The 72,089-nt window shown below is 35.1% G+C and overlaps 2 protein-coding genes and 1 non-coding gene across 3 annotated transcripts in view; 2 read left to right on the plus strand and 1 right to left on the minus strand.

Moving 5' to 3' along the window:
* Nucleotides 1-4,417, plus strand: part of Smp_138070 (MEG-3 (Grail) family) — a gene marked incomplete at both ends in the record, with an annotated part of 13,960 nt that extends 9,543 nt beyond the window's left edge. Inside the window, 5 exons of the mRNA XM_018797653.1 lie at nucleotides 1,287-1,307; nucleotides 1,918-1,941; nucleotides 2,995-3,018; nucleotides 3,656-3,679; nucleotides 4,325-4,417. Coding sequence (XP_018646758.1) covers nucleotides 1,287-1,307; nucleotides 1,918-1,941; nucleotides 2,995-3,018; nucleotides 3,656-3,679; nucleotides 4,325-4,417 — 186 coding nt within the window. The remainder of the gene's footprint in view (nucleotides 1-1,286; nucleotides 1,308-1,917; nucleotides 1,942-2,994; nucleotides 3,019-3,655; nucleotides 3,680-4,324) is intronic.
* Nucleotides 4,418-11,778: 7,361 nt separating this feature from the next.
* On the plus strand, nucleotides 11,779-26,144 carry Smp_138060 (MEG-3 (Grail) family; the record flags this gene model as incomplete). Its single annotated transcript, XM_018797664.1, has 18 exons — nucleotides 11,779-11,858; nucleotides 12,152-12,169; nucleotides 12,914-12,922; nucleotides 13,028-13,051; nucleotides 13,911-13,931; nucleotides 14,429-14,449; nucleotides 15,450-15,473; nucleotides 16,362-16,385; nucleotides 17,826-17,852; nucleotides 18,331-18,348; nucleotides 18,451-18,477; nucleotides 19,810-19,833; nucleotides 20,726-20,743; nucleotides 21,446-21,466; nucleotides 23,087-23,110; nucleotides 23,615-23,641; nucleotides 25,440-25,463; nucleotides 26,110-26,144. The coding sequence occupies exons 1-18, from the start codon at nucleotides 11,813-11,815 to the stop codon at nucleotides 26,142-26,144; spliced, it is 432 nt and encodes a 143-aa protein (XP_018646759.1). The 5' UTR covers nucleotides 11,779-11,812.
* On the minus strand, nucleotides 24,025-24,093 carry Smp_tRNA_00960_Pseudo_TTG.1.1. Its single transcript has one exon. It is a non-coding gene (tRNA).
* Nucleotides 26,145-72,089: the final 45,945 nt, after the last annotated feature.

Genomic DNA, 72,089 nt, shown 5'->3' on the forward strand with positions numbered 1-72,089 from the left:
TGAATATAAGAATGTTGTGAAATTTTCAGATGGAATCTAATTTATTGATAACATGGTGTAACACTGACTGACTGATTACGAATGCGGATCTTTTTCACATCAGTGATGTCGTATTATAAATGTTCTGGTCTATGGATAAACGACATCAGGTTAACAAACGACGAGAAAAACGAATGACTATGATCGGCTTCAAAATATTGTTAATTCGTACAGTACTTAGACTTACACAGTGTGTTAATACCTGTAGTTAAGTATCTTATTTCCGATAATGAATGTAAAGAAAAAAGCTACACAGTTACAGATAGTCACAAAATTATTGAATAAATCAAATCGTCATAGAACAGTTGAAAGTTTTCTTATACACACAAATACAAGATGTCATCGTAATTTGCTGCAGTAAAGTGGATTGTCAAAAGATATCAATATCCTAATAGATTTGGTCTGGTTTATAATTGTGAAGTTGACGGTCGTTTGTTTAACTTTAAGAATCTCGTTTTGGAAAAGTCATTTCCAACTGATTTCCAACTGATTGTGAACATGTAAACTAGCTTGTTATGTTTTTGACCTAGACTGCAGCCAATTGATCAAGGTCGTCGCTGATTCGTTATGACCTTACGAATTTAACAAGGACGTAATCCGCGTAAATTATCCACCAATAGAATAGGCCTTCTACGACCTTCACACTGTGACAATGACGTTCGATTAATATGAGTAATCTAGCGTCCTTATTGGTCCTTATCCGCCTAACCCGTCCACTTGAGTCCAGAACACCAATAGCAGCTACTGTAATGGAGACCGTTTATTTCAAACATACTTTATCTATATACCAGACAGGCAGACCACACCACACCATAAAATAGAAAATAATATTTGTACAAAACCAGGCCAAATGAAGCTGTAAGCGTGGGAGACAATAATCAATAAAACTGAGTATAACATAGGGACAGTAAACCACATAGTAATAATCAATAGGTCAAAATGAAGCTAGTAATAAGATGAATATAGATATAGATAATCCAGTTACGGAATAATTATACCATAGGAATATAAATAGATTAATAGTCTAATAAGAGGTCCCGTAAGTTATCAGTACTTACTTTTTCCTAGTATATAACATAGCGTGAGACTAACGATTAGTTTATCATCTTTCAATGCTTTCTAGGGTCACTATCGTGTTTAGTCAGTGGTCCTTATTGAACATGTAAATATTTAGCAGTAGAGATAATGTTCACACTAAATACGTTTACTTAATCATCCACCTTAAATAATGTTAACAATCGTTTCAGGTGGTATCGTTTGTGGTGGAAGTAAGTTCGAGAGTATTGGAAATATGCATATATGAGTTAAAAACTGTGAATATAAAATATATGTCTGATGAAAGATTTCAAGATGTTTTATGAGAGCGAAACTGTTGATGAACTAGAAAAGAGTGATGGATTCACATATGTGAGATTGATTAATAACCAACGCCTTATTTCGATTTTGATACTGGATAGGTTTCATACAAATGTGACGTTCTTTGTCGTGACTTAGTAAACACGAATCAATTGAACACGCAGCATTGATGTTTTGACAATGTGATATGGATGGGGACTTCAACAGATTCTTACTGTTAATAATGTAGACGTCTCATATGAGTGATGAAATCCAAGTGACTGAAATGTTTTTTCATTGAAGTATTCGTTTTGTCCATTAATTGTGCTTTTTAAAAATGATTTGAGAAGTTTCAAAAATGTGCCTTCTGTATTCAAGAATCAAGTGGTATTCATTATTGCTGTAGAGATGAACTAGACGTTTCGCATATCGCAGTCGAATTGTTAAAGCCAGACCACTGAAATCCGTTTTCCACATTTTTACCTTCAATTTACAGACATACTCTTAAGGCAATTTTTATATTCAACTTTCAACATTTCGCAGATGTTGGAGACTCATTTCCACTGTGTAAGTAATTTTCGACAGTAATTTTGATATAAAATAAATGCATGTTAAATGTCTTAACTATCTGTTATTGTACCAGTCAAATATAATCTCTTGATATGAACTTTAACCTGGACGTTATTTGGCTGAAAACCAATGACCTGACAATTTCCAGACGTATTCTGTAACAGTTGAACGATGAAATCAGATATCTCAATGTTTAGTCTTAAACTGACGGGCCTGAGATGAATATTATATAGTACAATATAGTTGAAATTTCTATTCAGTAATAACTGTATTTTTTTCAGGCAATAGAAAGGTGCATTTGAGCTATTCACCTAGAACAATTCGGTTACACATATATTTGTTCTGGTACTTTCTACGAAAACTTAGAATGATTAGTCAAACAAATGTCTAATAAACACGAGAAGAATCGTAGCTTACTACTAAAGAAGAGGACGTTTAAGATTATGACAATTAGTTTCTGTCCATTTGAAGGGATGATGGACTCACTAATAACCAAATGTAACCATTATTTCATCACAGTTTTAAATAACATTTCAAATGCTATGCCTAACATTAGTGTTTTGTTTCATTGCGATTGTAGTTTGCAATTGGTCCCCTCGATTTGCTTCTTCCTATGCTTATCGAATCTTTTACAACCAAGAAAGTTCGAGACCATATAATCGCTTGTTGATCACTCATTCGTATGTATTTGTGCCCTAACACAAACTCGTCAAATGGTTTGAACAGTAGACCTTGAAATAATCATTCTTGGTGTGTACATGTCTTTGTGTAAACATGGGCCTCATGTATTAAATAATAACCGTATGGGAAGCGTATTGTATTAAAACGGAGACAAAGTACAGATACTGATTGTCAAAATATGTTTGACAATATCTCTTCATTATTCACACTGAAACGAATTGAGCGACAAAATTCCATTTCAAATAGGTTTCTTTCAGAGTTCGTCAGTGATAACTTACCAGACAATTTGAATACGACTAATAATAATACTGTTCTTCCGAGTTTTCCAGTTATATTGTCAGTAATTAAACGAATTTGATTTACATTCAGGTTTGTATAACTGCGATCAGGGAAGTAAGTAATACAAGTGAATTTAGATATTGATCATATTATGCCATGTAACGATCATTATGTATGACACTATCTAAGATTCATTCACCGTTATCATCGGAACAAATTGAAGTAATTGATCATGCTCTCCTGGTACAGGTTAACTGCATAGATTACGTTGAACAATTGAGGTGTTGTATATTTGTACGTTATGTGCATATTTTTGTATCTATCAGTATAAGTTGTTTTGGCCTTATTGTGTTTCTAATTGATTGATAGATGTGTGGTTGTTGAGTTTACTCCTATACGTAAAATAAATCCAGGTTAATAAAGATACCGGACGTTACTCTCAAAGTCAAATGGAAATCGGTTAAATGGAATAGAACTATCACGCTTACTTTGCCGAGTAGTTTCTGGATGAGAATATATCCACCATTAGTCGATCTACCTTCTATATATGATTTAAAGTGGTTTGTTGGGAAATACGTTTTTTTTCCGTGTAGCTTAAAAGCATATAAGTCTTGCAATACTCAGTGCTAATAGAAAATACAGAATATGAGATCTTGATTCAAGAGCGACTTTTTATATTCGTCGTATCATGAGTTTTCATCCCATTAGGCATAGTGATAACTGTATATCTATCGTTATTTCTTTGAACAAGATGGTTCGGGAAACTTTGACGAATGTAAGTGTACCGTTTCTTAATATTTTATATTTAACGTGGAATTAATACCCCATTCTTATGTAACGTTGTCTAAATGTGACAAACCGAAATATCTCAGTTCATGAACACTTTTGAAATGGAAGAAAATTAGCTTTCGTTCGTATAGACTATTAAAGATCCAACATTATTAAGCATTTATTACACCAGCTTTTTGGAAAAATAAGCCTAATTGTTCAGATATTTTGCAGAGATATGAATCAACAATTAAGTGGCAGTTGTGCACATAAAGAAAGTGAAAGATTATCAGCATATTCAGTGCATAAGTTGTTCTATGTAGACAACTTCGCAGAAGTCTACGTTCTGAAATCGTTCATTTCAACGCAAATAACTTGGATCCGTACAACAAGACTTTCGAATACACAAAATGATCCAATTCAATTGGCCATATTTTAACCCATGTTAATAAATTATCCCTCATATTTATGTAAATATTCGTTCATTGATAATTGACATCTCTTGATCTAATACTACTTAAATGTAGGAATTCTAAAGACGAAATATTTTGAAGAGACTATTCTCTAGTTTTTTTTATATGTCGTTTGCTGTTGGCAATTCTTGATAGGAGTTTATTCATTGATGTAACTGGAAAAGTGTTTTCTTTTCCAGGTAAAACAAAGTGCTACGAAATGGCGGGACGTTGAATTCCCAAAACAGATTGCTCTTTGTTCTATCAAGTATCTTTTGTCGTACGTTAAATAAAATGTTGGATTTGAACAATTCATCATGTTTACGTCTTATTATCTTGGCTGTTTGTTAACTATAATTAAAGAATAGTGACTTAATCAAATACATTCATAATATAATGAACAAATTGTTTATATTTTCAACTTGTCAATGTTTATACCCTCGAAGTTATACCTCAAGAATCTTTCGACCATAACTACGATTGATAGTCATTCATAAATCAAACAGTGAAAGTTGTAAGGTAGCGAATAATTGAAACTGAATTATTTTGAGGCTAGATTGAGTTGATCCAGTTGGAGGTGGGAAGCATAATCTCTGTGGAACAGATGATTGTTTTGTGATATTCACAATTTGTTCTCGGTAGTTTGAGTGATTCAGAAACTGATTGGTTCAGTCAATACATCTTCAATGTTTACTAATAGACTTTTGGTGACCTCAATTAGAACTACGTAGATTACGTCAGTAAATTAGGTCAGATAAACTGGCAAATTAAGGTAACATTATTCACAACACAATACACAGCTGCATTCAAATTCTCTTAATAAAAATACTCAATTAAAAGTGAAAGAAATATTTAAATAGTTATTGCGAAGGGGTATCGTGGAGATTGTAGTAGTCTTTACAGTTGAATTCATGATTCGATCTAAGCTAAACCACCACTAAAATCTGGAAGCACCGGACGACCGTTTCATCCTAGTGACCAGTGAACCTATGTTCCTCACGGAACATTGCAGGGTATCCATACTTACGTAATAAATAATCAATAAGTTTTTTTACTCTTTAAGATTCTCATCCAAGCAAAAAACTTCGGGTCTGTGGGTCAAAGATTCGACCATGCTTCTCTTTCAGTTTAGTGGGACAAAGCTCATAAACTGTGTATATCGTCACCGCGTTTTCAGCCTATGATAAATGTTTTTTTCTTATTGACCCGCCAGTTCTCGATAATAGGACATCTATGAAGAAGATGATGTCGGACTTTCTTTCTCACTGTGAAAGAAATTGCCTAGTGAACCCTTAAAACTGTTTTCAGTAAGCTCCAAGCTTCGCCATTGTTTTTTGTAATCATCGGTATACCATTCGTATAGAAACAAAAAAATTCAAGTTTGCCTATCAATAACTTTCAGGGTCCGTTTTCCAATTGTTCTAGAAAGAAATCAGATAGGATGGGACCCTATGGTGATTGTAGCAACGCCGTTGTATTATCTGCAGAGTTCTTTATGACACCATATAAACTACTGACAAATTGTGATGTTAAATGATGATAGTAGGTTTTTCTACAGAATATGGTTATCGCCTTAGGTTCTCAGTTCAATTATCATTTATTACATGGTCTCCGGAAACTACTGATCCCTAATCTTCTAACACGTTCCGTAAATGCTTGATGACTAGATAAATTAAGAAAAGTTTTGTTCGAATGTAGGGTCTGTTGTTTCTATGAGAAGTAGAATTTCTTCAAACAATACTGTAAATAACCATTCGAAAAATTTCATCGTTTCGGATTCAAAATCAAGTATTATTTAATATTAGGTAGTCCCTGAGGTGATCATAGTCCCCAACCAGTACATTAACACTGGAATAGTACTGGTTTCTAAGTCAAATTCTTTTCATTTAAATCTTCTTTACTTAAAAATACAACAGTGCGCTGAATGATTGATGGAGGATAGTGAGGAACAACAGGGGTCAATGATGTAATATCATGGAGTCTCCATAGCTTAGAAATCCAGTTGGTGATCACATCATATACTTCAGTAAAGTTTACACTATGTTCATAATCAAACTTGTGATTAAAAGATTCTTAAAAAGCGGAACTGTCCGATGAGAAGGTCAGCGCGGGCTTTGATAAGCATTGACGTGAAAACGTCGTTTTCCGATCACATGGGTTATTATGTTTTACGTTCACAATAGTAAATCGTTTGCACATTTTTCCACATTTAATTTTAACTACAAAATACAATACTTCCGAGTGTGCATACTGACCCATCCATGACTAGTAAAGTAAAAATTGAATAGTTTTATGCATCACTAATTATCAAATGGATTTCAACTAACTCTTGTAATGATAGTTAAACAGGTGAAACATAGCCAGTGTTCTACACTAGACCAGAATCATGTTTTTGTACGGTGAAGTTTTATCACACTGACGACCTGGTACGACTTGAGATGAGAATTTTGAAATAAACAATCAGATTATTCAATCAAAACTCAGCTATTCTAAATAAATAATGCTACTCAGCAGTGCACATCCAGGACCCCGCCTCTCGTGGTTCGAACCCAGGACCTACCGGTCTTGAGCGCGAGCGCTTGACCTCTAGACCACTAACCAAGCATCCGACGGTGGTAATGTCTAACTTCAACAAGTCCACCAAATTGAGCAACCGTCCGCTGTTATCTTCAATGAGTTATTATCTCACAACAGACCCGGTTGAACTCCGCTGGTCACTGCTTCTCAGTAGAACATCAGGAAATATCTCTTGAAGTCAGTCACTAGTGATAGCTCCTTGGTTCGAATCTCGCGAGGTGGGATCGTGGATGTTCACTGATGAGGAGTCTCATACTAGGACAAAACGGCAGACCAGTGCTTCCAGGTTTTCTATGGTGGTCTAACTTCAATTGACTGAGGAATTCAACTATTAAATTACTAAAATCTCCACAAAACCCCTTCTAATAATAAACAATACGTCGGGCCATTTACCGAGTGGAATATTCGTGATCCTCCAAGTAATAATAAAGCAAAATAGTCAAAAACCGAAACCAATAATTATAGGCTTCAGTAATTAACAACATTGGTTACGCGAAGACAGAAAGAAAAACCCGATCTACAAAGGCATAACAGTTAGTTCATTATAGTACCTAAATCAAAACATGTATTCGCATATAGTTCATTCAATAGCACAACTGATGCATATATGAAGTCAATATTATGAAATCTGTCCCATTGATTGTGTTGAATAAATAATGAATTATGTCACTGACAAATTATGACTAATCCAAACCCTTTTATCATTAACGAAATACCTGAAACAGTTCTGAAACGGCGAGAAGCGACCGCATAGTAATGAATAGCTTCATAGAAGCTCGTGACGAAGATATTGAACATTCGATATAAAACCCATCTTTTAATAGATAGAGAGACACCATGATTTAGATTTGTAGTAATCTGATAGATTATGAAATATCAGCAAGCGAATAAACACAATTCACTCACCCAAATCAAATGAGACATTTACTTGAAAGTCAAGAGAAACTAATCATTCAAATCCAATTCTACCAGATTGCGTTTTACGACTTCACCCCAATCATCTATCCCACCTTAGGCGGCTGGCTCCTTAACGGTTACCTCACCGACTTCGGGTGTTAATTATGAATTCCGAGTGAATAAAATTAGAAGGGGTTTTTATGGATAATTCAATATTTTCATAGTTGAAATCATGAGGTCAATTGAAGCTAGCCCACCATGGAAAACCTGAAAGCACTGGACGGCCGATTCGTCCTATTATGGAACTCCTCAGCGGTGCGCATCCACGAAGAAGTGACCAGTGGAGTTCAACCAAGTCTGTTGTAGAGATATCAACTAACTGAAAAAAATTGGTGAACGGTTGCTCATCTTCCTGGATTGGTTGAAGTTAGACATGGTCTATCGGTTAAGTTTTCCGGCGAGAAGTTGGTAGGTCCTGAGTTCGAATCTCACGAGTGTGAGATAGTGGATGCGCACTGCTGAGGAGTCCCATAATAGGACGAAACGACCGTCCAGTGCTTCCAGGTCTTCGATGGTGGTCTAGCTTCAAATGACTCATGATTTCAATTATTATAACATTGAAGAAAATTAACCGTTGTAGAAAGCAACCATTGACAAATACAACCATAAATTTAGAAAATCTAATATCACTTTTAGATGGAAATGGATGATGACTGATAGTTGAATCCAAGATGATTATTTCGTCATATTTAGGACTCCTCAGCTAGATGACCTGCTTGCAACTGCCTATCTATGCATAAAAATGTTTAGGACATAGTAGCCATATCCAGGAGATCTGTAAAAGAAGCACATATTCCAGAAGAGACTAATTAGTTGCTGTCCTAAGAGTCGACATGAAGATTCAAATAATCATAATATATAGATGTAATTCTAATTTACTAAATGCGTACGAAATTGAAACTATAATCTTGACATGTTTGCATTATATTTGACAGGCACTCAGAGTGCCGCGTGAAAGAGATCATATGAATAGAATAATCTGTCGTACTTTACAGTTAAGAAATTATTATTCATCATCGTGTTATGTGGTTTAAGCTGTACTGTCATGATTTCTCATATGGCACCTTTTCAACTTTTAGCTGCATGACTAGAAATGTTCTTTTAAACTTTATCTCGTCAAAAGTACAAAATGTTATTTATGGTGTTTTCATAGACAAGAAAACTGTTGTAGAATTCATTCAGTAAAATATGGATACTGCGATTTCATCTTTTTATTTCAATGACGTCTTATATTCATTTCAGAGACATTACACCTTGACTGACGACCATGTGGGTATTCATTTGATTATTGGTTAATTCTTAGAAGATTGTTTGTTATTGTTACTGTACTCACTGAAACCCCTAAATGCCCTGGTACAGCCGAGAGTGGAGAGATTCAGCTCTCCCTCTCCAAATGCTCTTACATGATCACACGTATATAGCCTCTGTCAGGGAAGTCTTAATCACTGTCTTCTCGGAGCAGATGTGTTGTTCATGAAATTGAGAGGATGAAAAGCGAATGTCCGGCGCTTTAACCGGGTTGGTGGACACGGAAAGTTCACCTAGGGGAGTTGGAAAACCCTGATTCCAAACCAATAGTGCGAATGGGCTCCAGTATCATGAGGGGAAAAATCGTGCATGAGCCTATTGTAGGTCACTGGCTACTATGTGATTGCATCTCCTTACGATGCGCCACTGCCTTGTAGATCAGATCTTTAGGTCAAAGGCTTCGGGTGTGGCCCCCTAAGAAAATCATCTGCTCCGGTTTGGGCACCTGGGCAGTATCACAGCCCTCATACAAATCAAATGAAATTTGTGCGGCGCATATGTATCTGGTGCCCCTTTGTACCAATATTTGTGTGATTAAATTAAAAAATTAAAAGAAAATCACTGAAGGTAAAAACGTTTAGCCACTATTGTAAACAAGACCAACTGGTTTCTAAAGATAATCCCCAGAATTTTCCACTTCAAAAAACTTTGTTTCCTCTGAAGATAATGTAATACATCTTCTAAAACTTAATACGATAACTATACGTTGCATAATTATAATGCCGCTGTCGGATATCCTTATACGAATGAAAGGAAAATGTTCTTGAATAAACCAATACCAGTTACCCGGGTATATTTGAGTAAACATTTGACAAAACATTTGCACTACATTTGGGAACTGAAATTGCTTTGAACTAACCATAAACTTAAAAGTTGTATATATATAGTTTGCATGTAGATTACCTAATGATGTAAATTCCCTAAACGTCCAAAAGATTTTATACTCTGAATTTGGTGTTTCAATGGGTATGTTCTAACTGACCGATTGAAGCGCTCAATCAGTCCCATTATCAAAGAGATCTTAACTAATTTAACAGGGAGATAATCAACGCTACAATATAGGGTGGGGTTTTGTGAGATAAGTATTCGAAAGAATTGGGTTTGTATCTGTAAAATATTTTCATTATCAAACAACACATATCAACAAGACTGATTTATTCAAATGTACCCATTTATTATTTAAACCAGATTTCAGCGGATGAAGAAATCAAAAAGAAGCGTTGGAAGTGGATAGGACTCACATTGAGAAAATCACCCAACTGCGTCACAAGACAAGCCCTCACATGGAGTCCTGAAGGCCAAAGGAAAAGAAGAAGACCAAACAACACATTACGCTGAGAAATGGAAACAGACATGAGAAGAATGAACTAGAAAGGAAGCCCCAGGACAGAGTGGGTTGGAGAATGCTGGTCGGCGGCCTATACTCCATCGTGAGTAACAGTAAGAAAGTAACTAACCCTTAAAACATTTACAGACAACAGATGTATTTTAATGACAGAAATGCACATATTTATTCACACTCACACAAATGTCACTCTAAATGATTCTAACTTCAAAGAGAATGCCTTGAATAGGAGACAATTAAACAATGCTACTTGCAGATATTTGACGAACAGCATCAGTTTGAAAAAGAACGAAAATGACATAGGCGGTGAGCTGAAACGATGTAATTGAACTTAATCACGGACTGAGGAAGGTGACCTTTAAAAGCTGGTCATTTTGAAGTAGAAGACGCTCCGAACGTTCATTATGTTAGCATATGACTATAATGTTTGATCAAGCGTCATCTGACAAAATGTTCGTTGACATTAACAAGTACACCGCTAATGGCTAAAGTTTACAAATCTATCTATTTCGAAGATTTATGTAACGCTGTACTATTGTTGAAACTAACACCACCGGCTTTTCCTATTGACGCCTGTAAAGTTTTGAAGCGGAATGATTAGTCATATACTTGTTTATCGCTGTTACTTAGTGGCAGTATTTATTTTGTTAAACAATTTCATAGATGACTATTTATAATTAAGTAGTGATTACAATTACAGATCAAGAATCATCCAAGTATTTAGCACTATCACCACCATGGACAAAAGTTCCAAACATCTTCTTCAGCTTATATGGTGCGGCAATAGAGTATCTGTTAGAGGAATTATGATAATCCATTGCGATGACAACATAAAAGGTTACCATATTAATGACATCCATATTTATTCAATGATTTCAAGCTCAACCTCACTACGCTTAAGATTATTCATATAGTAACCCATTCGATGGTCTTCGGATAGAACATTCTAAAGTTTGAATTCAGTGATCGTCTATTTCCTCTTTCTTCAGTGAGAGTGTAGTGTGTGCTACTGATGTCGACAGATATAGGTAGCATGTATCATCAATCGAAAGTGAAATGTCTGGAGGCAAAAGGTTGAGAAGATCAAATGCAAAAGAACGAGAATAAAGAATGATTGGTGCAGAAACGACATTGTTTAAATGTGAACAATCATAAGTATTTGTGACGTTTACTTTTGTCTAAAAGTTCTCTTCGCTATATGACTTCAACTTTTAAGCCTTTCTTAAGCTGACCATTTCAGAATTGACAGTAATTACTGTCACTAAGATACGTCATTGCTAATGTAAGTATTCTAATTCACAATGAAGTTGTATTCGTTAATTAAACATGACAAACAAGTGTAGTTCACGTATTATGGAACATGTGATTTCGGATTATGTTCATATGTATTTCAATAACACAATGTATATCATGTGGTCTAATTACTAAATACATTATAAATACAAGTCAGTCAGTCGACAGAACATCTGGAGTTCGCACAACTACACATACATTATTGAAGATGCTGTTCTTTGCATTGATTCTGATCATCTCTCTCCACTCATTCGGTAAATCAATCAGGGAGTTTAATTCTGAGAAAAATCTATGATAATTTGCTTTCAATGTGTTTATTGGTGTTGATGACTTCGTTTTACATCCAACTTCCAACTACTTTCAAATGAAACTTTTATCATGCATGTAATACGTAGACTTTGATCACTTCATCGTGTTTGAACTACATCAGTTTATGAAATCAGATTAATGTGTGGAAAGTTTTATTCGGTGACATTTTGATCGATTGACTTTTGTTTTACATCACATTATTAGCTAATCTGATATTGGTATTCGATCTGTTTTTTAGACTGTGCATTCACAGCTCGTAAGTTATTTGGTTTTAGATGGGTTGTTTTACTCTCTTTGTTTGAATAAAGAACAGAAACTCACATGAAACACAAGGAGTGAGAATGAGAATATGGATGGTTAATCACAATTAGTGGATATTATTTGGGGGATATTATTCTGCTAATTAACAAGTGTATATACTTCCTATCTATACACTGTGTACTCATGTATGGTGATAATATAACATCGAGTGAATAAGTCTTAACTCACTGCAAACGATATTTGTTTCTTCAGTGGATTTAGTGTTCATCACATAGCTACACTATTGAGGTGACTAAAGCACACATCCGTAAGTTGTTTCCTTCACAATTTTTGTATTATGCCAACAGTTCTCATCATCATTTCAAGATTTCTATACACGTCGTTTATTGATTGTCTGATCAACGTCGTCGAAATGAAATTGGTGATAATGATTATCTTGATAGTAGAATACAATTCATTTCCATTGTGAGAACGTCTTTCATGAAACATCCAATTGTCTATTACAGTATGTTTTGACAATGGTAATGGTTCTCCCTCATCCCATGAAGTCTTCTTAATTGGGTCAAGTAAATATTACTATTTCATAAAAGTAGATATTCAATAACAGATCTCCCTGTGCTCTAATGCTGTAACTTGTTTCCATTAAATACATAATTATTGACAAATAGTAGGTGAAAAGTTAACCCATCTAAGTGTACTTGAAATGAATCACTATCTTTTAACTTATTCTTATTAACAGAACAAGAATGTAAGTGCCTTTTTTAATAAACTGGTTTTGTTATTTCAACCATAGGCTGTTACAAGTCAAGTAATCTTTGATGGGATTCCATTGTAAACCGATTTTTAAATTTAGGTGAAAAAAATTGTAAAGGAGATAGTAAGTAAAACAACTCGTTATTCTTTATGTTGTGAATTACATTCATCTCATCACGCTCAACTTGACTTCCTATTTCACTGTACATCAGCATTCATAATAGCATTGTTCATAATTAATTATTATGTTTATGTTTGAAGAATTGGATAAACCGAAATTAGTCTTGTTTTATGTTCTGGGTTCTAGCATACGAAATCGTGGATTTACACTGTTGAGGAGTCTCATTCAAGGAGCAAGTGGATGTCCACTGCTCTCACATTTTCACTATTAGTATGAGTTAGATCAGTTCATCATCTTAAATGAAATAATGAATATCTTAGCGAACTGGCATACGAGAATGCATTGAAAATGTGAACACCTGAAATATTATTAATGTTTCTAAAATAATTAGTCCCTTTGATAAATTTCAATAATGCAATGAGAAGACGAAGTTTATCAGAATTATATGACATAATGTTTCTGATATCGAATATTATAATTTTCATCATTGATTGAATTTATTATTGAGTCTTTATGAAAGCAACCTACTTGGTGCAGGAAATCCATATAGGAGAGTGTGTCTGATGTTACTGGATGTTAGAATCAATTGATGAATGTCAGTAGAACTATACAGTACCTTACTGGTTAATGGATAGCTCCAAGTAATTTAAATTACTGTAATTGGTTTTATTTCTATAGTTTTGTTATTCCTCGTTCATGTATACAGTGTCAACATCATACATCACATTTTGAGAGGATAGCTTATATTCTTCAGAAGATATTTCATCAACCTATGTTCCAGGCTTTACTGAGAATACATATCAGTAATGTTTAAATAACTGTAATTCCTAATAACGCTGCTCATGAATTCATGTTATTACAGATGAATATGTGTCTCCAAACTGTAAGTCCATTTGAAGATTTGATGGAAATTTTCAAATAAGAGTTCCATGTTGTGTAATATGTTCATGACTCAACGCCTCATTTTGTTTGTGAAGTGTGAACGAGTGTACTAGAGTAATTTCAATGATTAAATTTGACCAATGAAAATTTATTGCAAACTGACTATGGGTTCCAGATAGCTAATGTGTTTTATCAAATGTCAGTGGATTAGATCATTAAACAGTACATGTTTGATAAGGGAAATGATCCATATAGACCACAATGTGTTCGTAACTCATTAGCAAACAGTCGAGTTTACTGGATAATTCATATTCTTCTTTGTCAGTGAACAATTTCATTCATAAACTTGAAGCCTACTTATTAGGTTGTTCAATCGGTTTCACTTATGACATATTATGTTTTACAATTTAGATGAATAACAAATGCCCATAATCAGTATTTAATTATACATCCTCATTGGTTAAAATGTCGTTTTTGATGTATACTCTCATCGTTAAGGTGGTATTCTGTGTTCTGGCAGTAAGTTATTGTTATTCAACTGTTTCACTTTGTAATGTTGATTATCATGAAACCAATGTCACTGATTAAAATGATAACCTTTTTCATCGACAGCCTTTTGTGAACTGGATTATTCTCAACAGTTTAGTGACCAATATTCACCTTTTGCACGACATGAATGATGCGATCACTTTTTCAAACGTTTAACTAAATAGTTTATCTTTGAATAAAGCAACTCTGAATCTAATTCATACTGACGACCTAAAATGCACAATAAGATACATGCAGAATGTGATTGTGTTATTTACACTCAAACAATGGTGCTCAATATTACCAAAAAGATTTCAAGTTATTCATTCCCTACAAATATGAGGATGGTGATCCATATCATAGAAAATGTGGAAATATCTAGAACGATTTATCCCTACCCTCTTCTTTTATAACAACATACTTTGAGATAAGTAATAAACGCAATGACTACACTAACTGAATAACTGAAAAGTTACAACTCGAAACGATATGAGTAGTTTAAGTGATTAATCAACAACATCGTGAACGTAATTACACAGTCTTTCATTCAGCTCGACTGTACAATATAGGTCTTTGTCTTCTGACATGATGCTACAATAATATAATCAACTGGTTTCATCAAACCAAATGTAAACCACTGTGATTGTTCAAGCTGTTCTCAATGTAAATTTAGAATAATAAAATATGAAGATCTGATTGTTATCTCTGTGCAGACGACGTTAGCTAAACAATGATCGTGTTTGCATGTAAAACTGAATACTTTACGAAGCACGTTCGTATCATCTATAGATTCTCGTTGATCGAGATGGGTTTGTCAAATCAGTGTATATTTGAATTATTCATCATGAAATGACTGTTCCAAGTGGACCGTTAAGACTCGAGAGTAGTCGCACAGATGTCTAATACTAGATTGCCTTCAGCTTTGTAAATGATTAAAATGATTTGATTGATATAATGAGATAAGTGATTATCAATTTTCTTTAATGTATAGCTATAGGACCTCAAACATTCTATTGTAAGTATGATATACCTTTTTGTTATTATATTAAATGAGAGCTCTAAGAAATCATTAGGTATTTGACTAATATTTACAAGTTGGTGACTTCACTTACGAATAGTTGTGTTTCGTGTGCTAAGAATGTTTAATGATATGATGGAAGTTTACTGAAACGCCGACCCTCAACAATATTTCAATCAGTCATGAATGAATGGTCAGTTATTGCATAAGAACAAACAAACAAGCGTACAGTGGATATACGTTTTTAAAATGATCGACCGACCTTGGAAACCAGTAGATGAGTTTCATTCATGAAGTAAATTAATCAAAAAGTTACTATCAAAATCCTTGAACTGTGTTCAAAATATCCATTCCCTTACTAGAAATATGTGCTCCTCAAACAATGTATCATTCGATTCGAAAAAAGAGGAATCAACAACTCAGATACTTAGTATAACCACCCAAACACTTCTTTTATTGAAGGTCATTTTGTTGATCTAATGATTCACTAGGAATGTAATAATTACTTTGATGATCAGTTCTACTGATAAATAGTTCGTATTGTACATAGGTACTTCAAGCGTGTTTTCCATCAAATTAACCCATCCAAGGGACATTTCAGTTGACACTGACGTTTTATTCTGGAATATTCAAATAATCAACCAATCAAATTAGAAGCAGTTGTATGATCACTGAAGTGAATTATTTTAATTATTCTGTGATTACAGTAAACCAAATATAACACACATGATACATGATCTTAGCTCAGAGAGCAGAGAAGTACTGTTACTAAATCGGATTGAATATCAAGATGTATTCTGGTAACTGTGTAATTCTGAAATACAGTTTATGTAGTTCATATAATTTATATTCAGAGCACTAATGTTTAGATCATTATTTTTGCAGGTTATCTCGGATGCAGTCATAATGGTTTGTCTCGTTATTTTATATTGCTTAAATCTGTTAGACTAGTGAAAGAATATACAGTGAATATATCAATTTCCAATTAACTGGTCAGACATTTAGAATAGATGATTTATGACTGATTATGAAGTCCGTGTGCGAGTATATTGATTATTTGAACTGGTTGAGTGGATGATCCCGCATCTCACTTTTGATGTTTACATAGAGACTATTGTCCAGTGCTTTCTAACACACATCGACTGCGCCTATCATCTGGTGACTTTATTGAAAAATTGAGTATACAATGCACAAATGCCAACGATGACTGATCGTAACACATTCCACAATATTAACAACTTAACGATTTAACCCATTACCATTAGTGACATATGATCAGTGATGTTGTATGACTGATTTTTTTGCACACAAATTGTAGAACTGATATATTTGGTTGTACAAATAACCACAGTACACAACTGAACCATGGAATTTTACTCTGTTCTTACCCGTAATAACGAATGATTCCAGTTCAATAAAGTGTACGCAACACATCTTAGTACATAGTAGATTTAAGTACTTTAATATTTGATAACTCGAAGGCTTGCTAAACTAAACTACTTATCACAGGATGATCATAAAGAGGTAATTCCTGTTTTCGGATATAGAAATCAAAATGAAATAATAATTTTCAATGTATTGTGCAAATGACTTCAAAATAGGTGATCTACTTCTGCTTAAAATGTAACGTAGGTGACAGACATTTACTGTAACACTTTCAACGGAGCAAACAACTTATAATTTGAATAGACAGTTGTGATACATACATATTCACTAATACATATTGTTTCATTGCCTCATCTTTAAAGGTTTGTTTAGTTTCCCAAATGTTTCAGAAAGGGATAATGAAGGCTTCATTTCAATCAAAATGTCGATGGAATGAATTAACTATTTCGTTCTTCTTTGAAATCCCTCACAGACTGAGTACAACATCTGTTACAATAGAATGTAGGACTTGTACGTTTTTGACAAAACATGTTACAATCTGATGATCTGATCAAAATCCTGTCACAGTAACATTTACTGAAATCAAGTTGTTTTCATCAAAACATTATCAAGATCGTTCCATGTTTGTTTCATGAAGTCAAAGAGAGGAAATTGAATATAAAGAACTATTCAGTAACTCATGGTTCCAATGAGTTTTCTAATCTGTTTATCTTGGCTTCTCCTGTTTATAAATACTACAAGAATTCAAAAGTATATGAATTGTGTTCAGTTTCAGAAGTTCTCGAATGAACCGGATGTTTGCTTAGCCGCATAAATGAGCTACATTTGAGCTCGAGGGAATGACTTATTTAGTTATTAAAGTCATATTTATCGGTTCCAGGTGATGTCACTTGTTGAACTGATAAACACTTAAATGACTTCAATGTAGCATTTAAATATTGATCGATTGTTTTGCAATTTCAGCCACCAAACAAAGCGAATTCGACAATTGTAAGTTTTGGAACTGAAATATTTGGTTTCTGGAGTTATTTTTGATGTTGATTGATGAACAAATTCAAAGCATTTGTCCGTATTCTCATTTCATTTCCGTAAGAAAGTTGCTACGTTTTAACGTGTTTCCTTTCTAGCAAACTTTGATTGATATGAATGTTGACCGATTTTAACTTATGGAGTGACCACTTACATTATTAACGATATCTGATTGCCTGGTGATCAGTAATCAGTCTGTTTTAACTGGTTAGATAGAAATTTAGGATATTCTAGTTATTGTCAGTTCTCAAGATTGAACTCAGATGCTGATTGCATTAACCAACAATCGAATGTTTAGTTCCTTTCTTCCAATAATAATTCATACACACTTGATTCAATCACTTGGATGTGATGTTAAGTACTATTCACTTACTGAGTTAGTTGATTTAATCATTGGACAATTGAAATTACAGCTTAATTACCTATTATATTTCCCCAGGTAAAACAAAGTGTGATGGTAAGTGAGAATAAATCAATAATGACAGTTCCATGAAATTTCAGTCCACAAATTACATTCAGTTTTGTTTCATTATAATTTCGGAATTCGCTTTTATTGTAGGTGGTGTCCAGCTTACTAAAGAAGCGTGTAAGTACCCAAACGATTTATTTTGTTGTATGTGCACGATAAGCTTAGAAACGCGCCCTGAAATCGAATCGATAAATTGTGATTTAAACGGCTATCCGATGTTCTCTTTCAATCAACCTACAATTCATATTTGATTCAACTCTCTGATACACTTCACGATATGAAAGACATCAGTCTGTTTGAATAGAAACACTTTTTAAACCAATAACTGTTATGCAATCCGTACAATCCGTACATTGTATTTATTAGTCCGTTCAAGGAATCATTAATAATTAAACATTTCATAAGAGCGAGCATCAAAAGGATGCTTTACAGATGTGGTGACGAAACCTCAACAAAATATCCAATAGTTTATTGAATGAGTCGATAACGAATATCTGAATCGTCGAGACACCAATGTGGTGCAAATGTTCTTCGTATTCAGAATTCTCCGAAATTTAAAAATATGAAATAAATATGAAAATTCATAGTGTGGTATACGATGTGAATTATCTAGAATCAATTAATTCTTACTAATTTATTTGTCGTTGCTACTCAGTTGGATTGTGTTGCACATGCTGCTGTAACGAACTTATCAGTTTTCAATTCATTTAGAAATTAATATTTTCTAGACCAGAAACGGATAACCGGGAGACAGTGATTAGTTGGCTAAATATTAGGTGCTATCCGTACACTGTATTATTCGGTTTTCCTCAGACCTTCCACAACAAAACGTCAATAAATCTGATGGTTGCTATAGATATGGTCATACCTATGTCATTTACACTGACAATAAGTTTAATTTTATTCTGTGAAATGTGTTTCTGTGTATCAGAAATGACAATGATGATTCGAATTGATGTGCCTAAAAGGTATGTTCAGTAACTGTTGCAGATTCCAAGTGATGATATCACAGATCGAACATCGTTTTGCTGTGATTAGAATAGAGTAATAAGGAAATGATTTCCTCTGATAATACAATTTTTTTGAATTTTCCAACACTCTCATTCACTTGCGGTTCTACAAGCATGACCTGAACAGTCAGATATGGTTACATTCTGTGGACTCATGATTTTATATTAACGATATCAATGAATGTATTCAGTGATAGTTCTTGAGAGGACGAGTCAGCATTGACAATGATTTGACTTCGACGAAGGATCTTATGGACTAGACAGTCATATCATGTCAAGTTAACAATATTGATTTAACCATTATTCTAGTAACACAGATAAGTGCAGATATGTCGACCTACACCCAAATCCTACATACTAACTAGTAAATAATTAAAAATTTCTTGAATTAAAATCTTAGTTTTATGTTTGACTTTCTATTTACCTAACATTTCTTAAGGTCTGAGTAACTGTGGTCTTATTAGTAAGTTGCTTAAATTTGTACTGAATATTCTTATCCAAGGATTAATACATAGTCCATTTTATACATCATGATATTTAATTGTAGTATGAGCATGACTATAATATTCCGTTTGTTAACAACTTAATCTACTCTCAGGAACGTCCAAGTGCACGAGGAGATATCACAGTGTATGACTTTGAATCCTCTCTCTGCTCATCGTGATGATCTTTCATACCTAATCCATATTCAATTCTCGCGTAATACACACACAGACGTAAAGTTCTCGTTCTCAGTGCATTTCTCAGACACTGCCATCAATGTGATATGGTCAAACTTGTTAAGTTTGATTTTCATCAGCAGTAACTTGATACAATCTGAGTGTACTGATCGATTTCATTGAATTTGTGTAATGTTCTGGAGACTGTGGCTTAGAGAACGTGTTTACAGCTTTGGATACACTTGAGCCTGGTCTACTTATTTCTGACCTCGGTAGATCGAGTAATGGCTTTATTTTGTCACGTTTCTGGTAAAGTGTTTGAACTGTACCGAGAAAGCAGTCTGTTGTGTTGTGGCACACCATCCTGCTAACCCATCTTGAAGTACGGACTAAGGTGTTTACAATATGCATGTATATAGTAAGCAGATTTGTGGACAAGAAAGCTTCATCGTAATCTTACCATTAATCTCAATCCATTAGATGAATATGATTATATCACTGAAATAGTGTTGTTTGTAAATTGTGTTCTAAGCAATGCGGCTAATTTGACAATGTTGTGATAGGATCTCACTAAGTTTAGAATAAACTATTCAGTGACACTTGTCTTAAACAAGATAGAAGAAGGCTCAACAATAATGTTTTATGTTTTAAGAGATATACCTACAAATTCACCCATTCATATTGTTTCATTTCCAGCCACACACCCTGAATTGTGTAAGTTGCACATCATTCTTAAACTGCTGAATGATGAATATAAGAATGTTGTGAAATTTTCAGATAGAATCTAATTTATTGATAACATGGTGTAACACTGACTGACTGATTACGAATGCAGATCTTTTTCACATCAGTGATGTCGTATTATAAATGTGCTGGTCTATCGATAAAATACATTGAGTTTACAAAGGACGAGAAAAATGTACAGCACTTAGACTTACACAGTGTGTGAATACCCGTAGTTAAGTATCTTATTTCAGATAATGCATGTATAGAAAGAGGGTAGAGAGTTATAGACAGTTTCAAAATTACTAAATAAATCAAATCGTCAAAGAACAATTGAAAGTTTTCTCATAGATTGAAAGGAAAAGATGTCACCATAATTGGTTGTAGTGATCAAGATTGTCAACAACAAAAATATCCTAATAGATTTGGTCTGGTTTATAATTGTGAAGTTGACGGTCGTTCGTTTAACTTTAAGAATCTCGTTTTGGAAAGTTCATTTCCAACTCACTGTGAACATATAAACTAGCGTGAGACTAATGATTATGTTATCATTTTCTAATGCTTTCTAAAGTAGCTATTGTGTTGTTCGAGTAGTTCTTCTGGAATATGTTAATATGTAACAGCAGAGATAATGTTCACACCAAACACGTTTACTTAATCATCCATTTTAAATAATGTAAACAATCATTTCAGGTGATGCCGTTTGTGGTGGAAGTAAGTTCTAAAGTATTGGAAATATATATGAGTTAAAAAGTGTGAATAATGATGAATTCACGTATGTGAAAATGCATTATAGCCAATTCACTATGTCGATTTCGATACTGAATAGGACTCACATAAAAGTGACGTTGTTTATTGGGATTTAATTAACATGAATCAATTGAACACGCAACATTGATGTTTTGACAATGTGATATGAAAGGGGACTTCAACAGAATCTTACTGTTAATTATGTAGACGATACTAGATGCAAACGTCTCATATGAGTGATGAAATCCAAGTGATTGGAACGAATTTTCATTGAAATATTTGTTTTATGTATTAATTGTGCTTTGTAAAAATGATTTGAGAAGTTTCAGAAATGTGCCTTCTGTATTCAAGCATCAGGCGTTATACATTATTACTGTAGACATGATCTAAACTTTTCACGTATCACAGTCGAATTGTTGAGGCCAGACTACTGGAATCCGTTTTCACATTTTTACCTTCAATTTACAGACATGTTCTTTAGGTAATTATTATATTCAACTTTCAACATTTTACAGATGATGGAGGCTCATTTCCAATTTGTAAGTCATTTTTGATGGCAATTTGGCTACAACATTAATGCATGTTAAATTTCTTTACTGCCCATTATTGTACCAGTCAAACATAATAGCTTGATATGAACTAAAAGCTGGAAGTTAATCGAATGAAAACCAATGACCTGACAATCTCCAGGCGTATTCTGTAACAGTTGAACGATGAAATCAGATATCTCAATATTTAGTCTTAAAGTGACGGACCTGAGATGAATATTATATAGTACAATATAGTTGAAATCGCTATCCAGCGATGACTGTATTTTTTTCAGGCAACAGAAAGGTGTATTTGAGCTATACACCTAGAACAATTCGGTTACACATATATTTGTCAAGGCACTTTCTATGAAAACTTAGAATGATTAATCAAACAAATGTCTAATAAAAGAATCGTAGTTTACTACTATAGAAGGGGACGTTTAAGATTATGACAAATAGTTTCTGTCCATTTGAAGGAATGATGGACTCACTAATAACCAAACCTAACTATTCTTTCCTCATAGTTTTAAATAACATTTTAAATGCTATACCTAACATTAGTGTTTTGTCTCATTTCTATTGTAGTTTGCAATTGGTCCCCTCGATTTTCTTCTTCCTATAATTATCGAATCACTTAAAAACGACTAGGTTCGAAACCACACATATTCGCTTTTTGATAACTCATCGATATGTATTTGTGTATTAACGGAAACTCGTGAAATGATTTCTACAGTATACTTTGAGATAATCATTCTTGGTATGTATGTTTCATTGTGTAAACACGGACTCAGTGTATTGAATAGTAACCAACTTGGAAGCGTATTATATTAAAACTGACAAAAAGCAAAGATACTGATTGTCAAAATATGTTTGACAATATTTCTTCATTATTCACCTTGAAACTAATTGAGCGACCAAATTCCATTTCAAATAGGTTTCTTTCAGGGTTTGTCAATGTGAAATAACCAGACACCTTGAATACGAATAATATTCCTTTTCTTCCGAGTTTTTCAGTTATATTGTCAGCATTTAAACGAATGTGATTTACATTTAGGTTTGTATAATTGCGATCAGAAACGTAAGTGATACAAGTGAATTTAGATATTTATCATATTATACTATGCAACGATTATTGTGTATGACACTATTGAAGATTCATTCACCGTTATCACTGCTTGTAAACTCAACAAGGAATTCAAATAGTTATGTTTATTGATCTGATCAACTACATAGTTGAACTCAACAATGTCTCTGAATCACAGTTATGCCTTTTCATAAATGAATGTTATTCCATCAGAATAGTTTTGAAATACTTTTCTTAGTCAGTTTTAGTGAAGAATTTCATTCTTGGAAAATCCAATTCAGGAAACTGTTTCTACCAGTGTTAAATTTAGGCGGTCAAAGAATCCATCGATTGCAATATAAATATGATTAACTGAAGTGATCTGATTTGGACTACGTTAATGCTTGAGTTGTATCACATAAGACTCATAATTCTGTAAAATGGAAACAAAAATATATAAATCGTGTTACTGTGGGATGCGGGATATTTACCTCTTCATTATCTTATTTAATTTTCAAGATACAGATCCACGTAAAGATGGAGCAGGTAAGGTGCCTTCTGTTTATTATCACAATTGTCATGATTCGAGTTAATTTCGGCCTTATGAATGTTCATTAGGAGAGTTTCTCCCATCTCTATTTGTATTATGAAGTAGATTCGCGGCCAGCATTCAAACATGTAAATTACGTAAATTAATTGAAATCGTGTTAGAAAGCGAATCTTAATATAACTACCAATGTCAACTCTAACTACAACAGGATATGTGAACACTAATATGAATGATGTCATCAAGCTTGAACACCGTTGAAAACCTGGAAGCATTGGACGGTCTTCTCGTTTGGATAGTCACTAACAGTGGAATCCAGGACGCGCGTTTCGTCCTACTTGGGACTCGTCAGCTGGATGTACCTGTATTTTACAGTTGATGTTGACTCTGGGACTCGAACCTAGTACCTTTCACTTCAAACGTCATCGCGTTATCCACTCGGCCACTAAGTCACTCAGCCACTATCTATCTTTACTTACCATGCTTGTGAATTAAGGCTATATCGAGGCAATACGCACAGTATGTACATATGCCAATTAGAAACTGACCAGTTGCAGTGCTAACACATCGATGGGAAGATTCAAACAAACAATACTAAATGAATTTAGTCTTCTCGTTTGTTTGCGCGTTGGCAGTGATTAGTAGATAAATGTTAATAATCGACGCAGTCTCTGTTTGGAAAAAGGTTGAAAAATATCCATTAATTATTACTCGCAACATTCAGTGGACAGTGACAATAATATGGACTGAATTATTATAGACTTTCAAGTAGTGGTTCAAGATTTAGATTGTGTGAACAACTACAAACTAAGTATTTGTCGACTAAACATGAAAACTGTGAAGTGAGATATTGTTTGTGCGTAGTTGTGTGAGTCAATATGAAAATACGTCGATATTACGTCTTGTGTGTTTACAAAACTTTATATTCACTTCAATATACAATCAACAATGTTCAATGCCGTTATATGTAAATTCACTAGATACTATTGTTTTCATGAAATTAGAATCATTCATTTTACCCATAATATTCGTCTTCTGATATTTTTCTCGCTGTCACATAGTTTACAAATGACTTCCTCTATTTCTGTTTACTGGATCATTGTGCTTCATTGATAGTTAGCTTGAAAGACAATTTTTGACTGTTATTGCTTGATTCACTTAGTTGACAATCTATAAGGGATAGATATCAAGTTTACCACTTTCTAGAAACAGGTATTTCTATTGAAAACTTTGATTACTCACCTTCTGAGTAAATCAACAACTCAATGCTCTGCATCGGAACATATTGAAGTAATTGATCCTGCTCTTTTGGTATATGTTGACTGCATAGACTATGATAAACTATTGAGGTGTTGCACATTTGTGCGTTTTATACGTATTTTTGTTTCTATCAGCATTTCTTATCATTTGATAAGAGTAATCGTTGAGTCTACCCCATACAGAAGATGAATCCAGGGTAATATTGATTCTGGACGTTACTCTCAAAGTCGAATGAAGATTGGCGAAATGAAATAGAACTATCACGCTTATTTTGCTGTTTAGTTGGTCGTATCTTTGCAAACATATCCACCATTAGTCGATCTACCTTCTGCATAATATCTAAGATGGTTTGTTGAGAAATACGTTTATTTCTGTGCATCGTAAATTATACAAGCTGTGCAATACTCAGCGCTAATGGAAAAACACAAAATATGAGATCTTGGTTCCAGAGTGCTTTTTGATATTCGTCGTATCATAATTTTTCATCCCATCAAACATCATGATAACTAAATATTTATCGTTATTTATTTAAAAAAGATGGTTCGGAAGACTTTGACAAATGTAAGTGTAATACTTCCTACTATACAATATTGATCGTGGAATTAATACCGCATTATTATGCAACGTTGTCTGAATGTGACAAACCAAAAGCTTTTGATTCATGAACACTTTTGAAATGAAGGAAACCTAATGCTTCTTATGACAGACTATTCAAGATCCAACATTCTTTAGCATTTATTACATTAGCGTTTTAGAAAAATAAGCTGAATTGTTTAGATGTTTTGCAGAGATATGCCACAATAAGTAAATGGCAGTTGTTCACCAATAGAAAGTGAAAGATTATCAGTACATTCAGTGTATATGTTGTTCTGTGTAGATAACTTCACAGAAGTCTACATTCTGAAACTGTTCATTTCAAAGCGAATAACTTAGATCCGTACAAGAAGACTTTCGAATTCACAAAATGATCCAATCAAAGTAGCCATATTTTTACCCATGTTATTAAATTGATCCTCATATTTATGTAGATATTCCTTCATTGATAATTGATATCTCTTGACTTAATACTACTTAAATGTAGGAATTCTAGAGAAGAAATATTTTGAAGAGACTATTCTCTAGTTTTCTTTTATATGTCGTTAGCTGTTGATATTGCTTTATAGGAGTTTATTCATCAACGCAACTGGAAAAATGTTTTCTTTTCCAGGTAAAACAAAGTGCTACAAAATGGCGGGACAGTGAATTCCCGAAACAGATTGTTCTTTGTTCTATCAAATATCTTTTGTCGTACGTTAAATACGATGTTGGAACTGAATATCTCATCATGTCCATGTTTTATTGTCTTGCTTGTTTGTTAACTGTCATTAAAGAATAGTGACTTATCTTAATCAAATACATTCATAATATAATTAGCAAATTGTTTATATTTTGAACTTGTCAATGTTTATACCCTCTGAAATTTACCTCATGAAGCTCCTGACCATGTCTTAATTAACTACGATTGATAGTCATTCATAATTAGAATAGTGAAAGTTGTAAGGAAGCAAATAATTGAAACTGAACTATTTTGAGTCTACTTTCATATTCTGCTAATAAAAATACTCAATTGAAAGTGGGAGAAATATTTAAATAATTATCAGAATGGTGAACAGTGTAGATTATAGTAATCTTTACAGTTGAATTCACGAGTCGATCTAAGCTAGACCACCACTGAAACCTGGAGGCACCAGAGACCGTTTCATTTTAGTGATCAGTGGAGTAAACTCGGTGTCCGTTGTGAGACAGTTATCCACCTCAAATAATAGATGAAGGGTTGTGCAAGATCACATTAGACACAACATCATTGGATGCGGTCTCAGCTGTTTCGAGGTTAAGTGTTTGCACACGAGACCGAAGGTCCTGGGTTCGAGTTACGCATGTGGAATCATGGATGGGCACTACTGAAAAGCATCATACTAGGATGAAATATTTTTAGTTACGACAGTTTCTTGAACGCTCTAACGATAACATACAAACTGAACGGATAAACGTTAATCCATATGACACATGTTTGATATGGATTTGCGTCAGATAGATGAAAAGATAACTAGCTCTGTTATCACTTGGTAAACATCCGGTAAATGTTGCTAATATTGCTGAAGATTGATGATGAAGCAGCGCACCATCCATAACTGTAGGATGAAGAGCTATACTGAATTACAGATAACTTACAAACAAACAAACCAAAGTTCTGAGTTCAAATAACACATGTGTACAAGTCCTCGTGAATGTAAGTAGTATATCATCTAGCAGTAAACCGTTCATTGATTTAGGATTTTAAATGTTTAAACATTACTATACTATCAATGCAACATGAGTCGTCTCTCCATGATGAACTTAGGTTTCTCACACTGCAAAATATTGAACATTATCCTTACCTCAATGTCTGATGTTCACGTTTTTACGTAGTAGGGAAAAGAAATTCTTACTTATTAATTGTATCAATAAAAGGTTTGATGGACAAATAAACTATGTCGTGGAGAAAATTTGTCAACATCTGAATCATTAACAAAATTGTAGAAAACTTGGAAAACTAAAATAAAAATAAGTCGGAGTCTCTCACCTCGTTAGTTATTCTTATATTATTTCTAATTTAAAATATGAGTATCATCAGAAGGGGTTTTGTGGAGATTATAATAATTTTAATAGTTGAGATCATAAATCAATTGAAGCTAAACCACCATGGAAAACCTGGAAGCACTGGACGGCCGTTTCGTCCTATTGTGGGACTTCAAAGCAGTGCGCATCCACGATCCCGCCTCGTAAGATTCGAATATAGGACCTATTAGTTTCGCGCGCGAGAACCTAACCACTGAACCACTGAGCCGGCATTCAAAAGTGTTAATATGGATGTGTCGCTAAATTTCGTGGATCAGTTGAAGTTAGACACTAACACTGTCGGATGCCGGCTCAATGATCTAGTGGTAAAGCACTCACGCGCGAAACTGATAGATCCTGTATTCGAATCTCGTCAGGCGGGATCGTGGATACGCACTTCTTTGAAGTCCCACAATAGGACAAAACGGCCGTCCAGTGCTTCCAGGTTTTCCATAGTGGTCTAGCTTCAATTGATTCATGATCTCAACTATTAAAATTTAAAATATGTGTGTTTTTGATTTCACTTAAAGGCTATACAGCTTTCTTTCTGTAATTTGTATAATTACGTAACAAAACTTACTCGCAATATAATAACTTCATGTCATTCAAATAATTATTATCAAATTATCAACAATGTGAACTTTATTGTAATTGTGTACAACCCGTAAAGCGGCCTGTTTGAATATCTAGGCTACCTGTTCCTGTTATCTGAATATTCCAACATGTTTTCTGTCTTTGTTTTAACACATCATTATGTCTACTAATCGGATAAACTATTCAGGCGCGTTTATTAAAAGTTTACAATCTTTCTATGTACAAGTTATAATAAAGTACAATCCGAGACATTGCGGTGGCTGGCAGGTAAGATACATTGAGATATAAATTTCTGAACTGTTGACATCTAACCTGGCAATTTATCATTAAATTCGATTAAGAAATGAGAAACGGGAAACCTGTTTTAAATACTACTAGAGAAAAGGAATAATGAGTTCAATGGTAAATAAAGTTATTTTACAAGAAAATATAAACATCTCAAAGATGGTGGAGAAGATTTATAGATCAGGTGGATGATTTTGATGGTGTTTTGTTCTTTGAGCTGGATGGTTTGTTCGTGGAGCTTTCATCGTCCTTCTGAACGACATCATCAGCACAAACTTCATGTCTTAAAGAATCATCGCTAGTCTTTATTCATTGCCAAGATGTATCATTACTTTTCCTACGATGTAATCTATGAAATTACTGTAAATTTGAAAACAAAACAAACATTAATTTAAAGCGGTAACAATGTGAATTAATTTTATTTCATTATGTACTTATCATCCACTCCACCCCCCACCCCCCGAAAAAAAAGAAAACAGTCTTAAACAAGTAGAAGGGTGGAAAATTACAAAAATAATTGGCTAAAATAAATTGTCACACCCAAACATCATTGTAACATGATTAACGTCTTCGCTAAACGCAATCCTTCGGTGTATTTTTACAACTTTCTTTACCTGAAATTAAAGAAAAAAATGTCCCGTTATTTATTCAGTATACAATTTGAAATAAAAACTTTTTATTCAAAGTCAAACCTCATCGTAGTTTTTACGTCAGTTAGATGATCATTGAAAATAATCGTGGATAATGGAAGACACGGGCTCCAGGATCCTGAGGGAGTAAGTGTAGTATGAACCAATTGTTGGTCACCTGCTACCATGCGACTGCATCTCCTGACGCTGGTTTACTGTTTTGTGGATCAAACCTTTAGGTCGACGGCTCCGATTGTGGTTGCCTAAGAAAACCACTTGCTTCGATCTAGGCACTCGTGCATTATCATAGCCCACATACAAATCAAATGACTTGTGTGGTGCATATTTACTCGGTACCCCTGTTTACCAATATTTATGTAATCAAACATACTTAGATGTGAATTTTATTTTCTTAAAATAATTTAGGAAATTCTATTCTATTAAGTGTAAAAACAAAACTCCATTTTATCAGTAACCCATATGTGAATACACAATTCTGGCTTCTGATTGTCAATGGAGTACAGTTAACATAGAAAAAAATATATGGGTGTCTTCGCTTGGTTTAACAATCCGTGCCTTGACATCTGCATCGTAGATTCCTTGTTTATAAGTGATATTGTACATGTATGTAAAACACAATATATCAATATAAGCAAAGATGGATAGTGGCTAGCAGTGGAATCCAAGACGTGCGTTTCGTCCTATTTGGAACTCGTCAGCTGGATGTACCTGCTACCCACTATCCATCTTTGCTTACAATGCTTGTGAAATAAGGCTATATCGAGGCAATACGCACAGTATGCACATATACCAATTAGAGACTGACCAGTTGCAGTCCTAAACATCAATGGGAAGATTCAAACAAACAATATTAAGTTGAATTTACAATATTTCAATGTTTATTATGAATGTAAATACTTACACTTGTTATATCCTGGCAAACCCTCTCCTGTAATAATTAATGATATGAATATTTGTACTAATAAGGTTAACATTTACAGAATAAAATGAATTAAGTAAGATTGTAGTGAATAGTAGGGGTCAGAAATGTCACAACGGAGGCAGTGGTAACCACTGAAATTAAGCAAACGCCACGCTTTATCACAGACTGACTGAAGTCTAAACTGTACCACTAGACGTCCAGTCAGCTTTTCTAACGGTTACGTGTTGGCTGAGAGACATTAAGGTTCTAAGCTTGATCTATGTTCGGGTCACTTTCTAAGGATTCGCAAACCAAGACTAAACTCCTCTCTAGTGCTCTTTAGTTTCCAGTGACATTTCAAACGAAATTAGTCTGTGGCGGATACAATGTATAACATAATACTGGTTTATAATTCTCAGGTGTACATGACTTCATGTATATTGATCTTTAAACTGTAGAGAGCTACAAATAAGATTACGAAGCTGATATTAACCTCCGTGCTAGTAGTATCGACCACTAATCTCTACATTATAAATGACTGTATGTTATTTACTTTAAAATCGTTTTCCTATTTTTCAAACTGAACATTCCTAAAGCTTCAGTCAATTCCATTGCATAACCAATGGGATAGTTTTTAGCAAAAATTTCTAAGCCTGACTTTGTTATAATGAGAGTAGAGTTTAGAACAACGTAATGTACATACGTTTACAAGCTATATAAAAACGAATTCTTTATGAAATAATCCTTCAGACATAAGTTTTGCTCAAAAATTTGGATGCCAATGGTAGCAACTTCTCATAATGTGATAAACCTTCATGAACTCTTGGTCTTAAATCATTTTGATTCTTCTCTACGTATCTGAAGAAAATCCACTTCACAAGACCCATTCTTGGTGAGATGTAAATCTTTTTAACTTTACATTTTTTATTGGATGTTGATGATGGTTCAAAATATTGCGATTGGAAGTCTTTAGGAATTACTGAAAGATTTTACTTGGTCTGCCTTTTTGACCAACAATTAATGAACATTATCAGAAGGGGTTTTGTGGATATTATAGTAATTTTAATAGTTAAAATCATGAGTCAACTGAAGCTAGACCATCATGAAAAATTTGGAAGCACTGGATGGCCGTTTCATCTTGTTGTGGGACTCCTCAGCAGTGCTATAATATCCATAAATAATCTACATATGCTCACTAGTGACTGACTCCATGAGGTATTTCCTAGAGTTCAAGTGAGAAGCAGTGATTAGTGGAGTTCAACCGCGTCTGTTGTGACACAGTAACTCACTGAAGACATTGGTGGATGTGACACTCAATTTTGTGAATCGGTTGAAGTTAGAGATTAACACCGTTGGATGCCGACTCAGTGGTCTAGAGGTTAAACGCTCGCGCGCGAGACTGATACATCCTGGGTTCGAATCTCGCGAGTTGACATCGTGGATGCGCACTGCTGAAATATCCCACAATGTGACCAAACGGTCATTCAGTACTTCCAGGTTTTTCATGGTTGACTAGCTTCGATTGGTTCATAATCTCAATTAAAATTAATGAATACTGTTGTAGTGAAGAAGAATACAGGTGAGAACAACTTGATGAAATAGAAAAACCATACTCTAATACTTCATTTGCGAAATGTTGACTAATTGTCACTGACTACAATGTTCCTACATTTCTATACCAATAGCTTTCTGTTCCGATTCTTCCCTTCTCGATCTTCTCAATCTTCTTCTGACAGACATTCTATTCTTGACTCACAATATATACCACTTATGTCGATATAATTAGCACACACCACACTATACTTGTATACTTGTCTTCGATTCCTCAGTGTCTCTACCTACAACTGTGTATATCAGTTTTCACAGATAACAGCATGATTTTCAGACGTACATTTTAGTGATAGATTATTATTTATAAACGTCAAAGAAAGACGTTTTTGTATTCTATATGATAATTGACTGTTTTATGAAAATTAGTTTTCATTACCGAACAACATTAGCTTTATTTTATTGGTTATCTAACTGACATCAATCGATAAAAACAGCTTCCTACTTTTGTATATCTCCAACCTACATGTAGTAGTTATTGTATATAACATTCTCAGTTACTGTTTCCTAGACTAATAAATTTTCACTGTCTAGATAGATGATCATGGAAGAACTTTATAGTATAAACTGAATCAACTTAAGCAAAGATGAATAGTGGTTAGCAGTACAATCCAGGACGCGCCCCACTTCTTCCTATTTCGAACTCGTCAGCTGGATGTACCTACATCTCAGAGTTGATATTCACTTTGAGACTTGAACCCGGTACCTTTCACTTCAAACGCCATCGCGTTATCCCCTCGGCCACTGAGTCCTGATAGCCGCTTAAATCAATTTAACTATTGATTCCAATGTTATATGAGTTAAATTTGATTCAAATATTGATCATTGAAAGAATTTACAAAGTAGATCTTACCTTGACGACGTTTATCTCGATCTACATTTATTGAATAGAAATAAAATCACATAGGTCAATAGAAGTTTCCTTTTCACAATAGAAGACGTAATTTAGTTTATAAGATGAATAACGTTAAAAATATACTACTTTGGCATTAAACTATCGTATTCTTCAAGTTCACTTAGTATTGCTTGCTTGAATCTTCCCATTGATGTTTAGGACTGCAACTAATCAGTCTCTTATTGACATATTTGCATATTGTGCGTATTGCCTTGATATAGCCTTAATTCACAGGTATTATAAGCAAAGATGGATAGTTGCTGGCAGTGGAATCCAGGACACGCGCCTCTTCTTCTTATTTGGGACCCGTCAGCTGGATGTACCTGCATCTCAGAGTTCATGTTCACTCTATATAACGGGATGGCGTTTGAAGCAAAAGGTACTGGGTTCGAGTCTCAGAGTGAATATCAACTCTGAGATGCAGGTGCATCCAGCTGACGAGTCTCAAATATGAAGAAGTGGCGCGCGTCCCGGATCTCACTGCTAACCACTATCCATCTTTGCTTACAATATCGTATTCTTCTTTGATTGAAAATATTCTATATTAAAAGCATAGCCAAATGTTAGTTATGTCTCGTATCTGACAATATTGGGTGCAAAATAATGCATATAAGCCATTCGATTTGTCGAAATAAGAAGTAGTTTACCTATAGATTCAACCTATCTATATTCCAGTAGGTTATCTCAACTCTATAAAATTACTAAAATCTCCACAAAACCCCTTCTGATGATGATCATGTGCTCACTAGTGACTGACTCCATGAGGTATTTCCTGGAGTTCAAGTGAGAAGCAGTAACCGGTGGAGTTCAACCAGGTCTGTTGTGAGATAGGAACTCACTGATGACATTGGTGAATGGTTGCTCAATTTCGTGGATCAGTTGAAGTTAAACATTAACACTGTTGGATGCCGGCTCAGTGGTCGTGCATGCGCACTGCTGAGGTGTCCCATAATAGGACGAAACGGCTGTCCAGTGCTTCCAGGTTTCTCATGGTGGTCTAGCTTCAATTGACTCACGATCTCAACTCTATAAATAATAATGTTGTTAAGAAGATCCAGAATATTCCTCGTAGAAAGCCCAGAGAGGCCCTGAAAACGCTATGAAACATTTTACCCAATCAGCATTGAATAGAAGTTTCAAAGAAACACCTAGAAAGTGATTGCATGATTACCTATCCTGCTAGTATGCTTACTAGGGTTCCAGAACCTTCCACAAGCCCAAGGCCATCTGAAATACTATCAATACCTTAAATTCTCTGTACATAAAATAACCTTGGAATAAAATGTTCATTCTCTCGTGTTCAATTTATTGTGTAGATTTAGCCTGATAGTTTCCAGAAAAGGTTAAGAAACCCATTCAAGCGTTCACTTAGAAGATTTATCAAATATAACTTTTAGTCTAGACTATTTCTCAGTAGCACAGATGTATATAGTCACTCAAATTATAATGTAAACACTTGGAAAATGGTGTACACTCAAAAGATGATTAAGCCGACAAAATAATAAAATCATAGAATCTTCCTTAATGGATCCCGGATTAATAAAGTCAACCACTTCAAGGTACTTGTTAGTTAGTGCTTTACGAATAGTTAAAAAGATAATTAGTCCTTACTAACTTAATAGATTCTCTTATAATATAGAAAAAAAGTGTAACTTTGTAAGTTTTACTTTGGTTACTTACTCTTCCAATCACAGTTATACAAACCTTTAAGTGAATTAGATTAATAAATGGAATCTTTTAAGTACATATATCAATAAAATCAATCATTTCTCTTCCTTTTTCTGATGATTCCTGTCAACAAAGTTAAATTAAGTCTTATTCCTGAAGTAAGAAGATGGATAATTCAAATGCAAAGATCTACAATTAAAGAACATATGGAACTCAAAACAACTGTCAACTAACTTCAAAGTGAGAATCATCAATACGAACGTCAAGACAGTTCTACTGTACGGAGCTGAAACGTGGAGAACTATTATATCCATTGTAAAGGAGGTACAACTATTAATAAACAGTTGTCTACGCAAAATACTCAACATTCACTGACTGGATTCTATCAGCAACAGCGTTTTATGAGAGAGGACAAACCAACTTTCAGCTGAAGAGGAAATTAGGAAAAGACATTTGAAGTGAATAGGTTATACATTAAGGAAATCACCAAACTGCATGACGAAACAATCCCTAACTTGGAATCAGGAAGGTAAGCGGAAAAGAGGAAGGCCAAAGAACACACTACGCCGGGAAATAGAAGCCGATATGAAAAGGATGAATAGCAACTGCAACGAACTGGAAAGAATTGCCTAGGACAAAGTTGGATGGAGAATGCTGGTGAGCGGCCTATGCTCCTCCACGAGGGGTATTAGGTGTAAGTAAGTAAGTAGGCTAATCACGTTTTCTCGATCTGATTTGTGTTGAAATCCTGTAGAATAGACTCTGGGAAGGAATCTGGGGTAGATATTCGTCTAAGGTAAATTACCGTCACACTCGTGTAGACATGGAAAACCGGAGGCGTTATAACAAAATATAGGGATATGACCTAACATGTTCAATAATTAGAAAAAACATCATTCCAATTAAATTTCCTTAAAAAAAAAAGGTTGGAAAATTCCCAAATTCCTTTCCAAAAAAAGGAAAACCGGGATTTTTTTTTTCTCCCGAACCAAAAAAAGGCCTTGGAACCGGTTAATTTTTCAAAGGCCAAAATTATTTTTTTTATGATTATGTCTAGGGAAATAAACTATGATCAAATAAAGCATTTCAATTCTTCACTGATGCCATTAAACATTTGCTTTCATCAAGTTTATTATTTTTTTTTTATAAATGACAGATCATTTCGTTTGAAGAAGCTCTGAACGTCGATCATCTTTGAAAACTAGATAAACAAATGTAACAGTAAGTCTTGAAAATGATTATGTCAACAGATATTGATATTTCCACTTTCAATAGAAACTAATTAAATCAGACTTGTATGTTTAAATCACCAACAGCTGTCAGACATGTTTAGTTTTAAACTTCCTGGTAGGTATATCAAGATGAAACAAATTAACTGTAACAAGATAGATACTCGACTTTTTCATGTTTTTGATCAAAACCAAACAGTTACTTACTTACTTACGTCTGTTATCCCTCGTCGAGGAGCATAGGCCGCTCACCAGCATTCTCCATCCAACGCTGTCCTGAGTCTTCCTTTCCAGTTCTTTTCAGTTAACATTCATCCCTTTCATATCTGCTTCTATTTCCTGGCGTAATGTGTTCTTTGGCCTTCCTCTTTTCCGCTTCCCTTCCGGATTCCATGTTAGGGATTGTTTCGTCATGCAGTTTGGTGATTTCCTTAATGTATAACCTATTCACTTCCAACGTCTTTTCCTAATTTCCTCTACAGCTCGAAGCTGGTTTGTCCTCTCCCATAAAACGCTGTTGCTGATAGAATCCAGTCAGTGAATGTTGAGTATTTTGCGTAGACAACTGTTTATAAATAGTTGTACCTCCTTAACAATGGATGTAGTAGTTCTCCACGTTTCAGCTCCGTACAGTAGAACTGTCTTGACGTTCGTATTGATGATTCTCACTTTGAAGTTAGTTGACAGTTGTTTTGAGTTCCATATGTTCTTCAATTGTAGAAATGCTGCCCTTGCTTTACCAATCCTCACCTTTACATCTGCATCCGATCCTCCTTGTTTATCAACGGTGCTTCCATAACTAAACATTATCCACTGAAATCCCTTAAGTTCCTTAAGTTATTTTGAGTAAAACGTTGCATTAATGTAATGGTGAAGCAGGAGTATTCCAATGTGTTTTTTTTAAAATATCATAAACCAATGACATTGTACCACTGAAAGACATCAAACAGAATCACTTAAAGAAGGCTATATCTATGATAAATAGTATAATCTTGATCGACCGATTCTAGTATTTCTTTATTAGTTTTCATTAACATGGCTATAAAAGTAATCTGCTTGTAAACTTTGAGCTTCCAAAGTCCGTTTTAGCAACACCCCCAGACAATGATCCTTGCATTACATCTCTGTCTAATTAAAATTATTTAAGACAATTATGATATAAAGAAATTACTATTAAAATTACTCACAAATAGGATATGGTCCACCTTCATCTGATAAAATGTAGAACAGATCATCCAATAAGAATATCAGTATAGAATTCAATAAGCACTATCAATAATATTAGATAACATCTTAACTGGGACACAAAAAGTCTAAATTCCGTCTTTAAAAATATTACACATTGTTAGTAGGGGGTTGTGGAGATTGTTGAATCTCATTCATCTTATCATGGAATCTATCAGAGGTGTTCATCTATGACCCTATATACAGTAATCGAATACAGGACCTTCAATCTCGCTAGAGGCAGAAGGTTAGGAAGATCGAACAAAACAGATCAAGAACAGAGATTGTTTGAAATGGGAACGAAAGAACAATGAAATCTGAGACGGTTCACTGACATTTTGCGAATGACGTATTCAAATACATCCGATTGTTCCCATTTCTGTGTGTTTTCGTCCACTACAGTATAGTTTAGTATTTATGAAATATCTTGTATGGTTTTATTCATATATGTTTCATAGAACGAAACCACTTACTTGACTTGCAAACTTCGTCACCTAAACAAATTTTACCAGGAATATTTTAAGATAACAGCTTTATAAAACTAATTAGTGTAAATTAAAGTTATACATTAAGGAAATCACCAATGTGCATTACAAGGCAATCCCTAACTTGGAATCCGGAAGGGAAGCGTAAAAAAGGGAATGCCAAAGAACACATTACGCCTAGAAATAGAAGCAGATATGAAAAGGATGAATTTTAACTGGAAAGAACTGGAAAGGAATGCCCAAAACAGGGTTGGATGGAAAATTCTGGTGAGCGGCCTATGTTCCTCGACGAGGGGTAACAGGCGTAAGTAAAGTAAAGTAGTAAGGCGATACGGATTGACCAATAATAACTCTATTAGAATATGTTCTTACTTGCCCCATTGAACAATCAGTTCTAACTTTTAATTATTCCTATCAAATATTCCAAGGTAACTCAAATATTTGAATAATTTACAGCTTTAATTAAATATTTACAAAGTTCTTTAATTTCTTCAACTGACAACAGACATCTGGAGTTTTCCATTTCATATAATATACATCATCCATAGAATACATCGTTAGGAACTGAATCGCCTTGTTATGCTAGTCAGTTCGACGTATAAATTAAAATGCATCTTTAAAGTCTCTTATTAATGTTCATCATTCTAATAATCATCAGATTTCCCAACTCTTACCAAAAGCATCATACATCCCTTCCTGTAAGTTGAAATAAGGCAATCTGTATAATATAAAACCCCGCCTATAGCTCTTCTAGAGTTGCTATCGGTCACAAGACCGGGTAAAGGAGGACGGCTTGGCATGGGGTTAGCGACCCCATCCCGTAGAAAAACTAACTCGCTAAAACAAAACGCTAACCAGAAAAAATAATTCAAACCATTTAAACTCTGCCCTGGGAGTAGAAAGAATAATTACGACGCCTTATGATGAAAGCTGAGACTTTTCAGAAGTCATGAGGCCTATGCTCCTTCTAACAATCACAGCAACACTCTTTATAGATACATGGAACGTCCGGACAATGTGGAAGACCGGGAAGACCAGTCAAATAGCAATGGAAATGAGAAGATACAAATCAGCAGTACTCGAAATCAGCGAAACCCATTGGACACAAGCTGAACAGCAAAGGCTAGGTACGGGAAAGATGCTGTCTAATATAACATATAAATATACTGGTCCGAAATAAAGGTTGACAATAACTATTAGATGAATTTTCTTAAACCATTTTCAGCACAATAAGACACTTATTCAACTTACACAGTTCGCGTCGATGGGCTAAAAAAACGTAATCAGTTATATTGTAATTGTTAAAAGATCTGTAATTTAATTTGAATTCTATGAGTCTCAAAAGTAAAATAACTCCCACCTAGCTGATTTCCCCTAACAGTTAATTAGAATTTGATCAGTGCTAACAGATAAGACAAGTATGACATTAGTTACATGTATATTTCACTGATGAATACCAAACTGAACAAAACCTAGTGTTATATCCCGAAGACAACTATGAAGGGTAACTCTTGAGGACTATTTATGGACCAATATGATATGTTTATTGTCTATTGTATAATTGTTAAGTAACCAAAATATCCATATTCGTGTCCCTCTTATTATAAACTTCATTTTGACCTATAGACTATTATTATACGATTTACCATTCTTGAGTTATCCCTAATCCATTAATTATTGTTCCCCCTATTCACCGCCATATTTGGCCAAATCTTGTAGAAATATTATTTTCTATTTTATGGTACGATGTGGTCAGTTTATTTGGTATATAAACCCAGTATGTTTGTGAATAATGATTCATATTGTAGATGCTGTTATTGGTGTTCTGGACTTAACTGACTGGGCTAGGCAGAAAGCAGGACTTATAAGTACTCAAGACTGCTCATACAGCTTTTGTGTATAATAGCTCTGATCGATAATTCGCTCCTCTCTGATTGGCGGGGATCAGCGCGTTCACATATCAAACAGGGCATGTACACACGCACTCTTACGTTATAACACCTAGGTTCAGAGATTTCTGTTGATAAACTTCAGTCAGATCACAAAGAAGATAATCATTATACACTTTGTTCTCACATTTAGTTTCGTCTCTACAAATCTCTAATCGTATTTTACGTTTGACTAGTTGTAATAGCGCTATTTAATTATGCAAATAACTCGAATCTATTCAAAAGAATAACTGACTTCAATAAAAAGTAAGTAGGTCATATAAAGCTTATAAATCACATATTATACCCACTGTGCAAATCTTTGTTTAAGGTAGGGAAATTAAATTTCTTCCCAACTAAACAACTACTGTAGAAGACTTCTACTTGAAGTTTGTGCTGATGATAACGTTCAGAATAACGATGAAAGCTTCATGACCAAACCATTCAGCACATATGACAAAACTCCACTAAGATTACGATATTTAATACCATTAAAACTATGAGACAATTTCATCATAAACTTCAAATTTGATAAAAACTTGACTACTTACAAACAGAATTACAATATTGTTGACCTTTGAATGTGTTTTAAACAAAGTAAAAAGTAGAATAATTGAATTCATGAATCAATTAAAGCTAGGTCATCATGGAAAACCTGAAAGTACTGAATGGCTGTTTCGTCCTAGTATGGGACTTCTCCTTAAATTCTATATTACTTCGTCGAAATTGCTACATTTTAATGTTGTTACATTCGCATAGATTTAGAATCAAAATTAGTATTCTACATGTTATATCCCGACGAGCATTATGAACGGCAACTGTTGAGAACTATGTATGAATCAATAGGATACATATATTTTTACTGTATTGTTGTTAAATAGCTAAACTATGCATATTCATATTCCTCTTATTATAAGCTTTATTTTGACCCATAGACCATTATTATGAGATCTACCATTCTTGAGGTCTTCCCAGTTTATTAATTACAACCTCCCATATTCACAGCCAATTTTGGCTAGATCTTGTACAAATGTTATTTACTATGGTACGATGTGCTGTTTGGTTTGTATATAAACGCAGGTACATCCAGCTGACGAGTCCCAAATAGGACGAAACGCGCGTCCTGGATTCCACTGCTAGCCACTATCCATCTCTGCTAACTATGCTTGTGAATTAAGGTATATCGAGGCAATACGCACAGTATGCACATATGCCAATTAGAGACTGACCAGTTGCAGTCCTAACAAATCGATGGGAAGATTCAAACAAACAATACTAAGTTGAATATAAACGCAGTATGTTTCAAATACATGATTCATATCGCAGAGGCTGAGATAGGTGTTCTGGATTTAACAGGCAGGGGCAGGCAAGGAGAAGGACCGATAAAGACTCTAGATTGCTCGTAAGGGTTTATTAGTCATTGATCCTGTCGATAAGTCACTGTTCTCTAATTGGCGGTATCATTACGATATATATATATTGACAGTAGCACAAAGCTGACAAAATATAACACTACACAAACAACTAAATTTCATATAGAATGTAAACTGGTTTACTGTTGAAAATTATACATGACGATGATTCTCAGGAAACACTTTATTATTCAGGAAAAGATTGAGAAATCGCCTTTTAAATTCATAAATATGTATATATTTTTATCACATAAAGAAACATCGTTGTATAGTACGAATATTAAACGATTTCCAGGGAAACGCATAAACCTATGTAATTATAAGCAAAGATGGACAGTGTCTAGCATTGTAATCCAGGACGCGCGTTTCGTCCTATTTGGGACTCACCACGGAGTGAACATCAACTCTGGGATTCAGGTACCTCCAGCTTACCAATCCCAAATACGACAAACGCGCGTCCTGGATCCCACTACTAGACACTATCCATCTTTTCTTAAAATTATAATTATTGTTTTTAAGTGACTATTATCAAAGTAATTTTGGAGTATATTTGAATAAATATCTATGTATCCATTTTCAGTTTGATAATCTAATTTATTCACTTACATTTCGGTTCACCTAGATTTGAGTCATCTACAATAAGAGAGAATAATTTGCTAAGTTTACAATCAACAAGCTTTAATATTTGATTGTGCATTGAAACCTGTAAACCTTCAGTTGTTTACTCACTGAATAGTGATCAATTTCATGTTTATTCTATCCTTTCGTATTATTGAGATTGAAATTTATCCATTTGTCTAACTGACTCAGTAACTTTAGTAGCCATGGGAACTATTAAATTACCAATCTTACATGGACTATTCTAGGACTGATCACCTCACTTGACTTGAATCCCACGGGGATTATCAGTTTCATCAGAACTGTAAATATTTCTTGTCCAATATCGCTAACTAGCGCGGAACCTGAGCCAAGTATTCCTCACAGACCACCTCCAACCACCTGACACACTGTAGGGATTTTAAAATTTAGTTCCCATAGTATATTGAAGCTTTATGTTTCAAAGAATTTGATTTTAAACTTTCTATGAAGTTTGATCGTAACAAAGATTACTATTCGGTAAGTAAGTTTTGAACTAATCGGGACTCGACAACTGGATATGCCTGTCTTCCAGTGTTTACATCTGTCGTCTTTCTAGAGATTTGTATTTTCTCTTACTTACTATTTATTATGATTAGTCTAGAAGACTACTGAAGTGTGGTCTAATTCACTCGGGTATATTTTCCTAGTTTACATGAATAGACTTGTTAAAAATCTCAGACTTGAAGATGCGTTTCATTCATATATATGCACATAACACATAGAATTTATCGTCTAAATAAAGGTTGAACCAGAAAAATTGATTCATTAAACTCAACACCTTGTTAAAACTTCGTTACAAATTAATCCTTACCATAACAGAGTCCATAGCCTTTAAATGTATGTAAAGAAATTTTTTTGTTGTCAGTATGAGGTTGTTGGAGATTGTAGTATTTTTTATTATTCAATTCATGAGCCAATCAAAGCTAGACCAACATTAAAAACCTGCAAGCACTGGATGTCCGTTTTGTCCTAGTATGAAACTCCTCAGCGGTGCGCATCAGCTATCGAAGTTAGATATTAACACCGTTGGATGCCGGTTGGCTCAGTGATCTAGAGTCTAAGCTTTCGCATGCCAAATCGAAGGTTCTGGGTTCGAGTCCCATATGCAGGACCGTGGATGAGCACTACTAAGGAATCCTATACTAGAACAAAACGGCCTTTCAGTGCTTCCAAGTTTTTCATAGTGGTCTAGCCTTAATTGACTCATGAATTCAACTGTCAAATTTTTCTCTTTTCATGTAGTCTTTAAAGTTTAGAGACGTTCTTACTAATTGTATAACAATCTTAATATTCCTTTTCTTACTATAAACAGTTATATATATCTGAACAATTGTCATTTATACAGTGTTTAGTATTTGTAACATGATGCCATTTGGCTAACAATAGTTCATTATTAAATCCTTGGTTTTATATACAATCTGCCTGATTTAAAAGCAATTGTTTATTTTATTTTATTTAAGCACATAAATATTGGTACAAGGAGGCACCAGATAGATATGTGCTACACAAATCTCATTTGATTTGTGTGAGGAGTGTGATAATACCCAAGTACCATAACCGAAGCAGGTGGTTTTCCCAGGGAGCTACACCCGGAGCCTTTGACTTAAAGGTCTGATCCACAAGGCAGTGGAGCATCGTGAGGAGATACAGTCCCATGGTAGCCAGTGACCAACGATTGATTCATACGCCATTAGTTCCCTCAGGATACTGCAGCCCATGTGCACCATTGGTTTGAAGTCAGGGTTTTCCAACTCCCCTAGATGGACTTTCCATGTCCACCAACCCGGTTGAAGCACCGAACATCCGCTTTTCGTCCTCTCAATTCCGTAAACAACACCCTCGCCACGAGAAGGTAGTGAGTAGGACTTCCCTGACAGATGCTATATACGCTTGGCCATGTGAGAACATTTGGAGAGGGGAACGGACTCTTCCCAGTCTCGACCGTAGCAGGGCATTTGGGGGAAAAGCAATTGTTGAACTAGTTACATTTATAGTTTATAGCTCAATGATGTTTCTCATTTTGTCATGATCGTGTTTTCATTCATTTCATCTAATTTAAATGTTTGTCTTAAAGATTTTTCACATTTAAACTTTTTGTGTAAGCTTAAAGCAAACTTATCAATCACATTAATAGTGATCATTTGCAGACATATCAAACATCTATATAGTATGTGATTACGTAATGAAATATGTTCTGTCTTCATGTTATCAGTTACGGTCCCTCAATATCCCCATGTAAATGAAGCTAGAAATGTAAACAATGGATCCTAACTCAGTCGCCTGAATATGAAAGAAACGTCATAGAATACCGAAAATCCTGATTTCCATTACTGAGAAATCCGAACAAAATATCTCTCTAATGCCAGGTTTACTCTTAATTAGTTTGTAACCAATGTTTGTGGAACTTCATATTTTCTAATTGTATATCAGTTTAATAAGCATAAGTATGAATTTAGAATTATTCTGAAGGTTACTTGAGTTAATTTTGGAACTTACATCGACGGTATTGATCTTCTGTTTGTGCTGTAATTATATAAAAATACTGTTGAAAACGTTTTTCATCAAAGCACAGAATACGTTTATACATGACTAATGTACACATAAATTAACCGCTAATTTAACTGCATTAGTATCGCTGCCAAAGAGATGCCGAGGAAAGTGTGGTTCCGCGGAGAGAGAGAAGGAGATAGTTAAGGTGGTCTGGTACGGATAGGTAATGTTGAGTGGAGTGTTCTGGAGGGTTGTCGTCGGTTGTAGTGGTCCCTGTCGACGGAAGCAGGCAGTGGGACGTGGGCTGGTGGGCAGACATCGGATGTAGATGGCTCAGTGGGTTGCTAAAGAGAGGGCACTAGGCGTCCCAAGTGCTGAGTGGACATCGGATTTAGATCTTCTGGCGGGTCGACATTGCTACGGAGGTTTGAGCGTCGGCAGACTCGACACCATAACAGGGAGTGTGTCACAGAATGCGAAAAAGAAAAAAGTGGAACGGTGAGCAAAAGGACCACAAGATCGAATGTATATAGAGGGGATAAGTGCAGTGTATGTTACCTATGTCGAGAGACATAAGTAGTATGTAACACCAACCAGAAGTGGAATGCATGGCAGCAGAAGGCTAAGGAGGTCTAGTTGAAGAACACAGAAAAAGAAACAGAAATAAATCGTAAATTGGAGGAATAATACAGAATAGGATGGAAGATTTGTAAATGAAGTATTAAATTTATGGTTCTCATATTTTACCAAGATATTCTGGAATTTTGTGTTAAACAGCAAATCGGTCATCCCCACTTGAGCTATCGCTCACTTTTTGACTATACTTGCTCTATTCTGTTCATATTAACCATATGCTAACATCAAAAGACGTCTACCACCTGTTCACTGTGCCGAGACAATAAATTATTGTTGTAACTTGACCTCGAAGTACAAAAAGCCAAAATGGTGAAGGTAATGACTGATAACTTTATCAGAACTTCCTCTAGATTCTCCCAACATTTCTTTGATGCAGCCCACAATAACTGTGAAAACCAAATGAACCAGAAGTTTAACTATCATTTTAGTCAATGATGATACAGTGTAAGACATGGGCCACTAACGAACCAAATTTCAAAGTAACAAATTCAGCTGTATCTAACTTACAAATTTTAAAGTCGTAATTCTTTGAAGTTTCTTTAGTTTAAACCGGATTTATGTCAAATTATTATTCAGTTATTCGATTCAGTCAACTCTCACAAATTAGTTAGTTACATAATGATTTGAAATATTGTTGAATTCATAACATGACTTACAGTGATGAGCACATGACAAGAAACCTGAAATATTAAGTTTTAACATATATTTCTGAGGGGACAGTATTATCAACTATGCAAGACAAACATACGCATATAGACAACTGTGGATACACAAAACTCGGCGAGACTAAACTATATGGACGAGCCAATCAGAAGCTTTCGCGGGTTTTCAAGGTCACAGCGCTAAGTTCGGTACCTGATGCTTACGTACGGTCGGTTTACAACGGATTTTAGAGAAGACGTGATAATTCAGCGTCTAAAAGAGAAATGATCATAAGATTTTGGCGCGAAATTCAATTATCCATTTGTATAAATAGAGTTTTGGCATTATAGCTGATGTCAGTTCGTGATGAAAACCCTAAGTATAATTCCTAACCTTAACCATGAACTGTAAATTATAATTTGAATTCTTCACACAGGTTTATAACACTCATTTATTCTTAGTTATTATGTTGACACTCTCAGAGTCACTCTAGTGTCGCTCAAATGTCCATAATATATAGTCTCATCCTTAACCCTAAACCTTAACTCTAAATCTAAACCATACCAACATACCAACAACATTGAAGCTATATGGTCGAGGCTAAAAGAATTTTTGAGACCTTATCATGGTTCCAGAGGTCGACTATAGTCGACCATAGTATACTATGGAGCCACATGGATGAGTTCCTGTACCGGATGCACTATGATTTTAGAACTTCTGAACCTATATCTAACCTTGATAAGTTTTTGAGTCATGTAAAAGAACACTATCCCCTTTATTTTTTGAGTTTTATATAATATATATTTACTGTATACTAATTGTCTTCTGATTGGCTAATATTTCTCAAGGTCATTTAAGATTCGTTCAAAGGTCGTCCATATAGTTTAGTCTCGCCACAATTTTCTTTGCAAATCATCTTTAGTTTATACAAAATTGTATTTCAACAAGTTTCCATTTCTTATTTCTTGATAGATCCTCACAATAACATATTGAGTGGTCACCAGTTAGATGTTAGCAGTCCGGTCAATCGACATCTAAATAATGTACATTCTTTTCGCTGCATATTTCCAGCAATCCTGATATCTCTGATTAGGCTCTTTTGTGACCTGCACAACGAATGGTTCTACACTTTTCAGAAATGCATATTAATAGGTTGTGCGATTAATGACCATAATGATGGATTAAAACAAACAAAATTAGATAACTTGTTGAAATATCTAGATGACAGGAACAGGTATCTCAGATGTTCAAGCAGGTCGCCAATAGCAAGTAACATAGAGATTATTGATAATTTCACATTGTTGGTTATTAATAATGATCCTAATGGGTAGAAATAAATTTCAGTAGACGTTTTCACCACTTTTATTAATGAAGAAAAATACCTAACATTTTGTTATTGCTGTACTGTTAAAAAAAAGTTTAATCATATTCGAAATGACAACAAACTTACAATAAAATGATTGGGGACCAACATCTATGCATTAGAATAAAATAATATTATTGTAAATAAGAGACTGATCAATTGCAGTCCTAAACATCAACAATACTAAAAAAATTTAAACTTCACCTCATTGCACAAGCAATCGGCTATCAGGACTCAGTAGCTAAGTGGATAACGTAATGGCGTTTGAAGCGAACAGTACTGGATTCGAGTCCCAGAGTGAACATCAACTCTGCTGGATGCAAGTACATCCAGCTGACGAGTCCCAAATAGGATGAAACACGCGTCCTGGATTCCACTACTAGTCACTATCCGTCTTTGCTTATATTGCTTGTGAAATAAGGCTATATCGAGGCAATACGCACAGTATGCACATATGCCAATTAGAGACTGACCAGTTGCAGTTCTAAACATTGATGGGAAGATTCAAACAAACAATACCAAGTGAATTTATTGTAAATCACGTTTTTATAATGTTTTACCATGATAATGTCAACAGTTCATCATTATGACTAATCCAGTACGTTAAAACTGTTGTTTTTCATAGTATTCATTATAAACGAAACTCCTAGCAATGGACTAATTTACTGTAAGTTAATTAATCATCTGTCATATCTACAGCTTGGATTTTTCCTCTATCGAGTACAACTTAAGCATCCGAACGCATGAACCCTCATTTCACGTTAGAATATAGATAACAAGTGAAAAGGAATCTTATTACAACTAGTGTCAAATATGATACAAACAACTCGGATATTTAGTTTTTAGTTAAGACGTAATCATCAATACAGTCATCCAGTCCGCATTCAGTGGTATTTATCATTTGTCCAATCAGAAAGTTACACGCAGAGATTCTGTGATTTTATTCCAAACTATGATTGGATGGAATGTCTTCAGCTCTTTCAGAGCTTCTTTGAGATCACCATATGCTGTTCCCAAAACATCTATTCAATGTCACTGACCAATGACTTATTATCGCATGATTCCAGTAGCATACAAATCCATGATCCGCGTATATGTTAGTTCGGCCTTTGAAAATACAGTTTCTTGCCAACTCAATCTTCTTACTTTACATAGTTAGTGAAGGAAGCGTTAATGAACCTAGACTGTTTAAATTCATTTAGTATTGTTTGTTTGAATCTTCCCATCGATGTGTTAGGACTGTAACTGGTCAGTCTCCAATTGGCATATGTGCATACTGTGCGTATTGCCTCGATATATAACGCAATGGCGTTTGAAGCGAAAGGTACTGGGTTCGAGTCCCAGAGTGAACATCAACTCTGAGATGCAGGTACATCCAGCTGATAAGTCGGAAATAGGAAGAAGTGGCGCGCGTCCTGGATTCCACTGCTAGCTACTATCCATCTTTGCTTACCAAACCTAGATTGTATCTAAATTAAACCACATTACATATCGAAAAACAAATTCAGTTACATGAATAGAATTACTTGACAAGCACTTAATACCACTGTACTACCATCAAGAACGTAAAGTTGCTTGATGAGTTTTGAATACTACATGCTTAATTTGAGCAAAATATTATAGTGTTGTAGGCCCCTAATATCAGAAAAACTCGAATAATTATAGTTATTTCCAGAGGTAAAACTAGTCAAACTGGGTGACCGTACATTAGATGTTGAAAATTATTAACTGACAACAACTTACTACGAGAACACAAGTAGGAACCTGAATAATGAAAATATTGATTACAAATTATTATTATTATTAATGGCTTTATTCAATATTATATTTTCAGTGCAATATTGAATCATCAGCACAATATATTTCAACAAGTTTCCGTTTCTTACTTATTGATAGATCCTGATGACAAATATTGAGCGGTCGGCAGTTAGATGTTAGCAGTTCAGGAATCGACATCTGAATAATGTTTATTCTTTTGAATGTATATTCCCTGTCAGCCACCACGATGTGTCTGACTAGACTCTTTTGTAAGTTGAACAGCGAAATGTCGTAAAGTTCCCAGAAAAGCACCTGATTAAGTTATGCGACTAATAAGCATAATGATGTGTTAAAACAAACAAGGGAACAGATAACTTGTTGAAATATCCAGATGACAGGAACAAGTAGCTCAGGTATTCAAGCAGGCCGCCTGTGATATTATATTTTCAGTCAAAAAAGGCTTATGATAACGTTATAATTAAGGCTGAATAAGTTGACAGAATTAATGAATTCGTACAAAACAAATACATAAATTCTATGAATCCCCCACAGGTCATCAAAGAAATTGGACAATATGAAGATCATTTGAATAATCTGACTTTATGATGGACATATGGCTGTGATGTATGACTTTCAATAGATCCTTCGACAAAATCTTCCAAACAATTTTATTTCTTTGCATTAACGTTAGAGTCAGAAAGTTAAATGGTAATAAATTTATATTCCCCTAGATAACCTACACTGTCATTAAATTAGTACTAATATCATACTATTATGATGAACATTTCCTAATTGGTAACTGACTTTGAAATGGAATGGCTGAAGTTATAGTTTGAAGTGCAAACCAGTGAAATTAATTCAGCAGGGGAAGTTATGGAGATTATAGTATTTTTAAAAGTCGATCTAAGCTAGACCACCACCTCAGATAATGGATAAACGGTTGTGCAAGATCATGGATCGATCGAAGTTAGACGTTAACACCGTTGGATACCGGCTTGATGAGACCGAAGGCTCGGAGTTCGAGTTCTACGTGACGGGTCATGAATACGCATCACTGAGGAGTCCCATACTAGAAAAAAACAGTCGTCCAGTGGTTCCAGGTTTTCAGTGATGGTCTAGTTTAAATCGACTCGTGAATTTATCTGTTAGAAATTAATTCAGTCATGAATTCTTTATTGGACGTGTAATTCGTTATTCAGAAAATTAATTTCGGTCGGAAATGTTGACTGTTTAATTTCAATACACATCGACTGATTGTTTTCACAATTTTCATAAATCTAAAGTTCCTATTATCCCTTTATTTTTATATTGTAATTGCTCAATTCTGTAGTGCACTATAAGTACACAATTAAAACAAACAAACTTGTGATCCAACGTTATTCGTAGTAGGTATTTAAATTCATTCCCATCACGAATAACATTTAGATTGTCACATAGTTGTAAATATATAAACCTTGAACGCATTCCGTTATTATTATTGTTTAATAATGAATGAGTCATACTCTGCCCCCAAATGTCCAGGTATGGCCAAGGGTGTGGAGAGTCAGCTCTCCCTCTCCAAATGCTCTCACATAGCCACGTGTATACAGCCACTGCCAAGGAAGTCCTGCTCACTGCCTTCTAGCGGCATTTCTTTTGTTTACGAAATCGAGGGGACGAGAAGTGAATGCCAGGAGCTTTAATCGGCTTGGCGGGTACGGGCACATGGGCTTCAGGATCCTGAGGGAATAAATGGATTATGAACCAATTGTTGGTCATTGGCTACCATGTGACTGTATCTCCTTACGTTGTTCCACTGCTTTATGGATCAGACCTTTAGGTTAAAAGCTTCGGGTGTGGTCCCCTAAGATAACTACCTGCTTCGGTCTAGGCATCCGAGTAGTATCACAGTCTACACACAAATCAAGTGACTTGTGTGGTGCACATGTATTCGGTACTTCTTTGTACCAATATTTATGTGTTCAAATAAGTAAATAAGGTAATACTTTAAGTAAAGTTAAATTGTAGGTCTACTGCGTATTATAGAAGTTACGATGTAAAATCAAAAAGATACTTTGAAAATACAAAATTCTTACAATGATGAATCGAATAATCATCTGTAATAAAAGTAAGTTATAAACAGTTTCATTATTATTGCTTGTAGAGTTGTAGTAGTATATGGTGATGGTCAGGCATAGAATGTATTTTGGTAGAAGACCGATAAGTAAAGAACGGGAAGGAAGCGCAATCGGTACGAAAATGTATGAACAATGACGGACTGATATTCGCAGAAGGAATAGTTAAGATTGAGACAGTCGATTGTTATTTTGCAAATTAACTGTCAACTGTATAGTCATCAGAATTTAGTGGGGTAGTCTGTAATTTGTGCTTAAATACATTCGATTGTCCCTAGTCGTGTTCTTGTTCACTACACTATTATGGAACTCCTCAGCAGTGCACATTCACGATCCCGACTCTTTAATTAATCTTAAAAATGAAGTAGTGATCAGTTCCAAAATAAAATTTCAGTCAGTAGGTCAATTAGTTTTCATGCAAAAACTAACTTCCCTACTTGTTTTTGTTTACGCGAACACCACTAAGTTATTAGACATTAAGACATATATTCTTCAATAGAAATACATACACACAATTGCAAGTGCACATTAAACTAGGACGACGTTGAAATCCTTGACATATACAACTCAAAGAAGATAGGATAATCTTTGAAGCATGAGGATTAGTCCGATCATCAGATGATTCCAAATCATTTTATGTTTTAACTAATCACAGGGGTGGGGGGAAAGGTTGTTATTATTAGTTTCTCTTACGAATAACTATTTCAAGTACTTCAAAGTTATTTCCTCTACTTTCCAAGGTCAGTGATGTCTTCATCAGAATTTCTAAACTTACCTAACAATGAAAATGCCAACTTTCTGTTACTTTGCTTACATTCCCCAACATAAAACCACTGCTCTTAGAGTCATCTTGGAATGAGCACTAAAACCAATCACTTTCTATCATGTTCGTCTTTATTTTCTTTCAACAATACGTCTAAAGTAAATGCATATAAAGTAGTTTTCTCATATGAACACGTTATTACTAAATCAGATGACTGATGTTAGGCATTCTTTTTTCAATTATATACAGTCATATTGAAATCTCCCTAATCTCTTAGCTTTTTGTTTCACTAAGTGAAAACTGAGTATTTTTAATACCATTATGTGGACCTGTAGTTTTCTACTAACTTCTACATACTAGACATGTATACTTAAAGATGAGAGTAACAACCTAATGTTCATCCACAATTCATTAAAGTCTTAGAGCAGGAATTCTGTGAACCATATTTTCATCCCTAAATGATTGAGAACAAAGTACGGTTTTCACTCATTGTCTTTAGTAACATACTGTTTCATATTCCTCTGAAATTATCTTCGATTTATGCTTCACCAAAAAACCCCGAATTATGTAATACTCAGTGTTGTTAAACTTCAACATTTGAAAAGACACACTAAGTACAATGTGAAAAATGTAATCCTTAACCAAGAAGGTAAATCGTTGATTTGACTTACTATCTTGACGACAATTTTGACGACCTAAATTCAAAAATATGTTTGTTATTGACAATATGGTTTATGACAGTAACTAGTCGAAATATAAAATGAACTGGCGAGACTATAATTTATGGACGACCTATGAACAAATCTTAAGCAACCCTAAGAAATGTTAACCAATCAGTAAACAGTCAGCATAGAGTAAAAATATATTATACATAACCAAATAATTAAACTGGATACACTTCTTTTATATGGTCCAAAAACTTGTCAATGATAGAAAAAGGTTCCAAAATCGTAATGCATAAGGTAGAGGAACTCATTCATATGACTCCATAATAGTTGGTCTCTGGAGCCATGATAAAGTCACAAAAACCCTCTCAGCCTCGACCACATAGCTTCATTATTGTTTGTGTGTACTCCGGTTGTGTAAGTTTATCATTTTTATTATGGATATGTCCCTACAATACTCATACTACTACACAGCCGAAGCTTCAGTAACATCTGCGATTATTGCAACCGATGTTACTACTGCTTTTATTATACAGTTGGAGGCGATTATTATAATATACTTTAGTCACAATCTGGATCGAGTGATAAATGTTCCTATTCTAGCAAACGTCTTCCTTCAACATATATTACATCGAAAAACATCACGGCAGTCTGCACACGGTCTACAAGTAATTTATTACCCGCAATAACAAATACAAGAACTTTTTAGTAGTTTCATTTGGTGTAGCCGCTTAAATGTCAAGTCTTCTCTAAAATTCTCTGTGAACCGATCGTACATAAGCATCAGGGACTGAAATTGGCTCCGTGACCTTGAAATCCCTCAATCACTTCTGATTGACTCGTCCATAAATTATAGTCTCGCCGATGAACTCATTGAAAACCGACACTTACATTCTTCATCTATGAAAAGAAATGTTAGATAAAAAGATAATTTGTAGCCAACTACATAACTTTGACATTCTATATAGTCTTTAAACATTATGTCTCTTATTCAATGTTAAGATCATAGTATCTAAATTCATTTCATTCCTTAAATTGAGTATACCTAAGATTATTGGTTTTTATAGTGATTTTGATGCATTTCGACTGGAAACTCACAATATAACGCTATTCACACAAGATTTCACTACCGACTGAATTGACTTAATATTGTCAACATATCTCACTAGGATATTCGTAGAACCCACCTCAAAGGTAGTCATGATTCTTTTCCACTATGACATTCACTTTACGAATATTTCGTATTATCTGAAGGCAAATTAATTTTAGGTAAGTAACCTCTAAAGTATAAAACACCCTTGGGTGATAGTTTTATTTTAAATTTCTTAATTGTCTGTACACATTACTTTAAAAAGGACTGAATTCAGTAACTCTTCATCTACATCATGTGCATACGTTGTCACATAGGTACCCTCACCTTATATGGAACAGAAAAGGTATACTTATATCACAAGAGCGGAAAGATAAATTGATCTCTTGAGTGATTGCAGACAGATTAAATGTTGCAACATAACCGTCAGGTAATAAGAGATTAAAGTGTTAGTGAGCTTTTGTGAATAAACCTATTCAAGGTCTGCGGCCATACGTTCATTCTTGATCCATTCAATAATTTATATATACACTCGTTAGTTGTGTAATGCATTCGACCTTAGGCATAAGATGTCCTGTACACTATTAGTCCTTCGGCTCTTTATAGAATTTTCGGTAAGTGTCAAAGATAATGTATTGTAACTAAGACGGAAGACTATAGCAGTCACGCTGAGGTTCACTTTAAACATTGATTACATCAAAATATGTATTTGAATGATAAAACTGACGGAACTACCGCTATTTGAATTTCTTAAAGTTTACTGTTCAATTTTCTTACTTAATATAACATGTTTACGAAGATAATATTCCACTCTTAATTCATAATCTCAACTGAACTCCATCTTTTTGTAGTTACTACGACAGAAGACAACTTCCAACTGACAGTTATATCTGCATAAGTGCTAAACACGTGTTTCGTCCTGTTTGGGACTCGTCAGCTGGATGTATCTGCATCTCAGAGTTGATGTTCACTCTGGGACAATACGCACAGTATGTACATATGCCAATAAAAGACAGATCAATTACAGTTTTAAACGTTAATGGGAAGATTGAAGTAAACAATATCAAGTGAATTTACACTTTACCCCATTGCACAAGCAGGGGACGCAGTAGCTAAGTGGATAACGCAATGGCGTTTGAAGCGAACGATATTGGGTTCTATTCCCAGAGTCAACATTAACTCTAAGATGTGGGTACATCCAGCTGACGAGTCCCATCCACTGTTGGCCACTATTCATCTCTGTTCATCAGAGAATAGTTCATATTCATTATATTTGTTTAGTATCTAAACATATATTTCTGGTATTAAAATACAGTGATTAACTTACAGTATACTAATAATAATATTCAATTTTGAAGCGAATAACGTGAAAACTAAAAAGCATTTCACTTGGTGTTGTATACTTGTATCTTCCCATTGTTATTTAGGACTGTAATTGATCACTCTCTTCTTGTCACATATTCATCTTGTGCGGACTGCCTTGATATTTCCTGGAGTCACAAAGTGAACATCAACTCTGAGATGCAGGTAAATCCAGCTGACGAGTCCGAAATAGGACGAAATGCGTGTCCTGGATTCCACTACTAGCCACTATTCATCTTTGCTTATAATAAGCATTTTATGATATGATTAAATTACTTTTAAGTTAAATACCAGTCAGTCACAACGTATAACTTCGTACGTACATACGTACGTACATCAGTTTGAGTTGCCATACCACATTAGCACAGAGATGAAGTTGTCGATTCAAATCCCATAGTGGTAGAAGTAGTAAGAGTATAAGCATTATCTGAAAGGTTAGGGTTTGGAGATGTTATTAAAGGAGCATAATACAGTGAAATAAATTTGAAAAGAGAAAAAGGATAGGGACATGAAGAATTCAGAAGGTTAGAATTTGGCAGAACATAAAGAGTGGATGCACCTTCGCCATTGCAAACGATTTTCAGCCATGTTATTCAAGGTCTCTAACCATCGACTGCTATCATCTCGCTGATCTCAACCAGGTAGTCTACACCTACCAACATGGCACAGTCCAATTGTCAGTGACTTCATGGATTTGTGCCACGTTTTGGTCTGGCCGTCCCTAGCTTTCTTCCAACCTACTATTTAAGAAAATTATTTTCATTATATTAACTTACATACAGCTTTTACAGAAGCTAAAATCAAATAACATAACGTTTATTGAACAGTTAATGTGAATCTGTCATTGATATCTAACAAAGAATGAGCTCATAGAAAACATCCTGGAAATCAAAAGGTAGCTGGCTGTCTATCTACTTTGTCCTAGTTCAGGACTCCTCAACAATAATCTTCATTCACTTATGTTCCTTTACTGATAGATGCAAAGTGATTGAACTTTCCACCATTTATTAGGAGAAATTATTTTTCAAGCATGTATTACACAAGAAATTTCAATTTGACAAAGAGTCCTGTTCGGATATCTAGATGGCGTAATTAAGAAGATCACCACTGGATCCATTTATATTAGTTATTGTTCTGTACAAACTTAGCAAATGGTTCAGTCAAATATATATATGATCAACAAGTTAGTATTCCTTACAACTGTGAGGACTTACCGGGTGTTAAACAACTACCTGAAAAGAAAACACATGTAATCGATTCGTCAGTTGAAAAAATTCGATGATTAAATGAATAAAAAAAGAATTCAGAGATTTATCCGAAAGACAATTAAGATACTCTCCTCTCGATATAAAGTTGCTTAGGTCTTGAATGATACATGAACGTGCTACAAATGCTTCAACTGACAAAACTTTGTCCAATGCCAATTCACCTTATTCATTAAATTGAATGTTTACTTAGTAATCTGTTCACATTTCTCTATTTGTTATTTATTTATTTAAACACATAAATATTGGAACAAGGAAGCACCAGATATATATGCGCTACACAAATCTCATTTGATTTGTGTAAGAGCTATTATAATACCCAGGTGCCCAAACCGAACCAGGTGGTTTTCTTAAGGAGGCACACCCAGAGCCTTTGACCTAAAGATCTGATCCACAAAGCAGTAGAGCATCATTAATAGATGTAGTCCCATGGTAGCTGGTGACCAACGATTGGTTCATACGCCATTTGTTCAATCAGGATCCTGGAGCCCATGTGCACTATTGGTTTGTAATCAGGGTTTTCCAACTCCTTTAGGTGAACTTTCCGTGTCCACAAACCCGGTTAAAGTGTCGGATATTCGCTTTTCGTTCTCTCAATTTTGCAAACAACACCACCGCCACGAAAAGGCAATGAGTATGGCTCCCCTGACAGAGACTATATACACGTGGCCATGTGAAAGCATTTCGCGAGAGAGAGAGAGAGAGAGTGGGCCCTCCCCACTCTCGGCCGTACCTGGGCATACATAATGATTCGAAATGTTTATAATATAATCACTGAATAGATCGTCCTCGTATTAGAAAAATTGAAGAGAAACCAAAGTTTAAAAATAAAATTTTAATCACTAATCTTGGAAGTATTCGTTAACTAAGAAATTTATAATGTTTCCCAATAAAAGTTTCATTGAAGATCTATTAATCTTTCAAAAAGAATTATTCTACTCTAATCTATAAAGTAACTAACAATGATTCATATATATTTGATATAGACTCCTTTGCGGATGTTGTTGTTCAGAAGAACAATGTAAACTCTACAACAAAATCATCAAGGTCAAAGAACAAAACTTCAATCAAATAAACTACATACTTCCTATTGAATAAGCTAAAATTTACCAATATAATTGTGAAACAATTGATGGCATTCAATTAGTATTGTTTGTTTAAATCTTCCCATTGATGTTTAGGACTGCAACTGGTCAGTCTCTAATTGGCATGTGCATATTCTGCGTATTACCTCGATATGGCCTTAATCCAAACAAACAATACTAAGTGAATTTAAACTTCACCTCATTGCACAATCAAGTGGCTATCAGAACTCAGTAGCTGAGTGAATAACGAGATGGCCTTTGAAGCGAACGGTACTAGGTTGGAGTCCCAGAGTGAACATCAACTCTGAGATGCAAGTACATCTAGCTGACGAGTCCCAAATAGGACGAAACGCGCGTTCTGGATTCCACTGCTAGCCACTATCCGTCTTTGCTTACCGTTGATGACATTATTATAAATATATAGAAAGTAAGTAACTACAACTCCGCTTATAGTTCTTCTAGAGTTACTGCCAGTCCCAAGCCCTGATAAAGGAGAAGGATTGGGCATGCGGTTAACGACCACATCGCTTAAAAAAAACGCTAACGAGAAAAATAACTCAAGTAACTACAAGTTAAAAGACATTTCATTTTACTTACCAAATGATATGATAAATAAGATTATAATCTCTGAAATAAACAAGATATTCAAACGATGCATATTTAAGTAATATATAATAAACTTCTCAAAGTTTCACTTATTTAATTCAATCCTATTTATACTACTTAAATTGATGACAACACATGATTTTAAGTTTGAATTAAGCCAATTACTACTATTGTAATGAATAAAGAATACACAATTATGGACAATCAAATGTATTTAAACATCTTAGGTAAATCTAAGAACCATACAATGAATACTTCCCTTGGGTAATGTCAATCAATGGTTTCAAATTTCATTATTCTTTCATTTCCACACTAATCATTCTCTGTTCTTATTCTCTTTTTTGTTTTGATCTTCTTAACCTTCTGCCATTAGGTACTTTACTTTCGATTGATACTACATACTAGATTATTATTTATTGACATCAATAGTATACATCACACTATGATGAAGTATAAGTAAACAATTATATTGTCATAGGATTGTTTAACTAAACAAATTTTGGCGCCAATATGATTCAAATATACTTTTTCATTTGTTTTTCAAGGATAGTTATTTATGAATGAATGAATGTTTTTTTTGTCTTTTTTGTTTGTTGCTATAAAGTTTATTCTAGTATGTAACCATTTAACAAGAATCATATAAGCCAAAATTGTTGTTTTGAAACACATTTTGGAGAGAAAAATTAATGTATGTAATAATGATCATTGAAAATATTACTTATTTCTTTCTTATTTGTTAGTAGTATTGAAAGTCGAAAATGTTTTAATCAAGAGGGGTTTTGTAGAGATATGCTCATTAGTGACTGGCTTCAAGAGGTATATCCTGGAGTTCTAGTGAGTAGCAGTGACCAGTGAAGTTCAAACCACGTCTGTTGTGAGATAGGAACTCATTGAAGACAATTGGTGAACGGTTGCTCAACTTCGTGGATTGGTTGGAGTTAGATGTAAACACCTGTGGATGCCGGCCCAGTGATCTATCGGTTAAATGCTCTGGCGCGAGACTGGTAGGTCCTGGGTGCGACTCTCGTGAGGCGAGGTCGTGGATGCGCACTGTTGAGAAGTCACACAATAGGACGAAACGGTCACCCAGTGCTTTAAGGTTTTCCTTGGTGGTCTAGCTTCAATTGACTCACATTTTCAACTAAGAAAATGTTTTGTTAAATAGTTACTACTTTGATTATTATTAACATTAAAGTTTAATAGTTTAATTATTGTTGCAAATCATCTTACACACTATGATCAAAATAAATAATATAATAATGAGCAAAGACGGATAGTGACTATCGATGGAATCCAGAAAGCGCGTTTCGTCCTTTTTGGAACTTATCAGCTGGATGTACCTGCATCTCAAAGTTGATGTTAACTCTGGGATTAGAACCCAGTATTTTTCTCTTCAAACGTCATTGCGTTATCCACTTAACTATTGAGTCATGATAGTCACCTGCTTGTGCAATGGGGTGAAGTTTAAATTGACTTGTTATTGTTTACTTCAATCTTCCCATTAATGTTTAAAATTGTAATTGATCAGTCTTTTGTTGGAACATGTGCATCCTGTATGGATTGCCTCGATATAGCCTTAATTCACAAACTTTTTAAGCAAAGGTGGGTGATGGTCAGTAGTGGAATCTAGGACACTACTTGCTGCAAATCGCTCTTTGTTCGGAATCCCAAGTTGGTTCAATAATTCAAATACTTCTAATCATAATATTGGAGTCGCGATGGAACCCGTGATTGAATAGTTGGATATACATTTAAATTCTGAAGCTCTCAAGGGTTATATGGAAAGGTTCGAAATCTGGAATAAGACCTGGAAAGGTGTTAAGGATGATAAAATTGTGGCTCATTTCCTCACATTAATCGGAAAGCAGACCAAAGTGTTCCTTTCAAGATGCTAGAACTGTGCTCATTAATTATGAGGCAGGATATTAGGAATTCTACTACATTACTTAGTTATCCCAATCCAATGCGTGCTCAAGGTCTTGCAGAAAACAATTCATTGAAGAGATGCAAAGCAAGTTACAGAAGTGAGCACAGACCTGGTAAATCCATGTCCTGTGGTATATTTCACCCATGTAACTCATGTATATTTCGTTATATTAAATGCTTTAAGTATGGTGAAACGGTACACATTAAATCATTCTATAGAGCTACTGTTCGTTTTGTCACTGTTGATGATAAACCCTTCAGTTCTGATTTTACTGACTTGGGAATTCATAGTGATCATTTATTTTGATTCACGATTTCGAAAGGTAATGTCCATATTCAGAGGCAATTATATACCTCCCTTGACTTCATTGTTGACACAGGCAATAAAGAGTCATGTCTCAGTCCAGAATCAAATGAAGCCTTGTTAGCCTTGCATAACTCTGAAACTGAACTCCAGCCAAAAAAACTTATGCTTCAGGTGATATTTGTCGAGAAAGCTGTACGGACTCGTATTCAGAAAATAATTGGAGCAGCACAGTGAATACAAGAGTATCAAGTGAAATTCAAACTCAGTTTGAGACAAAAGCTTCTTGGCAAGAATATAATTTATGGGCGAACCGACCAGATTTCAGAAAGCAGGTCTCGGATTTTAGCGCGAAATTCATACACTCATATGACTAAATACTATTTCGGCAATATAGCTGGTGTCAGTTCGTGATGAAAAGTCTGAATCTAATTACTAACCCTAACCGTCAACTGTAAATCATAATTCTAATTCCTCACACCGCTTTATAACCCTTATTTGGTCCTAGTTGGTTGGAGCTTCTCAAGGTCATTTTAGCTTTGCTCACAGATCATCCGTAAATCATAGTCTCACTGAAAGTATACTGAATGAATCAAATTATGATCAGAAATCTGATGCAATGTTGATAGACGGTGGTTTTTCTTGTGATCCATTATTATCCAATAAGACCTGGAAGTACTAGACGGAAGTTCCTTACTAGTATGAAACTTCTCAGCAGTGTACATCTACGATCCAGGATGCGAAAATTGAACACAGAGTATTTGGTCTCTCACTAACGCCTAACATCTAGTTCACTGAGCAGTCATGTGACGGTGTTAATGCCTAACTTGAACGAGTCTTTTGTATTGCACGACCATTTTCCATTGTCTTCAGTCGGTAGCTGTCTAAAGTCAGCGACAATGTAGAGGCGGATGTTTGGAAAAACGTTTTGGACGTCTCAAAGCTAGGGCAGAATGTTTTCGACAGGTAAATGATCAGGTTCATCAGAATAGTTTAACTTACGACCATCCATAATAAATCAGTTTCTCTTAATATGACGCCTAATTCGGGGGTTTGTGGCCTCGAAACCTAGAAAAAACTGAACACTACATCCGAAGCTACACCACTGAGAACGTCCCGACGATTTTGTACACTTTGGTCAGCAGCATAAACAGGCTTTTGTGAGAATGACAGAATTGTGTTTTGCGTACAATAAAAAGAGCTGTTTAATTGCAACTACTATCAAAATAAGGCAAAAAGGTGAACGATGTTCAGACGAAGTATATTTTCTTATATGAAGCGCCTTAGAGGTATAGAAATGAGTAAACTATATTAATAGTTTCCAAGACAGAAAAGACCCATACAGGGATTTATAGACCACGTACATCCAAAGGAATGCTTGTCTTGCTGGTCGATGGCCTAATCAAGCGATCCGAACTTCTTCAATCTGTTGGATTGCAACGAAACAAGAATAACTTATCGGTTAGGATGAAAACTCTGCAGAGAATTGAAAGAGTAGAAGCAAATCGAAAGAGTAACAACACGAAACATATGGTTCGCCCGTTTATGCCAAAATTTCGGCTTCTGGCCCACATAAGCTCATTTATGCCACATATTTTCATGTTAAGTTCCGTTGTTGCTGAAATGTTTGACAGTTATCTGTAGTGTTTATATGAACCAATGGTTCCTTTGTATTGATGATTGCTTGATTTTTAATTCCAAATACAATATATTCGTTCGTGTTAATCTAATACTTCTTGGTTAAATTGCGTTGTTTCTGAGATTACTAGTTTATACTATAATTCAAATACTCTTAGCTATTACATTGGCGTCACGATGGAACCTGTATTCGAACGGTTGGACATACATTCAGATTTTAATGCTTTTGAGGATTACATGGAGAGGTTTCAATTCTTAACTATGACCAAGGAAGATATTGAGGATTGTAATATTGTGGCTCATTTCCTCACGTTCATCGGAAAAGAAGCATGCAGCCTAATAAAGACTTTGGCATTTCCAGACAAGCCGATTTCACTCCCTTATGCAACTCTCAAGAGACTACTGCTGGACCACGTAAAATATACAAATTCCGAATGCGGTAGGGGAGAAGAATGAGATGAAATGACTCGCAAGAACATCAGGAATTCCACTACTTTACTACGTCATCGCAGTCCAATACGTTATTCAGACAACTATTCATTGAATTGTGAAACAGTTCACGAAGATGAGCACAATTTTGGTAAATGCTCGTTCTGTGGCAAGTTTCACCCATATAATTCATGTGTATTTCGTAATCCTAAATGCTTGAAATGTGGTAAATCTGGACACATTCAGTCAGTTTGTAATACCATGGTTCCTTTTGCTGAAACTAATTCCAAAATTTGTAATTCTACAAAGGTGGATGTTTCTAATGATCATTTATCTTTATCCAAGACTTCTAGAAGTGGTATAAAATCACATAGCAGTCCAGAGTTGAATGAAACTCAGAATCATTGTGAGACAAATGTTTCTAATCAACCAACTTCTTGTCGGATTTTTCATGTTATTGTACCAGATATGCTTTGTCATAATGATCCAAATATTTCTGATGAAATTTCTTACAATGGTGAGTATAATATGTTGAATGAGTCAAATCATGACCCAAAACCACTTTTGATAGATGCTGATTTTGCCAATGATCCATTATTCTCTAATGAAACTCTTAATAAATTTGAGAGAAACATTTCAGAAAAATCAAGTTCTGATATCGTATCAAGTGTCAGTGGTCCTCACAATCAATTTATATCTATTGATATTCCTAGTGAATGTGACAAATGTGTTCCGAATGAGTCGAATTCTAGTCACATTTCTGATGTTATTGTTTCAGATGTTGGATATTTTCACGAACAATGTTTGTTGAGTAGAATCCCTAGTCAGTGGTATGATGTATCACAGGAGGTAGCAAGTTTTCCTTAAGCAATCAGAGAACCGATTTGCCCAAATATGGAGTTTGCACAAGCAGAGAGTCCAAGTCAACTTCAAGATTATCCTAATGAATATGATGGAGATACATGCTTTCCATTTGATAGTTTTGCAGGTGAATGAAGCCTAGATGATGTGTTTATTACACATATCAATGCATATTTATACGTGTATTCTAACATGAAAAACAAAAAGAATATGTTTCACGATTTTTATGCAAATCAAAGTTACATGGTGGAGTGCCTCAAATTACGCGCCAGTGTTTATCCCCAAATACTCACATATAATAATCAAAGCTTAAGATATATTATGACATGTATAACCAGTGATTGTTTGTAACAACAAAATAAACATCACATATTTTTCCCTATTTGTCACACTTTAAATGTGACCTAATTTATATTCAATATCTATTGTTTCTCTGTGTCAATGGTAAAGAAACGAATATATTTGTTCGGTTATATCTAATGTACACTTCACTTCCACGATTCTTGAAATATAAAAGTCGTCTCTGTTACGGGAGAACTGAAGACATTTAGCTGATTAAAACCTTTTCACTGTACATCAATTTTACTGTGTTTTTGGATGTGTTTGTTTTACTTAACCTTTGGACTTGTCTGTTTATATCATTCTTTTCGGACATTTTAGTTTCTTTTGTCATTGGTTTGGTAATTGAGAGTTTTTGCTCCGGGAACCTACAAAATTGAAGGTTTGTTTTGTAATTGTTATAATTATTGTTATTAGAACGACTTTGATCGATTATTTGTGAATTGCGAATAAACTTGGTATCTAATTTGGAGTTTTGGTTCTCTTGCCTACTTGGGTTCGTGATTTGTGAGTACTTCAATAGTTGGAACAGACAAAAACTCATAATTGGACGTAACAATCTCCACCGTCTATTCTTCTACTTCAGATGCCACGGCCCTTGATTTAAGATTATAATAGTATTATAACATCCTTTTAAGCCTTTTCACTCTACGTTGGAGCTTTGGCCCTAGTCGTTACTAAATAATACTACCGGATTCAATCTTCTTCAGTGTGCTGTTGATACCATCATGTGCAGAGGAGCTTATGTTAACCAATAAGAACTCGTTTGTGGTTGTTATCTCAGATAGTAGTTTGCAAGTAACCTTCATTTCATAACACTGTTACCATTTTGTTGCTCAATATACCTTATTATATTTTAACTGTAAATTGTTACCTTTTACGTTACTCATAGACATACGCTTAGGTTTGTAGTGTTAATTATTTTGGTGTATTATTAGTAACTTTGCGTATTGTTATATCTTGACTAAACTCTATTGCTGGGATCCACCATAGATATAAGAAGATAATACAAATTAGGAACGTCAAAGTGGTTATAGCATTGCGACGTGTGGACCCAACATTATTTCTTGGGGTGGATAGTGTTGTAAAGCCTATGAATAAAATTCTAAATATCATTGGTTTCACTACACAACCGACATGATTATTGTATAAAATTCCAGGAATCAGGTGAGTCTGTTACAGTTGTGGTTGCTAATTCTAATACTAATGAGTACATTCTAGATCGTACAGAGTCTACATCTATTACACAATCGGGCAGACACGTGATGAACCTAAAGAGAATAGGTACGATTGATCGCAGAAATCTGGATTCTCATTTAAGTTTTGGCGGATGTGGTGTTTATATGAACCAATGGTTCCTTTGTATTGATGATTGCTTAATTTTTAATTCCAAATACAATATATTCGTTCGTGATAATCTGATACTTCTTTATTAAATTGCGTTGTTTCAAAGATTACTAGTTTATACTATAATTCAAATAATCCTAGCTATTACATTATCTCAAAACGATTAGGCAAACATTGAATGTATATATTGATGCTAATGGTTATTGTTATTAAATTTCAGACATTTCTCTACAACGTTTAACTGCAGAAACAACAGCTATTGTATTCAAATAACTATGGCCTCTAGTCGTCATTGATAAGATCCTATACCGTAGTCGTTTGTTAGCTTATGCCAAACATCTAAATTTCGAGTACTTGCCGTCAGCATGTCGGCCATGAAGACATCAATTGACAAAAATTCGCTAATCCGTGAGTACCGTTCCAACCGCCCAACCATCCGCTCAATTGTGTTTACATAGGACAATTTCTCCAGACGGAAACGTACTTGCAGAGATCCGGAAATGAACGTAAACTATATGCTCCGAGAGATGTAATGTTTTTTCAAAGGGTACAATATCATCAACACATGAAAGAGTATGTGCTTTGACAAAATACAGCCGAGATGTAGTAGGGTTTGTTGTCATGTTTGACAGAGAACTTCATGGTACCAATCAGGAAGGAGTTCCTTAATCTGAAGATGTTGGTAGGACAACCAAGTGTGGGGAACACAAGTGTAAGTTTCGAGACAGTTGCTTCTACATAGTGTTGCCGTGTGAATTTAAATGAAAAGCTCACCAATTATTCATGATTCAACGCTTACTTAAACATAAACTAGACATTTCAGGAAACACCCCTATCGAGAATATAGAAACCCGTCACGAAACAAATTATTTATAAGTGAGCAAAGTCATTTCACTCAAGTTCTGTCGGTACCAAGTTCCGATGGCTGCAGATAAGGAAGAAACGGTTTACAGGTGAAGCTACCTGATGAGGATTGGGTACACTCCGTATTTGTGTGGTGGACAACGAATCAACGGGGAAAAAGCCTGTGAACACAGAATGACAGTTCACTCACTCAGAGCTACTTCGTTACCGTTTCGTGTCGAATTTCTTTCATCCCGAGTAATAATCATGTCTAGATATGTCAGGAGTAAAGAAAGAATTGAACGATTCTAGTTTCATTCGATAAAGTTGATTCTTTTCTGTGTTTGTCAATAATGCTTAGCGACTATTTTTCATAAGAAGGGCTTGATCAGCAAGCCTGCGTCCAGAGGTAGGGATTTATTTGCGGGAGTTTTAATTCATGCATCAAGAACGATACACTTATCTACAGATCTATCACCAGTGTACTACTCTCATCATAGTGGGGGCGTCGATATTTGTAGTGAACAGTTCTGGTAAATCAATGACTGGAAGAGAGATGCTGTACAGTACTTATTCTTTGGTCGAATTAGCAGGCTTAGTGCCTCTCTTTATTTTCCGTGCCAAAGCGACATTTTGGGAAGCATGAAAAACAGGCTAAATTTGAGCAGACTGGTTGGTTGTGCGTCAGCTAATAACTGGACAGAAAGAATGTTATCCAAATTTCACAGTTTAGTAGTCACAGGTTCCGTAGAATTAATAGTGGGTCACTGGTGCTTTGTGCCATCTCGAAAAAGTGACCCACTTACAATTCATTCATATACTGAATTAACATAACAGACAGCTATAAGCTATTATGTATCATTATTCTGACTTCTCCACATTGTATAACATCTCCATTGGTTTTTATATGCATGCGTACCTATCTCTGTTTGCCTACATTATTCCATATTTAATCCCACGGATGTGTTATTGTTAATTACTCACTATCAACTACCAACAATTTTAGACGTGCTTGCCTTATATGTGCTTTGCACCTACACTACTCTGAGTTGTCTACGGTTTATACATCACCCACTTTAAACGTAACCTATTTTTGGCTTTTTATGCCTACGTTGTATTTGCGTGAAATAGTCCACAGAAGATTCAATTAATTAGGTTGGCTGTCCTAAGTGGTAACTAGCCAATATGTCCAAATTATTTGCGGATCAATATAATAATGGAATATGAATAATAGATATACATACAAGTAGGGAGTCAAACAGAAAGATATTGGAAAGATTCACATGGAAAACATCCGAATTTGTCAAGCGACTGAGCACAGGGGAACCAACGGAATTGGATTCATGCGTTTGATAGTCACGTGGCCAGTAAGATAACATGCTCCAATATGAATGGCCAACTACGTGAACTTTTCGTGCCTGTGGTTACCCTTCATTTTATCGGTAGAAGAAACCAGACGAGTAGTGGAATAGAACAGTTGGAGGGCAAGGCTATCTTTTCCACGTACAGAGTTTTTCATCATTCAATATGAAATAATTGTAAATATGATGGCTGAACAGAATGAGGAAGTGAATGAATAATTGAAATGCAATGTTGTGACAATACTAACATTTTTGAGGTTGTAGTGACCTACATTTGTGACGAAAACGCGATTGTTATAATGGAAACAATTATTATTATAACCAATTATGCCAGTGATTGTTTTACTGTACTTGTTTGTTTAAGTGGAACGAAGACACAATTCCTTCCGTTGCTTGTGACCTTTCACGAACTCGATTACACTTGGTAATTCCGCTTGGAAACTTTGGCATGTCTCGGTATTCTTTCGATAGCACGAGATTGCCAACAAATATATCTTATTGCAACGATCAACAGCCTTCTCGTTTTTGACTTACCGAGGGACCCGACCTAATATCTGGCACGTATTCTTCTTGTAGTGGTGATCATAGACAATCGCGACTCGACACCATCTACAAAGGTATACTTAGGTCTTTAGACATATATAGTTGGCAGCAACATATACACCTGCCTACACAAAATCACAACATTCTTGACTTGATATTCTGTCACAGTATCACACTCATATCAATGGTGGTTGGTGAACAGTTTCACAACAGCGATCATAAAACTTTCCACAGAACCCTTCCGATTTCTGCCAAGTGCAACAAATTGAAGACATTAAATACGCGTTTCCAATATAGAGACTATACAAACGCTGACTGGGAAATCTTTCGATCTCTAATAAAGCATTCTGGCTGCAGAAGTTTCTTTACCAGTGATAAACTCTTAGAAACATTGGAAATATTCAATACTACCACCAAATCTGCACTAGACACTATTATCCCCTCTAAAATTGCTTTTTAAACAATTGCTCCCTATATCAACCAAAAGACCAGGCCTAAGCTGCGAAGACTAAGAAGAATTTACTATATATCAAAGGACTTCAGTGCTCTGCACCAAATATATTATGTACTTGAGGGAGTGCTATTCAACACAAAAAGTATAAACATGCAGCCAAATGTACTGCGCTCACTGCTGAATCTAAAGCCCAAACCTTACATAGTCTCCTTGCAAAACGCATAAGAAAGAACGCACATCACAGCATTAACTCCATACTGCTCGATGATGTTACGTGTTATGACGAAACCCGCATATGTGACCTGTTAAGAAAATGGTTTACCCACGATTGGAATACATCTCATGCCCCAGATATTAACATCAAGTGCGTCTAAATACCATTGGATTTGATCTTGGGAATATACACGCCGCCATTAAAACCCTTAAGCCGAATACGAGCTCTGGTGCGTATGACATCCTGTCGATTCCTTACAAAAGGGTAGAACGGGACAACTAAACACTTACTCAGAATATTCTCACAATTCTCAAAGGCACGTACATACCCTGAAACTTAGAAAGTAACGTGTGTTGTCCTCAAACACAAATCAGGACCAATAAACCTTAGCCAGAACTACAGACCAATAAATATCACTCCAGTTATATCATCAACAATGGAAAAAGTGATACAGGATCAATTATCTGATCAATCATCTGCTTAAAGGCCTAATCGACCAGTCGTGACACAGCTTCATTAGAACAAGGTCCTGCACCATATGCTCCTTTGACGAGGTTTCTCGCATACATGACCAAAAGCAACAACTGCTTATATTATGTGTCAATATCAAGAAAGCCTTTGTTAGAGTAGCTCATAACCTCTTATTTAACAGACTTCAGTCATTGGGAACCATTAACGGTCTATTGCAATGCAGTAAGTGCCTTCTCACGGACGGATATCAAGTGACTAAAATTACCTCCTCAACGAGTAATAACCAGTGGTGTTCTGCAGTGTAGTGCCCTGAGTTCACCGTTCTTTACAATCTACATCAACAATATATGCAGATGTTTGTACACGGGTAGATTTACCTTTACTTTGATAGCATGAATGTCAACTATAAAACTAAAATTTGCGGTATACGTAGTACTACACAAACAATACAGCATTGACTCAACGAGATAGATGACTGGTGTAAAAGCTGGAGCCTAAAACTCTACACAGAAATGAGGTCCGTTGTGTTAAAGACGCGTCTGTTAAAACAGAACTAACATGATGCCCAGACTAAAAACAGTATTTGGCCTTCGTACGTATTACTCTCACAGTCTAAACTTCGCCGAAGATAAATCCACTAAAATATCTAAAATGCAAGCATTTCTAGGCTTCATTCTTCGCACCTTCTTTCGAAATGAATCTACAATCATTCCTTACAAGATACACATAGGAATTACCATTTAATACTGTTCGTTCTTATTTTCAGACCTGAGTCTATCCGCTTTACTAAAATTAAAAGGAATTTAACAGGATTTCTCTTGCAAAATGCTTGAAACCGATCAAGCCATTGACTATCGTTCCCAACGCCATATCCCAAGACTTGAATCCCCCAGGGATGGACGCTTAGGCCCAATTTCATTCTCTATTTCAAGCTCCCCTAAGGTCCTACTTATTGCACTTGTGATGGTGTCCTTACCCAAAAAAGCCCCATATACATACAACTTTTTAGATAAAATATATACGGCCAGAATTGAAAAACACAGACCAGAAGTTCGGGTAAACTGCTTCCCATCAAGTATTTACTAATTTAAAACAGTCTTCCTCCCGAGATACGCATGGCGTACGGATTAAACACATTTGTAAGACTTCTTGACAAATCCCTAACTTGTACTGATCTCCTAGCACGCGCGAACACATCTGTGGCATACTCAGATATCAAAGGCCCTCTGCACGTCTAAATCATATCGGACCATTAGCTTGGTCTCCCTTTTATTTCTTCTTTGCAGTTCTATCAGATATCTATCCGTAGCTAAATGTCCTTCCGTAATTCCTACTTGAAGTAAACAGATACCTCATTGGACATATCGTCACTGCTCAGCTATGGTCGTATGTAAAGTACTCTCACTATTATCCCAAACAGTTGTCATGTGGACTGCTCGCTTCCTTGTCTTCTACTAATGATCCTGCATCTTTAGAACCCGTAACTAATCAACCGGTTGGGGTAGCACAAGATACAATCAACATCAATCTAATGCAAGGTTTTCCTCGTCTAGTGTTTTCATCAGTTTTCTACTTTCATGTACACTGTATTGACCTACCAATAATTTCACCTCACTACTAATTGCCTTTTTATGACTGTTATATTCGACACTTTCCCACCTACTCTGGCAGGCATTTATCTGCAATCACACCCGTCTAACTGCCTATAGATTGATTGGAATCCCATAATTTATATTGTAGCCATCTCAAGCATTGCGTCGGTGCCCTACCCACAGCCCATAATTTGTAACCCCTTGACAAGTTTGTAAAAGCAGTGTTCTCCAACACGATATGAAATATGGAGCATTATGTAAGACAATATTTTATCAAGAAATAAACTTAAATTAGCCTAAAACCACGGAAGGAGGAAGAGTGAAGTTACTGACCAGTAAGCATTGATGGTGAGGGCGATGACTTAAACTTATCCTTACTTACGGGGCAGAACATCTTGCTTGTTTCAAGCTCTTTACAACTGAAGATTCTGACTTCTATTTTCCTTCCATAATTTGAACCTTTACCACCTTTTTACACATCAAAACCCATTGTTATCTATTGCTGTAGTTTCTTCTTTGGAAAGTGTAACCACATTTGATTTTAGTAAAAGCAGTATGAATTTTATCTACCAATTTACCATACACCTGTCTGTTCTACCATAGACCACTATACTGCTACCTTGTTTCTTTCTTTCGGCATCACGTTCTGAGTGCATAGCCATCGAGCTTCGTAAGCCTGAAACAAACTTAACGAACGCATCTTTTAATATCACAACCCATACCAAACGCCCTTTTTATTTACTTTATAATAACCATAAACTTCTAGATCAGTTATATTACATAAACACTTGATAATATTTCACTTGATAGTATTAACACACGGATGCCGAATTTGAACCTGTTTTGCGTTTCCAGAGATCAGAACTTGAGCGTTGTGCCATTTTTGAAGCATCATAAAAGTTGTGTTCATAGTAAATTACTAACATATATGCCTAGTTATTAACTCTCTGGTACATCCGCACAATATGCTGCCATAAACGTCGTACTTGTTCGCGTTTACCGAAAATTATTGTCGAGAACGCGTTAGATGGTGACCGGATAATATAATAATTGGATGAGCATTGAGTTGGCATCAAAGAATTATATCAATTATCCGTGGCAAGCATTTTGTCTGGCGTATGCAAACTTTACATTTCTTCGTAAGTTGACTGCCCTGGTAGACAACAACAATATGACCCTGTTAATTCTTAATTCATACATCAGTAATTTTGAGATTTCAATCATACATTTCTAAGTTACAAGGACAGACCCGTTTAATTACTGTACTACCAGTTTGGATAGTGTGGTAGCATTAACGTTGTATACAGACAGCCTTCAAGCCAACTCTATTCAAAAGCCTTAAAAGTAGATTTAATAGACTCCATAAACAAATATACACCGAAATTTAGCACAAATTTCTATGTCACTGATTCGTCCATAAATTATAGTCTCTCCGCGTATTTTTACCAAGGTTATTTTCTACGGTTTAAGACTACTGACTCCACACCCAACCCTCCTCCTTTACCTGGGCTTGGGACCAGGAGTCAGAATTTTCAATGAGAACATCAAGAACGTTCTACCGTAGGGAGGTGAAACTTCGAGAACTACCACAAACATCAGAAAAAAGTAACTAGTATTTCCAAACCACTGTCTACACAAGATACTGAATGTCCATTGACCGGATACCATCATCAACAGCCTTCTGTGGGAGAGGAAAAACCAGATTCTATTTGAAGAGGAGATTGGGAAAAGAAGCTGAAGGTGGACAGAATATACATTACAGAAATCACCGAACTGCATTGAAATGCTGAAGGGAAACGGAAAAGAGGAAGGCCAAAGAACATTGCATCGAGAATCGGAAGCAGATTTGAAAAGGATGAATAGCAACTGAAAACAGCTGGAAAGGGTAGTCCTGGATAGAGTTGAATGGAGAATGCTGATGAGTGGCCTATACTCCTTCATGAGCTGTATCAGGCGTAAGTAAGTAAGCTTATCGCTGAAAGAAATGAATTTTAATTACAGCCCGTTAGGAGACTTGAAAAAGTTCCCACACAAATTGGATTCCAGTTACTCATCAAGAAATCTATGTTAATCGGTGCTCTAGTTTGCCGTTAAAATTGAAGTTTGACAATGTACATTAGTTCTACTGACTATCTCTAACGATTCCATAAATCAGTCTACTGATAGCACCTATTAATCTCTTGATAGCTCTATCCAGCGACATATAGAGCAACACTGACGGTGATGCAGTGGCTGTATCAGCTAAGAATACATTCGAGGATGAATATCTTAAAGACAATTAGGTCCATCCAGTTCAGGCTGTTGTAGTAATCATCAGAAAACAATCTCAAAAAATTCTTGACTGATAAACCTTCCTTGAAATAACCGATTTACCTTTCTCCGTCGTCACTACGGTGTGGTTTGCTGAAGTACCTCAACTAGAAATCGGTCAGCACCTCTATTTCCAACCTGTAGTGAACCTTTTTGATGAGATTCAATCATTTCTCTGGGTCTTTATATTATTATGATAGAACAGCTGATTACGGTGATCCTAAGGAGTATCGAGCATTAAATATTAGTAGTTTCCATTCGTTTCTGGACTTACAGATGAACGTTAACTTGTTGGATCTAATATATTCTGTTCTGAAGAATGATTATTTTATCTGAATCTGAATTATAGTATAGCCTCAGTTCGATATTCTAGGAAAAGACTATATGGGTTATAACCCAGCAATTGTACATTTTCATTCTGAAGATACGACTAGTGTTCTGATTTTACAACCTGCTACCAGTAGCACCTGTATACGAAGCTTTCCCCCAACCAATGAAAATCAGAAGTCAGATGCGAGGAAATCGGAAAGATATATTTGATGCGTTATCAATATATCGGGA

The sequence above is a fragment of the Schistosoma mansoni genome (genome assembly GCF_000237925.1).
Source record: "Schistosoma mansoni, WGS project CABG00000000 data, supercontig 0163, strain Puerto Rico, whole genome shotgun sequence".
Taxonomy (NCBI): Eukaryota; Metazoa; Platyhelminthes; class Trematoda; order Strigeidida; family Schistosomatidae; genus Schistosoma; species Schistosoma mansoni.